At 48.5% G+C, this 60,948-nt stretch overlaps 2 protein-coding genes and 2 non-coding genes across 4 annotated transcripts; 1 reads left to right on the top strand and 3 right to left on the bottom strand.

Moving 5' to 3' along the window:
- Positions 1 to 1,649: 1,649 nt before the first annotated feature.
- On the bottom strand, positions 1,650 to 13,611 carry LOC129147599 (zinc finger protein 416-like). The gene is made up of 4 exons (XM_054710284.1): positions 13,394 to 13,611; positions 10,062 to 10,185; positions 6,221 to 6,337; positions 1,650 to 2,011 (listed from the first exon to the last, which is right to left on the bottom strand). The coding sequence occupies exons 1-4, from the start codon at positions 13,505 to 13,507 to the stop codon at positions 1,992 to 1,994; spliced, it is 375 nt and encodes a 124-aa protein (XP_054566259.1). The 5' UTR covers positions 13,508 to 13,611; the 3' UTR covers positions 1,650 to 1,991.
- Positions 13,612 to 15,981: 2,370 nt separating this feature from the next.
- LOC114229380 (small nucleolar RNA SNORA25) lies at positions 15,982 to 16,111 on the top strand. Its single transcript, XR_003615466.1, has one exon. It is a non-coding gene; the product is annotated as a small nucleolar RNA SNORA25 (small nucleolar RNA).
- Positions 16,112 to 38,170: 22,059 nt separating this feature from the next.
- Positions 38,171 to 38,305, bottom strand: LOC114229379 (U4 spliceosomal RNA). Its single transcript, XR_008555055.1, has one exon. It is a non-coding gene; the product is annotated as a U4 spliceosomal RNA (small nuclear RNA).
- A 1,326-nt stretch (positions 38,306 to 39,631) lies between these two features.
- Positions 39,632 to 48,850, bottom strand: LOC103303854 (zinc finger protein 883-like). The gene is made up of 3 exons (XM_054710223.1): positions 48,689 to 48,850; positions 42,848 to 42,971; positions 39,632 to 41,333 (listed from the first exon to the last, which is right to left on the bottom strand). The coding sequence occupies exons 1-3, from the start codon at positions 48,800 to 48,802 to the stop codon at positions 39,709 to 39,711; spliced, it is 1,863 nt and encodes a 620-aa protein (XP_054566198.1). The 5' UTR covers positions 48,803 to 48,850; the 3' UTR covers positions 39,632 to 39,708.
- Positions 48,851 to 60,948: the final 12,098 nt, after the last annotated feature.

Raw genomic sequence — 60,948 nt, 5'->3', positions numbered from 1 at the left:
AAGGTAAAGATAAAAATTATGAACAACAAATACATATCTATCAACAAGTGAATCTAAAAATCAAGTGAATTTAAAATCTGATGAACAGCCGAAACCGGTTTGGATCAGTGGATAGAGCGTCAGCCTGCAGACTGAAAGGTCCCGGGTTCGATTCCGGTCAAGGGCATGTACCTTGGTTGCGGGCACATCCCCAGTAGGAGGTGTGCAGGAGGCAGCTGATCGATGTTTCTCTCTCATCGATGTTTCTAACTTCCTATCTCTCTCCCTTCCTCTCTGTAAAAAAAATCAATAAAATATATATTTTTAAAAATCTGATGAACAGAATAAACTGGTGAATATAATAGAATCAGGGGCATAGAAAGGGAGTGGACTGAAAATTCTCAGGGGGAAAGGGGTGTCGGGAAGAGACTGGACAAGAATCGTACACCTATGGATGAGGACAGTGCGGGGAAGGTAAGGGCAGAGGGTGGGGTGGGAACTGGGTGGAGGGGAGCTATGGGGGGAAAAGAGGAACAATTATAATAATCTGAACAATAAAGATTTATTAAATTTTTAAAAAAAAAAGTGTATCTTGCAAGTGGGATTTAATGGCCTTTAGGATTAAATTTGTGAAAACCATGCCCAGCCAGTGTGGCTCAGCTGTTGAGCATCACACCGGGACCAAGAGGTGGTTGGTCTGAATCCTGCTCAGGGCACAGGCCTGGGTTGCGAGCTCCATCTGCAGTGTGGGTTGTGCAGAGGGCAGCCAATGGCGGTGTTCCTCTCACTCTTCGATGTTTCTATCAATCTTCCTTCCTCCCTCCAAACGCAATAAAAACAGATTTTAAAATGAATACACAGGGAGCCGCTGTGAAAGCTGCAGCTCTGTGGTGCGGCCAGGCCACGGCGCTGGCCCTGCGGGGGGGCACTCAGTGGCTTGGCCTTGTCCTGCTCTTCGCTCTGCTCACCGCCGGTGCAGCCTCACTCACCTGGGATCTCCGGGGGCCCCCTGACAGGCTGGCCAATCTGCCGGCACCCACAGGGCAACCTCTGGGCCACTGGTCACTTCACGGGCAAGAAGAGTCTAGAGCCGCCCAGCTCATCCCTACTAGAGACCGCTCCCCACGTCCCTCTGGGGGACCAGAGACTGCAGATGAGGCATCATCCGCTCAGGACCCTCCTGCTGCAGCAGCTCTGGGCACGAGCCCCAGCGGCCCAGCACCTCACGCCCAGCACGGGAGGCCGCTGGTGCACGTGCTGCAGAAGTGCTGCCGTGAATGAGGCAGGCACAACGGGGCTTGGCCTGTGCGCACCCCGGGAAGGTGCTGAGGGGGACCTAGTAGTGGCCCCATCTGGATGGAAGTTCGGGGCTCAACTCCCTGTTAACCCATTACTGTGGTTTCTCATTGGGTCACCAGGAATATCACCGGTGCAGACACAAATTATGTCTCCGCTGTAGTTTTTGCTTCCCTGTTGAACTGAATAAAACCTGCTTTTTACAAAATAAACGAATTAATAAATTCATAAATTAATTTGTGGAAAACAATTGTGCTTCCAGTATTCAAAACCTATGGTTCCATATGGCAAAGAATTCATTGAACTTCAAACTAGATGCTACACAGGATCCCTTTAGCTGAAAATAATAAATTTATTTAAACAATTTGAAAAGATTCTGAGCTGACATTTTAATAAAAGAGATAAAGACAGTGTAAATAAATGCACGAGAAAACACCATAAAAATTTCTTAGCTAAATAGAATTAAAACCAAAGTGAGTTAACCCTTGATTCATTCCTGGGGCTACTATTTGGAAAGGTTAACCACTGCATGTGCTGGCAGGGTAGCAGAAAAACTGGAATTTTTACATACTGTGAGTTAGTGGGAAGGCAAAGAGGATGACTCTTCTGGGTCAGTTCCGCATATTTTAAATGTAAAACATCCACCTACATGGAAACAGTTTGAGTAGCAAAACGTACCTTTATATAGAGAACTGAAGGAAATATTCTCAGCAGATTTATCTATAATACCCCGAACCTGGAAAGAAGCAAAACCATAGACAGACCAATAGATAAAGTGGTATCTACAGAACACAGTACTACTAGGCAATGAAAACTCTACCCTCATGAACATTACTGTTGGATCACAAAATAACTGTGTAGCAGGGAGGAAACCAGTATTTGTTAAAGACTATACACCTTCTAGTGCTTATGAAATTATGAAAAATATGAACTATTCTATTGTAAAGGGAGGAAATCCATGCCTTCAGGGAGGGTCAAGAAAGGCAGAAAGTGAGAGTATAAAAGGGCAGTAGGAACATACAGGATGTGGCAAAAGTAGGTGTAGAGTTGTTGGTGTGGAAATTAATAATTAATAAATAGCCCTAACCAGTTTGGCTCAGTGGATAGAGCGTCGGCCTGCGGACGCAAGGGTCCCAGGTTCGATTCCGGTCAAGGGCATGTGCCTTGGTTGTGGGCACATCCCCAGTGGGGAGTGTGCAAGAGGCAGCTGATCGATGTTTCTCTCTCATCGATGTTTCTAACTCTCTATCCCTTTCCCTTCCTTTCTGTAAAAAATCAATAAAGTATGTATTTAAAAAAATAATAATAATAATTAATAAATAATACAGGAAGATCCTCCCCTGCCAGTGTGCCTCAGTTGGTTGGGCATCATCACTTGCCCTGTAAAGTCTCAGGTTCCATTGCTGCCTGGGTGCCCTGTAGGTGGCGTGCAGGAGGCAGCAGTTAGCTGCATGTTTTCCATATCGCCATTTCTCATTCTCGGTCTCCCTCCCTATCTTTCAAAAAAGTCAGTAAGTTATTAGAAAATACTTACATTGCCCTAACCCAGTGGTCGGCAAACTGCGGCGAGCTGCGGTTTGCCGCTCTGTTGACTGAGTTTGCCGACCACTGCCCTAACCTGTATGTGGGTGAGAGAGACGTTTATTTCACAAGTGATGGGTTTACAGCTTGATCCCTGTGTCCAAGCTCACAAAATAGTACACATGAGAAAAGTGCATGTTGTTACTTTTCAGTTATAAAGATACTGAAATAAAGCCTTAAAATACTTTCAAATAAAGACCTAGAGCAGGGGTCCTCAAACTTTTTAAACAGGGGGCCAGTTCACTGTCCCTCAGACCTTTGGAGGGCTGGACTATAGTTTAAAAAAACTATGAACAAATTCCTATGCACACTGCACATATCTTATTTTGAAGTAAAAAAACAAAACGGCAAAAACACCCGCGGGCCGTAGTTTGAGGACGCCTGACATAGAGATTCCTGTCTTGTTAGAAAATTAAAATGTCAACCCTATATGGGCTCTACCATCTCCTTCCTAATTTCCCGAGAGGACCAGCCTTGCCTCAGTGGCAACAAATATTGGCAAGCAGTGAAGACTACTGCCATCTGAACCAACAGGAATCACAAAGGTCACATCATGTTACTGATTACAGGCTTATCCTGCCTCTAGCTCTGAGGTCTTGCCTGCTGAGCAAACCCTGAGGTGAACACCCTAGATGGGCGAGGGGAATCCAAACAACCATTACATTATTTTTCCTGCCAATTATTTCAGCCACAGGAGACAGTGATGCAGGTCCTGAGACGTCTGTACACAGAGAGCACACAAGCCACAGCCCACGACCATTTGTGGATAACGCTGAGAAGAGGCACGTTTCATCTAATTTACTCGTCTTACTCACTTTGAACACAGTGTTTCTGTCCTATTTGTGGTTCAATCTAACTCTTCCTCTTACAACAAATGACACCAGCCTATGAAATTTTATACATTATGGCACATGGCTGCTTTACAGTATGTGGGTAAGAATTCCCCAAAACATTGCTGAGAATTATGTAATAAATGCTGAAAACAGAGAATACAATTCATATTGTTCACAGCAGCACAACAAAGGCCTCCTTTTCTGGGTGACCATGACATCACCAATAACAGAGGCACCAGCTGCAAATTAGAACCACAAAGTCATGAAGACTTTCTCTCAAGAGCCAATACTGGACAAAGAGCGCTGATCTGAAATCATGCTGTGATTTCCCAAGCACAAAAGGTTTGGGACCCCACCATATCTGTTCACCTGTCCATGCTGACAGAGCACTACTTTCAATCATCCCAGGGAATTAAAAGAACCAACAAAATTAAAGGTAGAAAAGAAAAAAACCCTTTACAAAAAGATCATAAACCAGAGCAGAGGACAGCAAGAGGTTTGCCAGCTGGTGAACTGGAGCCTGAAACACTTCATCATGGTATAATGTGAGACCCACATGTCCCTGAAAAAGGCAGCACTGCTTAGCTGAGGACGGAGGCTCTGGACGAAACCTGGGTCAGGTCAATTCTCTAATCAGAGAGTAAGGAATGAAGATCCTGCCAGGAGCTCAAAGAATTCATAAATTTCTCAAGCAGAAGAAGTAACACAGAATTCCTTCTCCGTGAGCACACAGGGGTGGTGACTGATGCACACTGTTCAGGTGAGCCAGGTGGTGGGGAGGTCATTTCAGGCACAAATCCTCGCAGTGACATCAATGAGGTGGAGTCCATGGAAGTTAGCAAGTGCAATGCAGCTCCTTCAAGCCTCACTTGTACCTCAAAGTTATGAGGAATTTCCCACAGAGTATGTTCAGATAAGAGGGGTTTACATTCAGGTAAATGGATTTAAGTCTCCGTCAGTGTTGTAGTGTGAGAAAGATAAAACATCCCCTGCACAGTTAAGGTTTTTCTCCAGTGTGGACTCTCAGATGTCTAACAAGGCTAGGTTTGTAGCGAAAACATTTCCCACATTCACTACATTCATATGAGTTTTCTCTGGTATGAATTCTGTGATGTTGAATAAGGTTACAGTCTCATCTAAAGAATTCCCACAATCAATACACTCATACGACTTTTCTCCAGTATGATCTATGCGGTGCTGAATTAGGGTTTCCTTTAGTATAAATAACATCCCACAATCACTGCATTCAAAAGCTTTTCACCACTGTGAATTCTCTGTGTACAAAGGTGAGAGCTTGGCCTGAAGGACTTTCCACAATCACTACACTCATATTGGGTTTTCTCCAGTGTGAACGATGTGGTTTGAAATGAGGTCGGACATTGGTTCAAAGGACTTCCAACAATCAGTACACTCATAGGGCTTTTCTCTAGTGTGAGTTCTGTGGTGCTCCATGAGTGTAGGTCTATGTCTAAAGGACTTTCCACACTCACTACACTCATACGGCTTTTCTCCGGTGTGAACTCTGTAGTGACGAGAGAGGGTAGACTTTCGTCTAAAGAACTTTCCACAATCACTGCATTCAAAAGGTTTTTCACCAGTGTGAATTCTCTTGTGTTCAGAGAGGTCACTGCTTCTCCTGAAGGACTTCCCACAATTAGTACACTCATAGGGTTTTTCCCCAGTGTGAACTCTCTTGTGGTTAAGGAGTGTATTATTGCTCCTAAAAGATCTCCCACAATCAGTACACTCATAGGGTTTTTCTCCAGTGTGAACTCTCTTGTGGTTAAGGAGCTTACTATTTCTCCTAAAAGATTTCCCACAATCAGTACACTCATAGGGTTTTTCTCCAGTGTGAACACGTTGGTGTTCAATGAGCTGAGAGCTTTGCCTGAAGGACTTTCTGCAATCACTACACTCATATGGCTTTTCTCCAGTGTGAACTCTGAGGTGCAAACTGAGGTCAGACCTTTGTCCAAAGGACTTTCCACAATCAGTACACTCATAGGGCTTTTCTCCAGTGTGAATTCTTCCATGTCGAATGAGATGAAAGATTCGTTTAAAAACCTTCCCACAGTTGTCACACTCATATTTCACTTCTCCAGAGCTGGCACCCTGATGCTGAACAAATTTCCGGTTGTGGCTGCCTAATTTTTCATAGTTACAAGTCTGGTAAAGACTTTTTCCACTAAGATATTCCTGCGAAATCTCCCTGCCACTGTGTGGCTCCTCAGTGTTGAGAGGGGCCTGGTGCTGGAGAAGTTCTGAGATGGCTGGGAAGTCTTCCCCAACCTCCCTTCTGGTTGAAGGCAGCCCTGATAAGGAGAAGCTGCACCTGGTCACAAACGAGGCCCTGTCCACAGCTCCTTTCCAGGGCTTCTCTCCACTGGCTTCCCTGTGCTGCTGGTGAGGATTTGCACTGAAACAGAAGTCTCTCACACATGCGTCACTGAAGAAGTGTTTCTGCTCAAAGTCTGCCGCTGGCGACTCAGTCGGGTGCAGAATATCTTTGAACACAGAGACACACTGCTTACACAGATGGGTCCTCTGAGATGCTGGAGCTGTCTCACAAGCCCTGACCTGTGACTCCCCTTGTACAGATACGGTCTTCTCAGGACAGACCTCCTCCTCATCCGTTTTATGCCAACAACCTGAAATCAGAGAAATGAGGAGGAAATTAATGTTGACTGTGGTGACAGGGGAAGTCCCATTGCTAAAGTGTTTTGCACATAATACATGGGTTCTATGCAATTGTCTGAATATAAGAGATGTGTAAGAAGGATATAAGAAGATCCTAGAAAGTCTGAACCTCTGAAGGTCAAAAATAGAGAAGACCTCACCAGAAACATGACACACACATGACAAGGATCATAGAAGAGAAAATGCATCTCCAATTCAGTCTTCTACTAACAGTGCTCAGCAGGGCTGGTCTGCTGATGACAGGGGCAAGCTGTGAGGAAGGTTGGTTATGTCTTTTTTTTTTTTTTTAAATAAATCTTTATTGTTCAGATTATTACAATTGTTTCTCCTTTTTTCCCCCCATATCTCCCCATCACCCGGTTCCCTCCCCCCCATTGTCCTTATCCATGGGTGTATGATTTTTGTCCAGTCTCTTCCCATACCCCCCACACAGACACCCCTTTCCCCCTGAGAATTATCAGTCCACTCCCATTCTATGCCTCTGATTCTATTATGTTCACCAGTTTATTCTGTTCCTCAGATTTTTAATTCACTTGATTTTTAGAATCACTTGTTGATAGATATTTGTTGTTCATAATTTTTATCTTTACTTTTTTCTTCTTTTTCCTCTTTTTAAAGAATACCTTTCAGCATTTCATATAATACTGGTTTGGTGGTGATGAACTCCTTTAGCTTTTTCTTATCTGTGAAGCTCTTTATCTGCCCTTCAATTCTGAATGTCAGCTTGGCTGGGTAGAGTAGTCTTGGTTGTAGGTTCTTGCTATTCATCACTTTGAATATTTCTTGCCATTCCCGTCTGGCCTGCATAGTTTCTGTTGAGAAATCAGCTGACAGTCCTATGGGTGCTCCCTTGTAAGTAATTAACTGTTTTTCTCTTGCTGCTTGTAAGATTCTCTCTTTGTCTTTTGCCCTTGGCATTTTAATTATGATGTGTCTTGGTGTGGTCCTCTTTGGATTCCTCTTGTTTGGAGTTCTGTGCGCTTCCTGAACTTGTAAGTCCATTTCTTTCACCAGGTGGGGGAAGTTTTCTGTCATTATTTCTTCAAATAGGTTTTCAGTATCCTGCTCTCTCTCTTCTGGCACCCCAAAAATTCGGATATTGGTACGCTTAAAGCCATCCCGGAGGCTCCTTATGCTATCCTCACACTTTTGGATTCTTCTTTCTTTCCGCCTCTCTGGTTGGGTGTTTTTTTCTTCCTCATATTCCAGCTCTTTGGTTTGATTCTTCGGGTGCGGTGGTCTACTCTGTATATTCTTTATTTCAGACAGTGTATGCATAATTTCTGACTGGTCCTTTTCCATTTGTTTGGTATTCTCATTAAGGTCCTTGAAGGTCTCTTCAAGTTTCTCAGCGGTTTTTAGAAGATTCTTGAGTAACCTTATAAATATGGTTCTGAACACTATGTCGTCCATTAGTTTGCTTTCATCTATTTCTCCTACTCGTGACATACTTCGATGTCTCCACATTTTGGCTGCCTCCCTGTGTTGATGGCTTTGTGTGGTCAGTGACCTATAGGGGCCGGTAGCTCAGCTTCCCCAATCACCCTACGTGGTCGCTCTTGGTACTCCCCTTTGTGGGCTGAGTGAAAAGTCTTGGTGTAGTTAAAAGCCCTGATTGCTGTTGGTACACTGGGAGGAATTGACCTCCGGTCCAATTGGTTGTGAGGGCCTGCTGTGTATATAACGGAAGAATTGCTGTGCTGGAGACACAGTAGGGCTTTGGTGCTCACTGAGTCTGCCTCTTGAATGTGTCCCTTATGAGAATGGTTGAAATCTGGTGTCGTCCACACCGACAGAAAAGTCACTCTCACTCTCTGACCGGCTGAGAGTCTCTCCCGTAGGCGTCTGGTTCCCCCACGTGTCCCCAGAAACTGGAGTTCAGAGTGGTTGGGATTGTTGGTATCACTGGCGGGAATTGATCTCCAAGCCAGTTGGCTGTGAGGATCAGCAGTGTCTCGGCTGGGAGAGCTTCTGTGCTCAGCTGGGATGGGGCGGAGTCTCAGGGTGGCGCAGACAAGCTTTGTTTTCCCGTCTGCTCCGCCCTAAGAGGGCCCGTTTCTACGTGTCCGGATTAATGGCTGCGCGCCTCTGAGAGAAGGCAGCTTTCGAGCCTCTCCCGCTGCCTAACAGACCAGTTTCTCCCCAGCTGGGGCTTTGTTTTTCTCCCGAATGAGAAATCCAGTCACTGGGAGGGCTGTGCTCAGCTTGGATGGGGCGGAGTCTCAGGGTGGCGCAGACAAACTTGGTTTCTGTCCGCACCGCCCTAAGAGGGCCGGTTCCTCCGTGCCCGAATTAATGGCTGCGCACCTCTGAGATAAGGCCGCTCTCAAGCCTCGTCCGCTGCCAAACAGCCCAGTTTCTCCCCGACCACAGCTGGATTTCAGTGCAGTCGAGCGGCCCTGCTTTTCTCCCAAACGAGAAAGCTCGCCACGCAGCGTCTGCTGCCCTCCCTCGCCGCGCACTGCGAGCAAGCCTGCTGCGTATTCAGCCGCCCACCCTTTCCGCGCTCACGGATCTCCGCACCTCGGCAGCTCCTGAGGCTCAGCGTCCCCCCCTCTTTTTTTCTCTAGTTGTAGGTTTTCCACTCTACCAGCGTTCCGGTGGTTCTGGACGGTGTGCGCTCTGTTTTCCAGTTGTAGTTTCAAAATTGTAGTGGTAGGCAACAGTTAGGTGTTTACCTTATGCCGCCATCTTGGTTTCTCGGTTATGTCTTATTCCAAGTAAAATTCAATAAACAGAGTAGCAGGTGTTCCAGGACTACTTAAGTATGTATGTGCACCTCATAACACATGTGCAGGTCCATGTAGGAGAATACTGCACAGGGAACAGTGCAGAGGGACAGGTGATGCAAAAAGGTGACAAAGGTGAAGGTAATCAAACGCCAGGAAATCAGAGATGAAATGCAAGTCAGCAAAGTATTAAGTATGAGAAAAAGAAGGCAGAAATGGGGTGTAGCCAGTGGCACCTGCCCAGAAACACTGTTGGAAATTAGCTGGTTCCTGGTACCATGTGACCACCACCATTATGTCATACCTTCCCCCCAGTTGTCTCTCAGCATGGCCAGACCTCCTCTGAGACCATCTTGCATGTTCACTCTATGAGGAAACCAGGTTTTCCCTGAACCTGCTACTCTACTGATGCATGAACCCTAAATATTCCAAGTATTAATGAAAGACAACGGAGGGGAGCAGCCAGCTCTGGCCCAGAGCAATAGGGCCCACAATAGTCCTCAGCTAAGGTAATACTACAAACAACAACTGAAGAAGGGTCTTACAGCAATAGCCCATGGATCATGTAGGTGAAGAACATAACCTGGCACAGGCTGTCATAAAGCACCTTTCCCTACAGGAAGGGGGAAGAAGGGAATAAATGTGGATGGATATTGTCACCCTCCCAGGGAGAGATGAGTAAGATAGGACCCATTAAGCTGTTTGTAAGACTCCGGATTCCCAGGTACTCTCTGCCCTTTTGGAGGCAATGGGTGTCAGGGATGTTTGTGGAGTCCACTGGTCAGGGCTCTCCACACAACTCAGCAATGGCAGCCACAGCACATTTGCAAGACAGGGGCAGAAATTAGTAGAAGCCATGGTCTGGCTGTGGGAGAGAGAAAGCTGTTTTGAGAATACAGGAGAGAGGGCATCACCTCAGGACACTGGGACAATGTGAAGGTCTTACCTACAGATGAGACCAGTGCAAACACTTCCAGCATCACCTCGCAGTACAGAAGTCTCTGAGCCTCATCAAGGAGTCCCCACTCCTCCTGGGAGAAGGCGATGGCCACGTCCTCAAAGTTCATATCCTGTCGTAATGGGCACAGTTCAGTCCATGATCAGCTTTCCTCCTAGGCTTTACTTTCATCATACTTCCCACTCTCCATGTCCATCTGCTCCCTCCACTCCCCACATCACAGAATAGAGCAGGCCTTGCACCCACCAGTCACTCTCTCCTCATATTCCTACTGATACTGTGTCTTCTCACAGGAATAGAGCAAATGCCCAGATTGATTATACCTGACCTCAGGGCCTCACATTTAGAGTCAACACCATGGGTGTCACCAACATAGGGGACAGATAAATGTTGGCCATAAAGAGAGATGTGAGCGATTTGACACTGGTCTAGTGGGAAATATCCTTGTTGTCCAACACATTCTCCCTCCAAGACACCAAAAGCATGGCATCACTCGTCACCCTTTGATTCCAATCCCAGGGTGCTGAGGCCAACACTTTGCGCTGCCTGTTCCACATAATTCTTTATATCCCACTTCTCTCAGACAGCTTCAGTCCCAGAATCATAGGTTCAAAGATAAAACATATCTGCCATGTAGAGGAGGGGATGTTTTCTAATCACCTTCTTTTCAACATTCTAACTCACCTCCCCTGTAATGTATTTCTCTCTTACGCTTCTCCCCTCCCCAAGGCAGTAGAAATTTTCAAGCCCAGGGGACACTGATGTATGCTATCCCATTCCTATTGATCACTGTATCACCCCAACAACAACAGGCAGGTGTGCACATATATGACACCTAAATTCTGGACCTGGCATGTAGCACCACAACACCCGTCTTTTCAGGAGTTACCCTAAAATTCCCCATGTTGTATCATCCAGTTATCACCAGAAACGGACAAAACCTTCACTCCCTCTTTGTCAATATCAGGGATCTGTGGCCATGAATTCACACTCCCTCTCCAAGAGCACATCACTCCTTCTCCCACACCCTCCCTCACACCTGCACTCCCGCAGCCCCAGCTCCCATGGACATCTCCTTGGTCTTAGTCATTTCTCAGCATGTGTGTTCCAGAGAATGCATGGCAAGTTCAAACAGTATCACATACTAACCTGACTCTCATTGCCCACACCCAAGACACAGCCTTCAGTTCTGCTATGAAGGCCTCCATGCCAACTTGTTTTTCCTTCCACCTCACCTACTGAGAACCGCATCAGCTCAGTTACCCAGAGCCCACCTCTCCCGCTGCTGCACTTGATGTCCCTTCTCCACTCACAGCCCTCAGTCCTCAGCTCCCACTGCCTGTGGCCCTCTACCCCATGCCCAGTGAGTCTCCCAGATGCCCACTCAGGCCCATAAGCAAGTCAACCAAACTGGATGCAACACACCAGGCCACACAAAGGGTCACAAGAAATCCTGGTGAGTGTTTAGGAAGTAAATATGCACCCGCCACAGTCTCAACATTTTTTTTTATTTTTTTAATTTTTAAAAATATATTTTATTGATTTTTTACAGAGAGGAAGGAAGAGGGATAGAGAGCTAGAAACATAGATGAGAGAGAACCATCGACCAGCTGCCTCCCACACACCCCCAACTGGGGTCGTGCCCGCAACCAATGTACAGGCCCCTGACCGGAATTGAACCCGGGACCCTTCAGTCCGCAGACCGACGGTCTATCCACTGAGCCAAACCGATTTCGGCTAGTCTCAACTTTTTAAAATTACTCTTCCACCTCCAATGAAATAAAATAAAAAGGTCATCTACGACTCCTCCATGCTCCATAGTGTTTACTATTTTTTTAAGTAGTCTTCATCTTGAACTACTCCTCAGAGTTCCAGTCATGAACTAGTCTCTGAAATATCTCATACCCTAAAAGGAAAAAAGAAAATATTTTATATTCCTCATGGACATGACTTTTCCCACTATGAATTTCTCCATGTGAGTTGAGGGTGCTTTCATACCAGCAGGTGCTAAATCCAAAGCTTTGCATTATCTCTGATTCTTACCTCTCCCCCATCCTCAAAATTAGAAAATCCAGGTGGCCACACCTACATCACTGATCCCTAATGCAACTGCTTCTTCCACATCCACAACCACCACTGTGCTCCCGTCACCATCACACTCACCAAGGCCATCACAGCAGCTTCCATTGTAGTCTTCCTACCCCCGTCCTCACACCCGTACTGTGCATCATGCTGCAGTCACAGGAGTCTAATGAGACCTGGACACATCACCTGCTGTTCTGCTCCAATTACCCCAATGACCCCTCCACCAGCAGAACAGAAACCCAAGTTGTCACAAAGCTGCTCTGGACTTGACTCCTGTCCCACTGTTTCCAGTTGCTATTTTTAAACAATGGACACCTGCCGGGTCCTCAATCAGCTTAGTCTTCACTTCAAGCCTTTGCACATTCTGGAACCCATGCATGGAAGGGCCTGTCACCCACAATTCCACTGGATGCCAAAATCAGGTGCCACTCATATGACCCTTGACCTAGACCAGTGGTCCAAAAACTCATTAGTCAACAGAGCCAAATATCAACAGTTCAATGATTGAAATTTCTTTTGAGAGTCACATTTTTTAAACTTAAACTTCTTCTAACGTCACTTCTTCAAAATAGATTTGCCCGGGCCGTGGCATTTTGTGGAAGAGCCACACTCAAGGGGCCAAAGAGCTGCACGCACCTAGACTTAGGATTCGGGCTTGGTGTCCCTTCACGGTCCCCAGGCCCAAGGTCCCCCGAGAAGAGGGGCTGGACAGTCCCAGGACCCCACAACCTCAGAGGCCACGACAGTGTGAGGCCCTGACATCAGCCCCACAGACCAGCCCCCTGAGCGGCTCTGCACCCGCAGGAACCTGTGGGAACTGAAGGTCTGTGGAGGGCCCGGCACCCACCGCCAGGACCCAGGGGCGCAGGCTCGAGGTCACGTGACCAGGAGAGGCCTGCAGCCCTCAGGGGGTCCTCAGGGCGCACTCCTGCTGGGTGGCTGTGGTCACAGGGTCCCCCCTCCCTGCTGTCCTCTCCCCTGTGGTCGGCTCCTCCTCTGGGCAGTTGTGGGGACGTTAGAGCCGCATCTCAGGCCGCGTCCCTCTGTGTTCACAGCCCCCAGCCCGTCCCCTGAGGAGGAAGTGACCCTCCTCCCGGAGCCGCCGCTCCTCCTCTCTGTCGCCTTTAGACACACACAGGCCTGGCTCTCCCCCTCCCGGCTCAGCCCCCACGGCCTCCCCGGCGGCACCGCAGCCCGTCGCCCCCCCTCCCCCTGCGCCCCCCACGGGCACTCACTGCTCTGGGCGCTGCGGCCTGGGCTGCGGGGCTGAGCGGCGCCGGCCCCGAGGCGGGAGGGCCGATGGGGTGACGCTGAGGGAACTCTGTCCGCGGAGAGGAGGCGGGGGGCATGGGGACCCCAGTCCCGCCGGTTGGGGGTCAACCCGCCTCTGACAGCCCTGCCCGGCGGGACGCGGCCTCCCACGGCTCCTTCCGCCACCAGAGCGCTGACGCTGTGAGTCTGTGAACCAACAAAAGAGCAAAAAATGTCCGCAAAGAGGAGGACGCAGGAAGTCCCGCCCTAACCGGATGTGCAGGCACAAAAAAGCTCCGAACCCTGCTTGCTCTAGCGCAGTGCTTCCTGGGTAATGTAGTTTTTGCAACTCGCCAAAGGAAGGTTCATCCCAGCCATTGTCCTAGGTGAGAATTTGTGTTGAGGCCCCACAAGTGGTGCTGGAGGACCAGATGGGACTGGACACTCGCTTAACAGGTCCACACTGACAGATCTTTCAGGGGAGGCGGAAGGGAAGCCTGGAATGGATTCACCGAAGAATATACACTGAGTGGCCAGGTTTTTATGATCTCCGAACGCATAATAATCTGGCCACTTAGTATATAAGTATTTATATATTAGAGGCCCGATGCATCAATTCGTGCATGGGTGGGGTCTAGCAGCCTGTCCATGGGGAGGGGACGTGGGCGGTTGGCCAGCCTGCCTGCTGGTTGAACTACTGAATGAGGGGACAATTTGCATATTAGCCTTTTATTGCATAGGATATACACTTGAGTGACCAGATTATTATGTTTTCAGAGATCATTATAACCTGGCCACTCAGTGTATATACAGGGGGAAATGGGAGACATCTGTAATACTATCAATGACAAAAAATACATACACTTAAGAAAATTTTAATACTATAGCCCACCTGGTGTAGGTTAGTGGTTGAGCATCAACCTATGAACCAAAATCATGGTTCTATTCCTGGTCAGAGCACATATATGGGTTGCAGTCTCAATTCCCAGGGAGAGGGGAGGTACAGGAAGAGGCCTATCAGTGATTGTCTCTCAACATTGATATTTCTCTCTCTCTCTTCCTCTCCCTTCCTCCATGAAATCAATTAAAAATATTTTTGAATGTATGACTTAAAATCAATTGTACTTAAACTTTAAAAAGGCTTAAAATTTTACGCTTCCCAATAATTTTACTATGTTATTATGAAAGTTCTGGACCACATTTGTTGCAACTGTGTAAGAATGTTGGAAATAAAATACAATCAAGTGCTATTGAAATGTCTCATAATGTGCATATTCAATGCTATCACTATGGCAGTTTAAAACAAACCATGATGAGAGGTTGTATGTCAGGAAAATTGACAAATACTATAAACCTAGATGCCATTTAATGTATTAATAAATGCTTAGACTTATTTAAGAGTGGCTCTGAATGTTATCAATGCAGCTTAAATGTATAAATATATGGTATAAGTTGGCTTCAGTTGTACATAGCATTAAAACTGAGTAAAACATATGTAATACCTTAATCAATAAAATTATTAAAATAAATAATTTTAAAAACTGAGTAAAGCCCTGACGGGTTTGGCTTAGTGGATAGAGCATCGGCCTGCGGACTCAAGCGTCCCAGATTCAATTCTGGTCAAGGGCATGTACCTTGGTTGTGGGCACATCCCCAGTAGGGGGTGTGCAGGAGGCAGCTAATCGATGTTGTTTCTCTCTCATCGATGTTTCTAACTCTCTCTCCCTCTCCCTTCCTCTCTGTAAAAGAATCAATAAAAAATATTTTTTAAAGAACTGAGTAAAGCAATTTTTCTTCTAGGATTCAAACCTGTGGCTCCATATGGCAAAGGAGTCACTTGAGTCACTGAGGAATGAGGGAAATTCAAGCATATGTCTTAGATGCTGCACAGTCCTCCTTCATTTAAAATAATAAATTTATTTAGACAATTTGAAAAAGATTATCATCAGATATTTTTTTAAAATATATGTATTTTATTGATTTTTTACACAGAGGGAGAAGGCCAGAGTTAGAAACATCAATGAGAGAGGAACATCGATCAACTCCATCCTGCACACACCCTACTGGAGTTGTGCCCGCAACCAAGGTACATCCCCTTGACTGGAATTGAACCTGGGACCCTTCAGTCCCCAGGCTGACACTCTATCCACTTAGCCAAAACAGTTAGGTCTCTCAGCAGACATTTCAACAAAACAGATAAATACTGTGCAAATAAATGAAAAAATCGTCACCATAAAAAATTCTTAGGTAGATGGAATTAAAATGAAAGCGAATTAACATTATATGCATTTCCAGGATAACCATTTCAAAAGGTTAACTACTGTATGTCCTTGCAGGGTAGCAGAAAAATTCAAATTTTTATTTACTGTTGGTTAAGGGGAAGGCAGAAGGAATGACCATATTGGCTCAGTTTCACATATCTTAAATATAAAACATTCACCTATACAACAGTTCGATAAGTAAAACATATGTCAATATAGAGAACAGAATGCATATATTCCCAGATTTATTTATAATACCCCAAAACCTAAAAATAGCAAAAGACAAATACAGATCAACAAAGAGATTATTTGAGTCATTTCAAAGAGAGCTTATGGGACTAAAACCAGGAGCTCTTAATGCTGTGACCTAAAATTGAATGTCTTCATAGGATGTAATTGACACTCTCAATAGTGTCTATTTTGTAGTGAAGAGATATATGATTTAAAAAAGAAAAGATTATTCACCGTACAAGTACTACTCAGAAAAATGTCAATTATTTTTGCACATAAGCATATGAGTTGAACCTCATGATGACTGTGTACATGAAGGAAACCACTATTTGTTACAGAGTACACACCAAGTATTGCCAATAAAAGTATGAACAATATGAACTATTCTATTGTAAAAAAGGAAAATCCATGACTATATGGAGGGCAGAGAAAGGCAGAGAGATTTTAACAGGGTATTAGGAAAATAAAGGATGTGGCAAAAAGCAGGTTTAGAGTTGCTGGTATGGAAGATAATACAATAATTAATGATAATAATACAGGAATAAGCTCTGCCAGGGACAGTTATCTGAGCTGCTTGGGTGTCACTGAAAGGTCTCTCGTTTGAATCCAGGTCAGTGCACATCTCCAAATGGAACCCCAATATGGGTATGCAGGAGGCAGCAGATCTATGTTTAGCTCTCTTACCCTCTCTTCGTCTCTCTCCCCGCAAAAGGAATAAAATTATTTTCTAAAATATTTTTTAAAAGAATAATCTCTGTGTTTTCTGAACTTACAAGTGTAAGCCTATAGTAGCCCCACCCTGTGTATGAGTTACAGGTGGTTGATGTCACATGTGACAGTTTCACAGCTTTATCTCTAGGTCAGGGCTCACCAAATAGCACACAGGAGAAAGGTGCGCTCTGTTGGATGTCAGTTCTGATTTTCAGGGAGGACCAGCCTTGCTTCAGTGGCAGCAAATATTGAGAAGCAGTGAAGACTATTGGAGCTGGAACTAACAGGAATGCTGACTGGCTACAACAGACACATCCTGGGACTGATTACAGCATTATCCTCCCTCTAGCTTTGAGATCTTGCCTGTTCAGCTAAAACCTTGAGCAGAACACCCTAGAGGGGCTAGGGGAATAAAAAAACAACAACAACACAAAAACAGTACATTATTTTGTCTGCCAGTGACTCCAGCTACAGGAAATAGTGATGCAGGTCCACAGAAAGTTCTCACAGATCATACAAGCCACAGGCCCTGGGATAATGTGGACTTATGTCCAGAAGAGGCACTTTTTATCCAGTTTAACTGCAGTGTCTGCCATGACTATGAAAACAGTGTTTATGTTCCAAACTAAAGCCACCTCAGAGTCTTACAACAAATGATTCCAGCCTATGAAATCTGATACATCATGACACATGGCCTCTTCAGAGTGCATGGAGTGTAGATCCACAAAACATTGTTGACACTTATGTAATACATACTGTGAACAGAGAATATAATTCATATTGTTCACAGGAGCACAATAAAGGCTGCCTGTTCAGGGAGACCATTGACCTCTACAATAAAAGAGGCACCAGACATTAGATACACAAAGTCACTCACACTTTCTCTCAAGGCCTCGGTCGGCAATACAAAATCAGCCAATATTGAACAGAGTTATTTTCTGCCATCAAGCTCTGCCTTCCAAAGCACAGTAAGTTTGAGATCACACCATACGGTTCACCTGTCCATGCTAACAGAACACAACTTTCCTTTCAATCATCCCACAGAGAATAGAACCAACAAAATTAAAGTACAAAAGAAAAATCTCCTTTTACATAAAGATCATTAATCAGAGCAGAGGACAGCAAGGGGTTTGCAGGCTGATGAACTGGAACCTGAAACACTTCATCACAGCATAATGTGAGACCCACAATGTCCCTGAGAGAGGTAGCACTTCCTGGTGGAGGAAGTGGGCTCTGGACAAAACCTGGATCAGGTCATTCTCTGGTCAGAAATAAAGGAAAGAGGATTCATCCAGGAGCTCAGAATATTCATAATCTTCTCATGCACAACCCCAGAGCATGCAGGGGTTGTGACCGATGCACACTCTTCAGGTGAGCCAGGTGGTGGGGTGAGCTTCCAAACAAATACTTGCAGTGACATCAATGAGGTTGTAGTCCTGAGTAGATTAGCAAGTGCGATGCCGTTTCTGAAAGTGTCACTTATACCTGAAACTTAGGAGGCATCTAGCAGAGTGTATGTTCTGATAAAGGGGTTTGCATTCAGGTAAATGGGGGTAAAGCTTCTCCTTTGGTGTTGTTATTCTGAGAAAGTAAAACATTCTCTGAACATTTAAAGCTCTTCTCTAATGTAAACTCTCTGATGCGCTGTGAGAGTGGAGATTTGCCCAGATGACTTCCGACAATCACTACCGTCTTACAGTCTTTCAGCAGTGTGAACTCTGAGGTGTTGAGTGAGGTTAGAGCTCTGACTGAAACACTTCCCACAATCACTACACTCATAAGGTTTCTCACCACTGTGAACTCTGAGGTGTTGAATGAGGCCAGACCTTTGACTGAAAGACTTCCCACATTCACTACACTCATAAGGTTTTTCACCAGTGTGAACTCTGAGGTGTAGAACAAGGCTAGTACTTTGACTGAAGCACTTCCCACATTCACTGCACTCATAAGGTTTTTCACCAGTGTGAACTCTGAGGTGTTGAATGAAGCTAGTGCTATGACTGAAGCACTTTCCACAATCACGACATTGATGCGGCTTTTCTCCAGTGTGAACTCTCTTGTGCATAACGAGGTGTGTAGTTTCCTTAAAAGATTTACCACATTCACTACACTTATATGGTTTTTCTCCAGTGTGAACTTTGTTGTGTTTAGTGAGGGAAGACCTACGATGGAAGGACTTCCCACATTCACTGCACTCATAAGGTTTTCCTTCAGTGTGAATTTTGCGGTGTCTACTGAAGTTAGAGTACTGCCTGAAGGACAGCCCACAATCACTGCATTTGTAAGGCTTTTCTCCAGTGTGAACTCTCTGGTGGGTATAGAGGGTAGAACTGCGGTTAAATGATTTTCCACATTCACTGCATTTGTAAGGCTTTTCTCCAGTGTGAACTCTCTTGTGGATAAAGAGGTAATAATTGCACGTAAACGATTTTCCACATTCATTGCATTTGTAAGGCTTTTCTTTAGTGTGAACTCTGTGGTGTTTAGTGAGGTAACATTTTTTAATGAATGCCTTCCCACATTCACTACACTCATACGATTTTATTCCAGAGCAGACGCCCTGATGTTGAACAAGGTTCTGGTTGTGTGTGGCAGCTTTTTCACATTCATCCCATTGGTGATGCCTTTTTGTATTGAGAAATTCCTCTGAAATCTCACTACGACGGTGTGGCTTCTCCGTGTTGAGAGGGGCCTGGTGCTGGAGAAGCTCTGAGATGGCTGGGAAGTCTCCCCCAACCTCCCTACTGGTTGAAGGCAGTCCTGATAAGAAGAAGTTCAAGTTGGTCACAAACGAGGCCCTGTCCACAGCTCCTTTCCAGGGCTTCTCTCCACTGGCTTCCCTCTGTTGATGAGGAGGGTTTGCACTGAAACAGAAGTCTCTCACACATGCGTCACTGAAGAAGGCTTTCTGCTCAAAGTCTGCTGCTTGTGACTCAGTCAGGTGCAGAATACCTTTAAACACAGAGACACACCTCCCGCAGAGATGGGTCCTCTGGGTTGCTGGAGCTTTCTTAGAAGCACTGACCTGTGACTCCCCTTGTACAGATACACTCTGCTCAGAACAGGCCTCCGCATCATCCGTTTTATGCCCACAACCTGAAAACAGAAAAATGGTGATGAAATGAATGTCAACTGTGGTGACAGGGAGGTCTTACTACTAAAGTGTGTCCCACATAACACGTTGGTTCCATGCAACTCTCTGAGGGTAACATCTGTAGGAAGGATTGATAAGATGCTGCTCTGAAGATCTGAGCCACTAAAGGTCACCATCCAGGGAAAATCTACAAAAAAATATGAAACAAACTTGGCAAGCACCACATGGAACAGAAGCTGGATCATCTGCTCATGGGTCTGCTAACAGTGTTCAACTGGGCTTGTCTGCGGGTGACATGGGCCAGCTGTGCAAACGGTTGGTTACATCTTATTCCACGTAAAATTCAAGAAATGAGAAGCTTGTGTCGAGGTCTAGTGAAGCATGTCTGTGCACCTCATAACACATGCAGGTCAATACTTGAGAATACTGCAGAGAGAGCAGTTCAGAGGAACAGATGATGGAAAAGGGCAAGACGGTGAAGGTAGCCAGAAACCAGGAAGGCACAGACTAAAAGGTAAGTCAGGGAAGTGTCAAGCATGGGAATGAAATGGTAGAAATGAGCTGCTGCCAGTGGCACCTCAACCTAAACTTGTTGGACATGAGCACGTTCCTGGTATGATCTAAACACCACCCTTATGTCATAGTTCCTGCAAATTGGAACTCAGGAGGGCCAGGCAACACTTTAGATCATGTTGTATGTTCAACCTGTGAAAATAACAGGGCTCTCCTTGTACCTTCTACTGTACAAGCACATAGAACACCAATATTCTGAGTTTTATTGACAGAGGTGAGTAGCCAGCACTGACCAGAGCAAGACAGCATGCAGTAGTATTCAGGGACAGAATATTACAAACAATAGAAGGAGGTCTTTCAAGAACCGCCCATGGTTCATGCAAGTAAAGACCATCACCTGGCACAGGCAGTCACAAAGAGTCTTTAGCTGGAGGAATGGTGCAGAAGTGGAAGCCATGGATGTGGACACAGTCACCCTTCCAGATTGAGAAAGTGCAAGTGTGGGCCCAGTAAGCTGTTTGCAACTATACTGACCCCCAGACACTCCCTGCCCCATGTGAGGCAATGGGTGTGAGGGATATTCATGGAGACCTTTGCTCTGGGCTCCCCACACACTCAGCACTCTCATCCACAGCACATTTGACAGGATAATGGGATAAAGTAGAAGAGCCCAAGGTCTGGCTGTGGGAGAGAAAGCTGTTTTTTAATAAAGGAAGAGAGGACATCACCTCAGGACACCGGGACAATGTGAAGCTCTTACCTGCAGATGAGACCAGTGCAAACACTTCCAGCATCACCTCGCAGTACAGAAGTCTCTGAGCCTCATCAAGGAGCCCCCACTCCTCCTGGGAGAAGGCAATGGCCACGTCCTCAAAGTCCATATCCTGTCGTAATGGGGACAGTTCAGTCCTTGATTAGCTTCTCTCCTAGGCTTTTACTTTCGTCACAAACCCCAATACCCACATCCATCATGTCCCTCTACACCCCCAATCACAGAAGATGTTGGAGACGGGGTGTAAGCTGACACGGTCCTTGCACCCGAAGGGACTAGCAAGGCTCAAGCAAGGCTCAGTCCCCTAACCACACAGTTTTCCCAGGCTTGTTTGGATGGCAACTATCAGTAGAATGAGAGCAACCTTTGTAGAATGACAGCAACCTTTCATGGCTTACCAAGAAGTCTGTAACTATTTACTGAGATTTGCTGTACCGAGAATTTGCCCTTCTGCTCTATCTCTCCCTTAGAGATTAAGAGGAACAAAGAGTACATTTCTCTTGACAGACCTCCTATTCAAGTGTTTGTGTATAAAACACAGTACTCAATTAATAAACTCGCTGCAGTCAGTCAATGGCTCGCAACCCTCCCGATCCCGCTTTCCTGTCTTTCTTTCTTTTCTCAATTCCCACATCCCTACCTTAGCCCGGTTCAACCTTCAGGCTGGCCCTGGCAAGAAGATAGCAGACCTTGCATCCATCAGAGTCACTCTCTCCTTATATGACTACTGATACTGTGTCTTCCCACAGCAATAGAGCAAATGCCCAGATTGATTATACCTGACCTCAGGGCCTCACATTCAGGTTCAACGCTATAGAAGTCACCAACATAGGGGACAGATAAATGTTGGCCATAAAGAGAGATGTGAGCGATTTGACACTGGTCTAGTGGGGCACTATTCTTGTTGTCCAACACATTCTCCCTCTAAGACCCCAAAAGCATGGCATCACTCCTCACACTTTCCATTCCAATCCCAGGGTGCTGAGGTCAACACTTTGTGCTACCTGTTCCACATAATTCTTTGTATCCCACTTCTCTCATACAGCTTCATTCCCAGGGTCACAACTTCAAAGACAACGCATGTACGCCAGGAATCGGAGGGGATGTTTTGGAATAACCCTCTTTCAACATTCTAATTCACATCCTCTGTAATGTATTTCTCTCTTACCCTTCCCCCTTCCCCAAGTCAGTACAGATTTTCAAGCTCAGGTGACACTGATGTATGCTATCCCATTCCTATTGATCACTGCATTAGCCCAACAACAACAGGCAGGTGTGCACCTATATGACACCTAAATTCTGGACCTGGCATGTAGCGCCAAAACACCCGTCTTTTCAGGAATTATCCTAAAATTCCCTATGTTGTATCATCCAGTTATCACCAGAAATGGACTCAACCCCAGTCTCTCTATGTCAATATCGGGGATCTGTGGCCATGAATTCACACTCCCTCTCCAAGAGCACATCACTCCTCCGACACCTCCCTCACACCTGCATTCCCACAACCCCAGCTCCCATGGACATCTCCTTGGTCTTAGTCATTACTCAGCATGTGTGTTCCAGAGAATGCCTGGCAAGTTCAAACAGTATCAGGTACTGACCTGACGCTGATTGCCCACACCCAAGACACAGCCTTCACTTCTGCTATGAAGGCCTCCCTCCCAACTTCTTTTTTCCTTGCACCTCACCTACTGAGAACCGCATCAACTCAGTTACCCAGAGCCCACCTCTTCCACTGCTGCTCTTGATGTCCCTTCTCCACTCACAGCCCTCATTCCTCAGCTCCCACTGCCTATGGCCCTCTACCCCATGCCCAGTGAGTCTCACAGATGCCCACTCAGGCCCATAAGCAAATCAACCAAACTGGATGCAATACACCAGGCCAACAAAGGGTCACATGTAATCCTGGTGACTGTTTAACAAGTACAAAGGCAGTAGCCATAGTTTCACCTTTTTAATTACTCTTCTACCTTCAATAAAATAACATGAAAAGGTGATCTACAACTCCTCCAAGCTCCACAGTCTTTACTATTCTTTTAAGGAGTCTTCATCATGAACTCCTCAGAGTTACAGATGGTCATGAACTGGTCTCTGAAATATCTCTTACCCTAATAGGAAAAATAAAAGATTTTATATTCCTCATGGGCTTTACTTTTCCGACTATGAATTTCTCCATGTCAGTTGATGGTGCTTTCATACCTGCAGGTGCTAAATCCAAACCATTACATCATCTCTGATTCTTACCTCTCCCCCCATCCTCAAAATTACAAAACCCAGGTGGCCACACCTACTGATCCATAATGCAACTGCTTCTTCCACATCCACAACCACCACTGTGCATACCACATCCATTACCACCACTGTGCCATCCCATTACCATCACACTCACCAAGACCATCACAGCAGCTTCCATTGTAGTCTTCCTACCCCCATCCTCACAGCCATACTGTGCATCATGCTGCAGTCACAGGAGTCTAATGAGACCTGGGACACATCACCTGCTGTTCTGCTCCAATTACCCCAATGACCCCTCCACCAGCAGAACAGAAACCCAAGTTGTCACAAAGCTGCTCTGGACTTGACTCCTGTCCCACTCTTTCCAGGTCCTATTTTTAAACAATGGACACCTGCTGGGCCCTCAAGCAGCTTAGTCTTCACTTGAAGCCTTTGCACGTTCTGGAACCCATGCATGGAAGGACCTATCACCCACAATTCCACTGGATGCCACAATCAGGTGCCACTCATATGACCCTTGAACTGGGCTTAGGATTCTGGGCTTGGTGTCCCTTAAACGTCCCCAGGTCCAAGGTCCCCCGAGAAGAGCAGCTGGACAGTCCCAGGACCCACAACCTCAGAGGCCACGATAGTGTGAGGCCCTGACATCAGCCCCACAGCCCAGCCCCCTGAGCGGCTCTGCACCCGCAGGAACCTGTGGGAACTGAAGGTCTGTGGAGGGCCCGGCACCCACCGCCAGGACCCAGGGCTCAGGCCCGAGGTCACGTGACCAGGAGAGGCCTGCACCCCTCAGGGGGTCCTCAGGGCGCACTCCTGCTGGGTGGCTGTGGTCACAGGGTCCTCCCCCCTCCCTGCTGTCCTCTCCCCTGTGGTCGGCTCCTCCTCTGGGCAGTTGTGGGGACGTTAGAGCCGCATCTCAGGCCGCGTCCCTCTGTGTTCACAGCCCCCACCCCGTCCCCTGAGGAGGAAGGGACCCTCCTCCCGGAGCCGCCGCTCCTCCTCTGTCGCCTTTAGACACACACAGGCCTGGCTCTCCCCTCCCGGCTCAGCCCCCACGGCCTCCCCGGCGGCACCGCAGCCCGTCGCCCTCCCCTCCCCCTGCGCCCCCCACGGGCACTCACTGCTCTGGGCGCTGCGGCCTGGGCTGCGGGGCTGAGCGGCGCCGGCCCCGAGGCGGGAGGGCCGATGGGGTGACGCTGAGGGAGCTCTGTCCGCGGAGAGGAGGCGGGGGGCACGGGGACCCCAGTCCCGCCGGTTGGGGGTCAACCCGCCTCAGACAGCCCTGCCCGGCGGGACGCGGCCTCCCACGGCTCCTCCTTCCGCCACCAGAGCGCTGACGCTGTGAGTCTGTGAACCCACAGAACAGGTTAAAATGGCCGCCAGGAGGAGGACGCAGGAAGTCCCGCCCTAACCGGATGTGCAGGCACCAAAATGCTCTTTACCACTTGTCACTCTGGCGCAGTGCTTTCTGGGTAATGTAGTTTTTTCAAAGGCCCAAATGAGGCCTCATCCCAGCCAATGACCTTGGTGAGTGTTGGTGTTGAGGCCCCACAAGTGGTGCTGGAGGAGGAGATGGGCCTGGAGGTCTGCTTACCTGGTCCACACTGACAGACCCACCAAAGAATATATATAAGGGGGAAATGGGGGGCATATGTAATACTATCAACAATAAAAAATTCATATATTAAAAAAATTTTTAAACACTTTAGCCCAGCTGTTGTTGCTCAGTGTTTGAGTATACACCCTTGAACCAGGAGGTCATGGTTCTATTCACTGTCAGGGCACATACCTGGGTTGCAGGCTCCATCCCCAGGGAGAGGGGAGGTACAGGAAGCAGCCTATCAGTGATTCTCTATCATCAGTGATGTTTCTGTCTTTTCCTCTCCCTTCCTCCCTAAAATTAAGTAAAAATAGTTTTTGAATGCACGATTTAAATCAATTGTACTTAAATCAATCTTTATTTTTTTTAAAGAACTTTTTAAAAAATATATTTTATTGATTTTTCACAGAAAGGAAAGGATTGGGATAGAGAGCTAGAACTATTGATCAGCTGCCTCCCGCACACCCCCTACTGGGGATCTGCCTGCAACCAATGTACATGCCCTTGACCATAATTGAACCCGGGACCTTTCAGTCCGCAGACCGATGCTCTATCCACTGAGCCAAACTGGTTTCGCCTTAAATCAATCTTTTAAAAAGGTTTAAAACCTGAGGCTTCCCAATAATTTTACTGTGTCATTATGAAAGTTCTGGAGCACATTTGTTGCAACTGTATTAGAATGTTGGAAATAAAATACAATCCTGTGCTATTGAAATATCTTATCATGTGCATATTCACTGCTATCTCTTTGGCAGTTTAAAACTGACCATGAGAAAAAATTCTAGAAGAGAGGAGGAACCAAGATGGCGGCATAGTTAAACAACTAATCTGCTGCCTCACACAACAATTTCAAAAACACAACTAAAAGACAAAAACGTCTACCACCCAGAACCACGGGAAAGCTGGCTGAGTGGAAGACTGACAACTAAGAACAGAAAGGAGCACAATCGCTGAAAAGCTGAGGTACGGAGGCACGCGAATCGGGACGGCGGCGGGCGGCTGGGAGCGCGGCTTTTCTTCAACCCGCAGGGAGACAAGCTCCCGATCACTCTGAAATCCAGTTTCTGGGGACACTCGGGGGACCCAGACACCTACGGGGAGAAGCTGAACTCTCGGCCATCGAGTCAGAAAGTGAGAGTGACTTTTTTGCAGTGGTGCGCCCAGCAATCATTGTTTACTGCGCTGGACCGTGGGGCGCAGGGACTTGGAAACGGGAAAGGCAGAGACGGCTGACGGCAGCCATCGCCGTTGGCCACGCCCCAGCCTAGTGACGCCCTGAGACCCTGCCCCGCCCTGAGGCCCCGCCCCGCACATTCTACAAACCCGCCCAGGCTCCACACAGCGGCTTTTACATATAAATGGCCTGTTCTGTGGCAGCTTAACCAACTGCAGCTCCAGTCAGACTGCTCCAAAACCGCCCAAGCAAAGGAGGAGAAAACTAGCCCTTGCTGTAGCTCCTGCTGGGGGACACACAGTACACAAGGGTACACCAAGAGTGTCCACCTCAAGTAACTGGGAGGCTGACCCGTTGAACCAATAGGACACCTAGTACACAAAACTACCCTACCAACTCAGGGAAGCAGAGAATATGAGAAGGCAAGGAAACAGATCACAAACCAAAGAAATGGAGGAGAACAAGCGATTGGACATAGAGTTCAAAACCACGGTTATAAGGTTTTTCAAGAATTTCATGGAAAAGGCCGATAAATTCCATGAGGACCAACTAGAAATTAAACATACACTGACTGAGATAAAAAATATTATACAGAGACCCAAAAGCAGACTAGAGGATTGCAAGAATCAACTCAAAGATTTGGAATACAAAGAGGCCAAGGACACTCCTCCAGAGAAGCATGAAGAGAAGAGAATTCAGAAAGTTGAAGATAGTGTAAGAAGCCTCTGGGACAACTTCAAGCGAACCAACATCAGAATTATGGGGGTACCAGAAGAAGAGAGAGAGCAAGATGCTGAAAACCTATTTGAAGAAATAATGAACGAAAACTTCCCCCACCTGATGAAAGAAATAGACTTACAAGTCCAGGAAGCGCACAGAACCCCAAACAAAAGGAATCCCAAGAGGACCACACCAAGACACATCATAATTAAAATGCCAAGAGCAAAAGACAAAGAGAGAATCTTACAAGCAGCAAGAGAAAAACAGTTAGTTACCTACAAGGGAGCTCCCATACGATTATCAGCTAATTTCTCAACAGAAACCATGCAGGCCAGACGGGAGTGGCAAGAAATATTCAAAGTGATGAATAGCAGGAACCTACAACCAAGACTACTCTACCCAGCAAAGTTATCATTCAGAATTGAAGGGCAGATAAAGACCTTCACAGATAAGAAAAAGCTAAAGGAGTTCATCACCACCAAACCAGCATTATATGAAATGCTGAAAGGTATTCCTTAAAAAGAGGAAAAAGAAGAAGAAAGATAAAAATTATGAACAACAAATACATATCTATCAACAAGTGAATCTAAAAGTCAAGTGAATTAAAAATCTGAGGAACAGAATAAACTGATAAACTTATTAGAATCAGAGGCATAGAATGGGAGTGGATTGATAATTCTCAGGGGGAAAGGGGTGTCTGTGTGGGGAGTATGGGAAGAGACTGGACAAAAATCATACACCTATGGATAAGGACAGCGGGGGGGGGGGAGGTAAGGGCAGAGGGGGGGTGGGAACTGGGTGGTGGGGAGATATGTGGGGAAAAAGGAGAAACAATTGTAATCTGAACAATAAAGATTCATTTAAAAAATAATAATAAAAAAATAAAATAAAATCTCCAAAAAAAAAAAAAAAAAAAAAACTGACCATGATAAGAGTTTATATGCCAGGAGAATTGACAAATACTACAAACCTAGACTTCATATAATATATTAATGAATGCTTAGACTTAAATAAGAGTGGCTCTGAATGTTAGCAATGCAGCTTCAACATATAAGTATATGGTATAAGTTGTACATAACATTCATCATATAAAAAATTAAAATAATTTAAAACACTGAGGAAAACCATTTTTCTTCTAGGATTCAAAACCTATGCTCCATATGGCAAAGGAGTCACTTGAGTCACTGAGGAATGAGGGAAATTCAAACATAAGTCTTAGATGCTGCATAGTCCTCCTTCAGTTAAAATAATAAATTTATTTAGACAATTTGAAAATGATTCTCAGCAGACATTTTAACAAAACAGATAAATACAGTACAAATAAATGTATGAAAAAATGGTCACCATAAAAAAATTCTTGCATAGATGGAATTAAAACGAAAGCAAGTTAACATTATATGCATTTCTGGGGTTACTCTTTGAAAAGGTTAACCATTCTATGTCCTTGCAGGGTAGCAGAAAAATTGGAATTTTTATATTCTGTGGGTTAGGGGGAAGACAAAGGGAATGACCATATTGGCTCACAGTTCCCCATATCTTAAATATAAAACATTTACCTCCACAACAGTTTGATAAGTAACATATATGTCTATATAGAGAACTGAATGCAAATATTCCCAGAAGTGTTATGTATAATACCCCAAACTTGGAAATAACAAAAAAACATAGACAGGCCCTAACCGGTTTGGCTCAGTGAATAGACCATCCGCCTGCAGACGGAAGGGTCCCGGGTTCGATTCTGGTCAAGGGCATGTACCTTGGTTGCGGGCACATCCCCAGTAGGGGGTGTGCAGGAGGCAGCTGATCGATGTTTCTCTCTCATCGATGTTTCTAACTCTCTATCCCTCTCTCTTCTTCTCTGTAAAAAATCAATAAAATATATATTTAAAATAATAATAATAATAATAATAATAATAATAAATAGGAATAAACTCTGCCCCAGCCAGTGTCCTCAGTTGGTTGGGTGTCATCCCATCCATGGACAGGTCTCTGGTTTGATTGCAGGTCAGTGAACATCCCCAAATGGATTTCTAGTCGTGGCATGCAGGAGGCAGCAGACCTATGTCTACCTCTCTCTTCCAGCCTCTTACTCTCTCTTTCCCCAAAAAAGAATAAAATTATGGTCTAAAATATTTTTGAAAGAATAATCTCTGTGTTTTGCAAACATACAACTGTAAGCCTATTGTTGCCCCACCCTGTGTGTGAGTTACAGGTGGTTTATTTACATGTGACAGTTTCACAGCTTTATCTCTAGGTCAGGGCTCACCAAATAGCACACAGGAGAAAGGTGCACTTTGTTGAACGTCAGTTCTCATTTCCTGGGAGGACCACTCTTGCCTCAGTGGCAGCAAATGCTGTCAAGCAGGGAAGACTATTGCCATTGGAATCAACGGGAATGCTGACTGGTTACAAAAGACACATCCTGGGACTGATTACAGGGTTATCTGTCCTCTAGCTTTGAGGTCTTGCCTTCTGATAAACAACCTTGAGGTGAACACCCTAGAGGGGTCAGAGGTCAGGGGAATCCACAGAACCATTAGATTATTGTCTTGCCAGTGACTTCACCTCCAGGAAATAGTGATGGAGGTCCTCAGAAAGTTCTCACAGATCATACAAGCCACAGGCCCTGCGATAATGTGGACTTATGTCCAGAAGAGTCACTTTTTATCCAGTTTAACTGCCGTGTCTGCCATGAATATGAAAACAGTGTTTATGTTCCAAACTAATTCCACCTCAGAGTCTTACAACCAATGACACCAGCCTATGAAACCTCATACATCATGACACATGGCCTCTTTGGAGCGTGTAGAGAGTAGTTACCCTAAACATCGCTGACACTTATGTAATACATTCTGCGAACAGAAAATATAATTCATATTGTTCACAGGAGCACAATAAAGGCCACCTATTCAGGGCGACCATTGACCTCTACAATAAAAGAGGCACCAGACAGCACATTAGACCCACAAAGTCACACAACATTTCTCTCAAGGCCTCGATCGGCAATACAACATCAGCCAATATTGAACAGAGTGATTGTTCTGCCATCAAGCTGTGCCTTCCAAAGCACAGAAAGTTTGAGATCACACCATACTGTTCACCTGTCCATGCTGACAGAACACTAATTTCATTTCAGTCATCCCACAGAGAGAATAGAACCAACAAAATTAAAGGTACACAAGAAAAAACTCCTTTTACATAAAGATCATAAACCAGAGCAAAGGACAGCAAGAGGTTTGCCGGCTGATGAATTGGAACCTGAAACACTTCATCACAGAATAATGTGAGACCCACAATGTCCCTGAGAGAGGTAGCACTTCTTGGCTGAGGATGGGCGCTCTGGACAAAACCTGGGCCAGGTCAAGTCTCTGGTCAGAAATAAAGGAATGAATATTCACCCGGGAGCTCAGAATATTCATAACCTTCTCAAGCACAACCCCAGAGCATGCAGGGGTTGTGACCAATGCACACTCTTCAGGTGAGCCAGGTGGTAGGGGTGAAAGAGCTTCCACACAAATACCTGCAGTGACATCAATGAGGTTGTAGTCCTGAGAAGGTTAGCAAGTGCGATGCCGTTTCTGAAAATGTCACTTATACCTGAAACTTAGGAGGCATCTAGCAGAGTGTATCCTATATAATAAAAGCCTAATATGTTAAGTGTCTGGTTGTCCAGTCGACCGTTCAACCAATCAAAGTGTAATATGCTAATAATATGCTAAGGCCACTTAACCGCTCGCTATGATGTACAGTGACAACCTGGGGGCAGACAGTACATTGGTTGGCCAGTCACTATGACTTGCACTGACCACTAGGGGGCAGACACTCAGACCAGTAGGTTTGCTTGCTTCAGGGTCTGGGCAAGATGGGGTGGACATGCACTGGAGCCATCCCACAGACCCTCCCCAGCCAGCCAATCTTCCACGGGGACTGGGAGAGATGGCCCCAATTGGCCCTGATCGCCAGCCAGGTGGAGGGATCCCACCCGTGCACGAATTCATGCATCTCGGGCCTCTAGTGTTCTGATAAAAGGGGTTTGCATTCAGGTAAACGGTGGCAAAAACTTCTCCTTTGGTGTTGTTATTCTGAGTGAGAAAGTAAAACATTCCCTGCACATTTAAAGCTTTCCTCCAGTGTGTTCTCTGAATTAACCTGAAATTCACCATACTGTATTGTCAGCAGGTAATGGACTTAACCTCCATTCACTCTTATGTCAATGTCAGGGCTCTGCCTGCATGAATGCACATGCCCTCTCCAAGGACACATCACCCTTTCTCCACACCTCTCTCTCACCTGCACTCCCACACCTACCGTCCCCATAGTCATCTCCTTGACTTCCTGCTCATTACTCAGCATGTGTGGTGTAGTGACTGCTTGGCAAATCCAAACAGGATTAAGCTCTACACCAACTCTGAGTGTCCACACTCATTGAAGCAGCCTTGAGTTCTGCTATGGAGGCCTCCCTCCCTGATTGAGTTTTCCTTCAACCTCACCTACTGAGAACCACATCAGGTCTCAGATATTTAGATGCCATCTCGACTGGTACTGAACCTAATGTCCCTTTACCAGTCACAGCCTTCAGCACTCAAGTCCCATAGCCTATGCCCTTCTACCCCATGCCCAGTGAGTCGCACAGATGACCATTCATACCCCTAAGCAAATCAACCAGACTGACGACAACACCCCAGCTAAGGCTCACAACAGAATCCTGGTGTGTGTTTAACAAGTAAATATGCAACAGCTGCAATCTCATCGTGCTTGAATTGCTCTCTGGTCTCTAATTAAAAAGAAAAAAAAAGCCCTAACCGGTTTGGCTCAGTGGATCGAGCATCGGCCTGCGGACTGAAGGGTCCCAGGTTCGATTCTGGTCAAGGGCATGTACCTTGGTTGCGGGCACATACCCAGTAGGGGGTGTGCAGGAGGCAGCTGATGGATGTTTCACTCTCATCAATGTTTCTAACTCTCTGTCCCTCTCCCTTCTTCTCTGTAAAAAATCAATAAAATATATTTTAAAAAACGAAAAAGAAAAGAAAAAAAAAGGGAACAAAAAGAAGACCCACAACTCCACCTTGGTCTCTCCACTCCCAGCTACCTTTTAAAGAAGCTTTCATTCTGAACTGCTCCTCAGAGTTCCAGATGCTGAGGAACGGGTTCCTGGAATATTGCAAACCCTTACATGCAAAAAATAAAGGTTTTTTCTTCAGTGAACATTACATTTCCTACTATGAACATCTGCATCTCACCTAATGGTCCTTCCTTACCTCCGTCTGCCAATTGCAACACTTCACGTCATCCTTGACTCTCACCTCTCTCTCAACCTCCAAATTAGAAAATCCTGATGGCATAACACCGATCCAGAATTCAACTGCTTATTTCACCTCCACAGCCCCCATCATGGACCAGTTACCTTCACACTCACCAAGACTATCACAGCAGCTTCGGTCCTAGTCTTTCTACCGCCTCCATCCCATCTATATTGTTCATGTTGCAGCCACAGGGAGTCTAATGAGACCTGGGTCAGTCACCTGTCTCCATTGCTCCAAATCTCCCATTGCTCCCATCACCTGCAGAACAGACTCCCTGTTCTGTTCTGTTCTGTAAGCGGCGACCTGGGCTGCAGGACATGAGGTGAGCTGAGTGGAACTCTAAGCGGAGGAGTCTGGAAAGCAAGGAGGCTTCAATCCCACCTGCTGTGACTCAACAAGCCTCAGACACACCACTTAGAGCAGGGACACTGCCTCTGATGCCTCGTTGTGGTTTTAAGGCAGAGCACCAGAGCCTGACTGTGGTAACAGAGGAAGGAGGTCGAAATGACCACAGGAGAAAGGTGCTGGACGTCACACCCGAACCAAGGGGCACCTGGGTAATGTGACTCTTCTGGGCCTTCATTGGCTAAACTCAGCCGTCATTGGGCCCATTGCCCTTTGGGTAACGGACTTTTCCAGGCCCCCCAGGTGCCAGTAGGATCCCAGTCACTGACTGGCCATTGCAGTGTTGGTTTTGAGACGCTGAGTGGCGCTGGGTAATGACAACTTGAGGTTCTGGTGGCTTTTATAGGCTTTTGTGGAGTGTTGTCTGCAACTGATCTCTTGTTTGGAGACATTATTTCAGATTCCGTGAAACTCAGAATGCTCCCTGAGGTGGTAAGTGTTATTTCACTGATTCCTGAAGACCACAAATATAATGTGTGTATATAATTATACATTTGATTTTTATTTGAATTTTAGAGAAATGAACTGAGATGGAGAGAGAGAAATACTGATCAGCTGCCTCCTGCATGTCCCCAACCCACCGCGAATACAACCAAGAGACCTGGTTTGTGCCCTGACCAGGAATTGAACTGGCAACCTTTCTGTGCATGGGAAGATGCTCAACCAACTGTGCCACTCCAGCTGTCAGATTCTTTATATTTAACATAAAAATACCACATAATTAAGAGAAAAAGCAGGCTATAATATACATAATCCCATCCTACTCGTTTCAAAGCAGTATCTGAAGGGTTACATAGGCCAATACGCTGACATTTCCCACATTGTCTGGATGTCTGCGGTCAGTGCCCATTGTGAAGCTAAGGAGCTAACAGTTACTGAATATTTACTACAGGTGCCAGGCCCGGATTCGATGCTTTACCTGCATTATTATTTCATTTAATCCTCTCTACAACCTGAGATGGTTTAACTATTTAATGGGGAGGAAATCCAGGCTCTGAGACTCAATGTAAATTGCCAGATTGTGAAGGTAATTAAGGCAGGCTGCAAGTCCAACACCTATGTCTCTGATAACCTAGTTCTGGCTTCTATTGTTAAGCTTTACTGACTCAGAGAGAGTAGAATTGTTAATGCGTACCCACTAGAATAAGCTAGATGTTATGGTGCGAAGCAATCAGCCCCAAAGCTTTAGTGGCTTATAAAGCAGGTATGCTTCCTGTCCATACCACATGAACACCCTGGCTCTCCGGGGACCAGGATAAAGAGAAGCACCATGTAGGCACCTACTAGGTGTTATCACAGAAGGACAGAGAGGGTGGGCCAACTCAGTGTTTCTAGATTCTTCTGTTATTGGTGAAAAGCTTCACTCCCACCTCCTTTCAGTGGCCAAAGCACATCGCTGAGCTGCAGCAAATTTCAGGGGGTCAGGAGGAGAAACTGACATTCCTTTATTTTTATTTTTATTTTTATTGATTTCTCAGAGGGAGAGAGAGAGAGAGAAGAGAGATAAACTTCAGTGATGAGAGAGCATCATTGATTGGCTGCCTCCTGTATGCCCCCACTGGGCCATGAGCAGGAATTGAATCTTGACCTCTAGGTTCATCGGTTGATGCTCAACCACTGAGCCATACTGGCCTGGCAAAATTGATATTCTTGACAGGCCCCATCTAGGCCTCCACATGATGCTGCCTCTTTGGGGGCTGTGCAGGGCCAAGGAGAGGAGTGGGGGTTGGTGGGAAACGACAGTGGTCGTCAGCCCGAATGGTTTGCTTTCTCCTCATCCAGGTGGACTTTGTCCCCGAGCTGCCCCAAAATGTCACCGGCAAAGTGAAAGGAGTGAACTTCCCAGGAGGGGTTTGGTCTGATGTCTTTGACAAGCAAACTCCGAAGCCACTTCTGAGTGTGACCCTGGGCAACTTCCTTGCTTCCTCAGTTCCCCCACTATGGTCCTGGTGAAGACCCACAGGTCCAGAGGGTCGACTGGGAAGGCGACAGGACTGCAAGCATCCCGGCGTCCCTGTTCTTTCCCATTAACATCAGTCACCACGCTGCCTCCGAGTCTCTGTATGTTCTGCAGGACCCCGTGAGCGCGCCAGCGGGCGTGGCTGGTGGTGAAAATGCTGCCGGGACACCGCTGGTGACCCTGTACTTCCCGTTTGTCCCGTGCAGCAGCCTGTGCTCTAAGGTCCCTCGACAGTTCTCCTCACCCACAAGAGCAGCGACACTGGGCCGAACTCTCCCTCCTGGCCCGTGTCCCGGGTGGCCATGCACTCCCAGTAGATGATCAGAGCCCAGAAGTCCCGGAATGACGCTCCATGGAGCCCCAGGCGCCTTCCTCCATTAGGGCCAGCCTCGCTTCCTCATGGGCAGGGGCGCCCCTCTCCAGGGATGTCCACTGCCTCCTTCCTGGCGGGGTGAGGAGCCTGGAAGTCTTTCCCCTCAGCTTCCCCCACATGCACCCACCACTCCTTCCTTCCCAAGGGACCTGGATGCCCCAGCTCCTCCACGAAGCCTAGTGTCCTTCACAAACTTCCCCACGCACACTCCAGCACTCCAGTCTGCCATCAATCTTCCTCCACTCCCCCCCCCCCACCCCGCCTGCCCACAGCCTGGGAGACTGTGAACGGACCCTTTTCTTAATCTAACGCTGGCGCCTGTGATGGGACCCCCAGGGGAACCAGAGGCTCGGAGCAGCAGCAGACGGGCTCACTGGGGTCGGAGGAGCACATGTTGCCCTCTGCACGCCTCTCTGGAGAGTGCCGATGCCAGTGGCTCTCAGCCTTCCTAACGCCGCGGCCCTTTAATGCAGCTCCTCATGTGGTGGTGACCCCAACCATAAAATTATTTTCGTTGCTACTTCATAACTGTCATTTTGCTACTGTTATGAATCGTGATGTAAATATCTGTGTTTTCCGATGGTCTTAGGCGACCCTGCTAGCGGTTCTCAATCTGTGGGTCGCGACCCCTTTGACACGGGTAGCCTAAGACCATCGGAAAACACAGATATTTACATCACGATTCATAACAGTAGCAAAATGACAGTTATGAAGTAGCAACGAAAATAGTTTTATGGTTGGGGGTCACCACCACATGAGGAGCTGTATTAAAGGGCCGCGACATTAGGAAGGTTGAGAACCACTGGCCTATGCAGTTGCCTGTTGTCGGGGTGCACAGACTCAGAAACATACAGGTAACACAAGCACAGAAACACACAGGTACAGAACACCCCCAGCCTCAGCGGGGCACTCAGGTGCCCAGTTTATGTCTAGGGTCACACTGTAGACAGGGACAATACTCTGAGGGGCGCCCCCATTTGCAGGAACCCTCTCACCAATCCTGTTCCAGGTCCCAACCTCTCTGACCCCTCAACTTCACATCCCACACTATACTGTCCCACAGCCTGCGGTCCAGCACCTCACTCGAGGAGCAAGGCTTCTGTCTGCACAGGCCAAACCTGAGGGGGAGACCACCTGCAAGTCACCCGCCACGGTGGCAGCACGGCCTGCTGGGAAGGCTTGTATTGCAGGTTCTCCCCACTGGAAACACACAGCACCCTTTCCTAGAAAAATCCATGCGACCTCCAGGACTGGCTGGGGGCGGAATTTTTAATGAAATCGAAGTGGAAACTTACCCAGATGTGCAAAAATAGAGATTCAAACAAAGCCTGTGGGGCCCAGGGGTGTGGGTGTGTGGGTGGGAGGTAGGACTTGCTGTGGGGCACGGCTATAGCGGACAGGTCCAAGCCTTGGACTGACGAGAGGGCACCTCTCGTGGCCACGTGCAAGTCCCGGCCTGGAGGCCAGGGCCCTCCCAGCACAGTGACAGCCAACAGCTGGAGTTGTAAGCTTGAACCTATGGTCCGAACTCGTGGCCCCACGTGCCTGAGTGATATAGCAAGTAAAGAAAGCTGGATCAGGTGCATGCAATTGAGTGGGACTGAAACCCACGAGAATATTGTAAACATCTGACCACGCCTTTACTTTGCCTCGTGGCATCTGCTATAAAATAAAGACACGGCTTGTAGTCCGTGGCGCTGTTTCTCCTTGAGGGAGCAGTGTCCCACCGAGACCCAGCTTTCATTCTCTTGTCTGTCTTTTCTAAGCCTTTCGGCCGCCACCACTCAGGGTCACTGGACCTGGCTGAGCTGGCACGGCACACAAGGCACCTTGGGTCTGAGTATGCCATGGCCGTGCCAGCCCGCCACACTTCCCAAAGGGGAACAGATTTGGGGGCCCAAAGCAGTAGGGGCTGCTCCCAAACACCTGGGAGGAATCTGGGCTCCTCAACCACCTGCGTCCAAAATATCAGTCTCAACCCCCGGCTGGAAGGCGCAGAGGCCACACGGGCCATGTCCAGGCCCAGAGCTTTTCCCGGCCGCTTCGGCTTTAGTCTCAGGGAGCACAGGTGACGTCATCCCCCAGAATGACTGTGCAGCTCAGCCCCAGTCCCCCCTCCACGCTGACAGCAGGGCCCCTCCCCTCCTGCTCTCTCCCTCTCTGTGTGCTCTGCCCGCATGAGAGAGAACCCTGCTGGCTGGTTCACCACGGGTCCCCAGCTGTGTGTGTGGTCACATGTGTGGACAGATTTGGTGAACACCAGACACAAAGGTATTGATTGGAGCGAGAGGACACAGGGAAGAGAGGGAAACACCCATTTGCTGTTTCACTAAGTTTATGTATTCCTGGTTTGATTCTTGTCCGGGCCCTGACTGGGAATGGAACCAGCAACATCGGCATTATTGAGATGCTTTCACAAACTGAGCTACCTGGCCGGGGCAAAATGTATCATGGATTCTAAGTAAAATAACCACTAATGTACCTGAGCACACATAAACTACCCATGATTTCAGATAGTGACAGAAAGCTAGAATTCATGGGGATTCATAAGTGTTTTCTTTCTTTTTTTTTTTTAATATTTTACCGATTTTTTTACAGAGAGGAAGGGAGAGGGACAGAGAGCTAGAAACATCGATGAGAGAGAAACATCGACCAGCCGCCTCCTGCACACCCCCCACTGGGGATGTGCCCTCAACCAATGTACATGCCCTTGACCGGAATCGAACCCGGGACCCCTCAGTCTGCAGACGGATGCTCTATCCACTGAGCCAAACTGGTTTCGGCCATAAGTGTTTTCTTTATGTGGATATAATATGAAATAAGCTATTACAAAGGTAGATCATGCCCTTGCATCAGTAATTTCATGTGCCATTTAGAAAGCACTGAAAGGGGGAGGAGGAATTTGGCTTCAGGGATGCAGACATGTACGCAAACTTCAAAAGTGTAAGTTTAAAAATGTGTTTTAGCCTGGCCAGTGTTGCTCAGTGGTTGGGCATCAGCCTATGAACCAAGACAAGAGGTCAGGGTTCAATTCCTGGTCATGGTTAGGTTTTGGACTCCATTCCAGCAGGAGGTGTGCAGGAGGCAGGCTAACAATGATACTTACTCTCTCATCATTGATGTTTCTATCTCTTTCTTCCTCTTTGATATCAACAAAAATACATATTGTTGCCTGGCTCCTGGCTCCTGGCTCCGTGGTTGAGTGTCGACCTATAAACCAGGAGCTTACGGTTCAATTCTTGGTCGGGACTCATTCCCGGGCTGTGGGCTTGATAACCCAGGGTGCAGTGTGCCAGAGGCAGCGGATCAATGGTTCTCTCTCATCATTGATGTTTCTATCTCTTTCTCCCTCTCCCTTCTCTAAAATCAATAAAAATATTATAAAAATATATATGTAGTTAAAAATGTATGTTTTAAATCAATTACACTTATATCAAACTTTGAAAAACATTAAAAACTTGCCACTTTACTTTTTTTTTTCAATTGGCAATAATCACACCTCAGATAAACCTCATTGGCTACGATACTGCCACTGCACAAAGCTAATTTTACCATTTTACTAGGAATGTTCTTGAACACATTCATTGCTACTGTATCAGCATGTTGGAAATAAGCTACAATGATGTGCTAACTGAAATATCTTCCCATGTCCATGTTCAAGGACATCGTTTTGGCAGTTTGAACATGGTGGCAATGGGAGTATTTACGCCAGGGAAATTGACAAATACTACAAACCTATACTTCACTTAATTGTTCCATTGGATGCTTAGACTTAAAAATGAGTGGTGGAGCCAAAACCGGTTTGGCTCAGTGGATAGAGCGTCGGCCTGAGGACTCAAGGGTCCCGGGTTCGATTCCGGTCAAGGGCATGTGCCTTCGTTGCGGGCGCATCCCCAGTAGGGGGTGTGCAAGAGGCAGCTGGTCGATGTTTCTCTCTCATCGATGTTTCTAACTCTCTATCCCTCTCTCTTCCTCTCTGTAAAAAATCAATAAAATATATTTAAAAAAAAAAAAAAATGAGTGGTGGAGAAAGTTAACAATGCACATTAAACTTATAAGTGTATGGTACAAATGGGCTATAAATTGTAAATAGACTAAAAATTGAGAGAGAACTGTCTTTCTATAATTTTAAACCAATAGTTCCATACAGCAAAGTCACTCGAGTCATTGAGGAATGAGTGAGTTTCAAACACGGGTGTTAGCTGCTGCACTGTCCTTCTATTGGTTAGAATAATAAATTCACTGTAAACGTAGGCAAAAGACCCTGTGCAGACATTATAACAAAGGAGATAAAGACAGCGTAAATAAATGCGTGAAGAAATGCTCACCATCAAAGAGTCTTAGGGAAACGTTACTGAAACGAAAATGAGTTCCCAGTATACACATCGCGGGCCCACTAGTTGAAAAAATTAACCATCAGGTGTGGCGGCAGGTTCAGGGAAAAACTGGAATTTTCATTACTGTGGGTGGGTAGGCAGCAAAGGGAATAACCATTTGGGGTCACAGTCCTGCATATCTTACAATGTAAAACATTCACCGACACTGCAACAGTTCGATGAGTAAAACATTTACCTGTAGAAAGAACTGAACGCAAATATTCCCAGCAGATTTATTTATAAAACCTCAAATGTCCAAATAACCAAAGCCACAGACAGGTCAAGAGACAAAGTGGTTATCCATGGAACACAATACACTCAGCAATAAGAAAGATTCCGGGATCACATCAACGTTAGTGTTGAATCTCACATTACCTGTGTAGCATGGAGAAAACCAGTGCTTACAATTTACAAACCTTAAACTTCCTATAAAATTGTGAAAAATATGAACTAATCTATTATAAAAGAAGATACACTGATGTGGCATTTCTCCAGTATGACCTCTGTGGTGTCATATGAGGGAACACCGCTGGTTGCAGGACTTCCCACAATCCTGACCCTCGCATGGCTTTTATAGAGTGTGAACTCTCTTGTGGTAAAGGAGGTGACTGCTGTACCTAAAGGACTTCCCACATGCACCACATACGTAAGGCTTTTCTCCAGTATGAACTCTCCGGTGCCGTGTCAAGGTAGAACTTTGTCTGAAGGACTTGCCACAATCACTACACACATATGGCTTTTCTCCCGTGTGAACTCTCTGGTGCTCTGTGAGAATCGAGATTCGCCTGAAGGACTTCCCACAGTCACTGCACTCATGGGGCTTCTCCCCGGTGTGAACTCTGTGGTGTTTATTGAGAGCAGTGCTTTCAGTGAAGAACTTCCCACAATCGCTACACTCGTATGGCTTTTCTCCAGTGTGAACTCTCTGGTGCTCTCTGAGATGGGAGATTTGCCTGAACGACTTGCCACAATCACTGCACTCATAGGGCTTTTCTCCGGTGTGAACTCTGTGGTGTGTATGGAGAGCAGAGCTCACAGTGAAGAACTTTCCACAATCACTACACTCATAAGGCTTTTCTCCAGTGTGAACCCTCTGATGCACACTGAGAGCTGAGATTTGCTTGAATGACTTCCCACAATCGGTACACTCATATGGCTTTTCTCCGGTGTGAACTCGGTGGTGTTTAGTGAGGATAGACCTTTGTATGAAGGACTTTCCACAAAGAGTACATTCATACGGCTTTTCTCCAGTGTGAACTCTCTGGTGTTGGATGAGAGTACTGTTTTCCCTGAAGAATTTCCCACAATCAGCACACTCATAGGGCTTTTCTCCAGTGTGAATTCTGAGGTGTTTAATGAGGTGAGATCTTTTTCGGAAGGCCTTCCCACAAACAGTACACTCATAGGTTTTTTCTCCAGCGTGAACCCTCTGATGTTCAATGACGGTAGACGTTTGCCTGAATGACTTCGCATGTTCACTACACTCGTAAGACTCTTCTCCAGTGAGAACTCTGTCATGTTTGGTGAGGTTAGATCTCTGACTGAAGGACTTCTCACAATCACCATACTCATAGGGCTGTTCTCCAGTGTGAACTCTCTTATGTTGCATAAGGTTAAAAATTCCTCTAAAAACATTCCCACATTTGCTACACACATAATTCACTTCTTCAGAGCTGACATCTTGATGCTGAACAACTTGCTGGTTGTGGCTGGCAGCTTTTTCACCTTCATCCCAATCATAATGACTATTTCCACTGAGAAATTCCAGCGAAATCTCACTGCCACAGTGTGGCTCCTCAGTGGTGAGAGGGGCCTGGTGCTGGAGAAGCTCTGAGATGGCTGGGAAGTCTTCCCCAACCTCCCTACTGGTTGAAGGCAGCCCTGATAAGGAGAAGCTGAAGTTGGTCACAAACGAGGCCCTGTCCACAGCTCCTTTCCAGGGCTTCTCTCCACTGGCTTCCCTCTGTTGATGAGGAGGGTTTGCACTGAAACAGAAGTCTCTCACACATGTGTCACTGAAGAAGGCTTTCTGCTCAAAGTCTGCTGCCTGTGACTCAGTCAGGTGCAGAATACCTTTGAACACAGAGAAACACCTCCCGCAGAGATGGGTCCTCTGGGTTGCTGGAGCTTTCTTAGAAGCACTGACCTGTGACTCCTCAGAACAGGCCTCCGCATCATCCGTTTTATGCCAACAACCTGAAAACAGAAAAATGGTGATGAAATGAATGTCGACTGTGGTGACAGGAACGTCCCATTACAAAAGAGGGTTACACATAATACATGGGTTCTATGCAATTGTCTGAAAATAAAAGATGTGCAACAAGGATTAACAAGAGGCTGCTGAGCCCTAGCTAGTTTGGCTTGGTGGATAGAGCATCGGCCTTAGGACTGAAGGATCCCAGGTTTGATTCCGGTCAAGGGCATGTACCTTGGTTGCGGGAACATCCCCAGTAGGAGGTGTGCAGGAGGCAGCTGACTGATGTTTCTCTCAATGTTTCTAACTCTCTATCCCTCTCCCTTGCTCTCTGTAAAAAAAATCAATAAAAATATATTAAAAGAGAAAAAAAAAGAGGCTGCTGAGAAGTTCTGGGCCACTGAAGATCACAAAACAGGGAAGCCCTGACCAGAAATATGACTCAAATATGACAAGTACCACATGGAAGAGAAGCAGGATCTCCAGCACATTCTTCTGCTAACAGCCTTCAGCAGGGCTCGTTTGCTGGTGACACGGGCAAGCTGTGAGGGAGACTGGTTACATCTTTTCCAAGTAAAATTCAATAAACGAGTAGCTGCTGTTGGACGACTACTTGAGCGAGTGTGCACACCTCACAACATATGTGGAGGCACATGTTGGAGAATACTGCAGAGGGAGCAGCTCAGCGGAACAAGGGACATAAAAATGCCGCAAGGGTGATAGAAGCCAGCAGGCAGGAAGTCACCGATGAAATGACAAGTCAGCAAAGCGTCAAATATGGGAAAGCAAAGGTAGAAACGAGGTGTGGCCAGTGGCACCTGCACCTAAATTGTTGGACAGGAGCAGGTTCCTGGTGTGACCTGAAACAAAGCCCGTATGTCACACCTAGCTCCTAGCTGCCACTTAGCAGGGCGAGGCTTCCTCCGAGACCATCTTGCATATTCACCCTGTGAACAAACCAGGGTTCTCCGGGCACCTTCTACTGTACAAACACTTACAACCTAAATATTCCGAGTGCTGATGGAAGACAAGGAGGTGAGCAGCCAGCACGGGCCCAGAGCAATTCAGCGTGCAATAGCATTTAGGAAGGACATATTACAAACAACTGAAGGAGGGTCTTACGAGAACAGCCCATGGTTGGTGATGCTCACAGCCTGGCACACGCTGTCATAAAGAACCCTCAGCGAGAGGGGGCAGAGGCAGAAGCCATGGATGTGCACAGTCGCCCTCCCACGGAGTTGAACTGCAACGTGGGGCCCAGGAAGCTGTCTGCAGGTTTCCTGATTCTCAGACACTAACTGCACTTTCTGAGGCAACGGGTCTCAGGGATGTTTGGTGAGTCCATTGCTCAGGGCTCTCCACACAGGTCACAACAGGCAGCCACAGCACATTGGACGAGAATGTGGGGCATGAGCAGAGCCCATGGTCTGGCTTTGAGAGAGAGAAAGCTACATTGGGAGAATAACGGAAGAGCAGACATCACCTCAGGACACTAGAACATATGAGAAGGTCTTACCTGCAGATGAGACAAGTGCAAACGCTTCCAGCATCACATCGCAGTACAGAAGTCTCTGAGCCTCATCAAGGAGCCCCCACTCCTCCTGAGAGAAGACAATGGCCACGTCCTCAAAGTTCATATCCTGCCATAATGAGACAGTTCAGTCCATGGTCAGCTTCTCTCCTAGGATATTATGTTTATGATGCTCCCCACCATCCACATCCATCCGCTTCCTCTACTCCCCACATCAGAGTAGGTACCAGGCCTTGGTCCCACCAAGGAAACCCTTTCCTTATGGTTCCTACTGACACTGTGTCTTCCCCCGACAATAAAGACCCATGAGCAAATACATTATATCTGAACCCAGGGCCTCACATTAGGCCACAGGCCACACTGCCTCTTGTCAATGACAGTGAGTGTCACCAACAAGGGTAGGGACAAATGTAGGCCATAAAGAGAATGTGAGTGATTTGACACTGGTCTTGTTAGGCAATACCCTTGTAGTCCCCAGATTGTCCCTGCAAGACACCAAAATCCATAGATTCACACTTCATTCAACCTTCCAACCCCCAAACCAAGGTGCTGAGGCCATAATTCTTTTTTTTTTTTTTTGGTCGGAATGGGCAGCCTTCCCTGAGAAGGGCAGCCTGTTCATTGAGTACAGAGGATATATTTACAAATTGAGTACACAAAATAAATAACTGCACATCCTCCACCCACAGTCCATGGCATGAAGGCCCGTCTCCAATCTCCTTCTGTCCTACCTTCAGGACCAGGCCTATCCTGGGCAAAAGAGCAAATGATTCCCCAGGGCTTCGGGCCCCCAGAGGCACTGGGGAAAGTCAGGGGAGTTCTGAGGCCATGGGGCTTGGGCTCTCCACTGCCTTGAACCAGGGGCACTGGGGGCAGGAGGAGGGGGTGTATAAGGCACAGTCGACTTGGCCCAGCGTGATCTTGTTGGCTCGGTATTCCTCTGGAGGTGGCACATGCGGAGAGGAGGGCCTGGCCACGGCTACCACCGGGAGGAACTGCGTGAGGGCCAACCCTCCCTGCTGGCAGGGGCCCTGCAGTCTAACTGTGGCTAATGCTGGGCCCACCCACTGAAAGCAGCTGTGCATGGACGGGGCTGGGTTCCAGCCGTTTGTGGTGGGGGAAGGCGCAATGACTGACACGGGAATGGTCTGCTCAGGCGGCTAGGAAAGCAGCCACCTAATGCCACTCGCCTCCCGCAGGGGCTCCCTCCACCCTGGGGTTCAGTGGGGCTCAGACTGGAAAGGGAATGCTGTGAAAGGAAGCGGGGACAGGCTGCACTGGGCAAGGCCAGCTGAGAAGGCCAGTGCCCCAGGCGCTCCAGGTTCAGAGGCAGATCACACAGTTTGGCTAAGTTCCAGGGGAAGCTGCGCAGAAGCTCAGCAGAGGGGGAGTGTAGAGCAGCCCGGGGACCCTCCCTCAAAGCAACAGCCCCTCCCTCTTGAAGGCTGAAGGGTGAGCATGGTGGTCATTCCTAGGCTGCTATACTCATACCAGACACTAGATGGCGCCTTCATGCAGCTGCAGAGGAGGGAACAGCAGAGCCTAAGGGACAGGGCACTGGGAAGAACCAAGGGTAGAACCAGGGTGGCCCTGGAGCGCTGATGGGACTCTCCCTGGGAAGCCCCTGCCCTGTGCCTTGGCCCAGGTGCCCCCATCCCCCAGAGAGCGGCAGTGGGGCTCCCTTTACTGTCCCAGTTGGGAAGGAGGCACCTGGAGAACAGACTAGGCATCCAAGGGGGAGGGAGACAATGGTGAGCTCTGCAGAGGAGGCACAGTCAGAGGTTGAGCCTGCCACCAACGGGGCCACACAGTCCAGAAGGACCAGGCTCCACGCCATGGCCCTACCACCTGAGAGCCTGGCTAGTCCAGGGCCAGGAGTGGTCCTTGGAGTCGCCATGAAGGCAGACGGACCTTGGCTGGGCGGTGGGGCGCTGTTTAGACTTAGCCAGGGGCTGAGTCCAGCCAAGGCACAGGCTTTGGGCCTACCCGGACCGCTCACTGGGGTGTAATCATGAAGATCAGAATGCCATGGAACGTGGGGGGCCGGGCAGGAAGGGATGGTAGAGGAAAGGGGGGTTCCACAAATAACTGTCCCAACGACACCGTCTACCTGGCACTGCATGCCTTTTGGTCTGAGGAAGAGCCAGGGGTGAAGGAGGAAGAAGACTGAAGGCCGGGTCCTACCCTTTCCCCAACTTGTACCACAGCCATTTCCCACCAAAAGGAACCGGTGCCAGGCCAGCTCCAAGTTCAGGGGCTCCCAGCTCCATTCGGTCACACTAGGCCCAGGGGAGGATGGGGACTGCTGAGGGCACAGAGAAGGGGCTGGGCCATTCACCTACCCCTGGGCCCCGATGGCACAGCCATGTGTGACGGGCTGGAACATGCCATGTCTCTGCCACTGGCAGCCAGCTCAGCCATCGGCCCGCTCTCGCACATGGCGTGGCCTGTTGGGGCGTGCAGAGCGGCCAGAAGGTGTAGACCGGGCAGACCTGGTGCTCTGGCGGCGTGAGGAGGCGCGTCTGAGGAGGTTCTGGGAGACGGAGCGGTGGCTGCCATGCTCCCCACACACGGGTGCCTCAGGGCCCGCAGTCAGTCATACGGGCGCCGGGTCCGCTGTCGGCAGGCGGTCAGTGAAGTCTGGGGCCAGGCTGGACACACTGGGCCAGGGTCCCCGAGGAACTGCACTTGCCCCTGAGGATCTGCCGGTACAGCCGGTGGGGTCGTCATCTTCAAAGGGCATGGTGCCCCCGAGCAGGATGAGAGCAGCGACACCCAGTGCCCACATGTCCACGGGGTTGGTGCAGGGCTTTCGAACCAGGACCCCGGGGGCAATGGACGCAGGTGTGCCGCAGGGAGCCCTCGGCAGGCCGCCGTCACCTTGCTTGCGAGCCCTGGCCAGGCCCGCCAGCGATGATGGTCTTGGGACCCGTGCCCGGGTGGTCGCAGAGCAGATTCTCAGGCCTGCGGTCTCGGTGTGTGATGCCCAGTGCGTGCAGACACCCGACGCCCGCCAGCACCGTCTGCAGCACCCGGATGGCGTCACGTTCGGTGAAAGAACCCTTGGCGACGATGCGGTCAAAGAGCTGTCCCCCAGCAGCCAGCTCCTTCCCCACGTGCACACGCTCCTGCGTCTCCAGCCCCTCCCCCAGCACCCGCAGCTCCGACTCACACGCCGCCCGCCCCTCCGGTATCTGGTCTCAATCAGCGTGATGGCATGTGGTTGCCGGCTTGCTCGGTGTTCCACGCGTACCGCTCGGCTGAGGCTGCCTCGGCCAATCCGGGCTTTGATGTCATACTTGGCCGTCACACGTGGGTCGAACTTGGCCCTGCACGTAGCCACCCTGGCCTTGCGCGGTGGTCCTGAAGGAGGCTGTGTAGCCGGGATGGGGGCACGGGCAGGGGTTGGCACACTGACCGGCGGCTGGGACTCCCGCGCTGAGAGGCCCACACTGTCCACCTCTGTGAACACCGCTCTGGGGCCCCCGAAGGCCCGGCTTCCTGACCAGATCCAGCTGGACGTCCTCGGGCGGCTCAGGAAGGACCTGGCTTGTCACGCAGCCCATCACGGACACGGGGGCATCCTCTCCGGCGAGGCTGGCAGGACCGGCTCTGCAGGCAGCGCCCCGTCTACACCTCGCGGGGGCGGCGGGCTCGGCGGTGTCCTGGCGGCTGTGCTAACCCTCTCGGGGCCGCGGCCACGGCCACCCTCAGGCGTCAGCGTCGTAGCCTGCACATAATTCTTGAACCGCACTTCCCTCACACAGCTTCTTCCCAGAGGCACAACGTCACACTTAACACAAACATGCCATCACCAGGACGGTGGTTCCCTAATCGCCTTCTTTTCCAAAATTATAGTTCACCTTCCCTGTAACCCATTTCGCTCTTACCCTCTATGAGAGGGTAAAAAACCCTGGTGAGTGTTTAGAGAATATGTACCAGCCCTAGTCTCCTCTTGTTGGATCTACTCTTGTGGATCTCCACTTGTCCCTCTAGTGGAGCTTTCCAACCCCAGGTGACCTGATGTATGCTAGCTCATTCCTACTGATCACTGTGACAGCCCTCAACAACAGCAGGCAGGTGGGCACATATATGACACCAGGAATGTAGCACCACAACACACCCTCTGTTCTGGAACTGCCCTAAAATTCACCGTCTCTTATTATCCAGACACCACCGGAAATGGACTCAACCTCCCTTCCCTCTTATGTCAATGGCAGGGCCCTGCGGCCATGAATTCACATGCCCTCTCAACGGGCACATCCCTCTTCCCCCCCACACCTCTCTCACCTGCACTCCCTCAGCCACAGCCCCATAGCCACCTCCCTGGCCTTTTACTTATTACTCAGCATGTGTGTCCACAGAATGCATGGCCAATTCCAGAGGATGAAGTACTGCCCCACGCTTAGTCCACACTCAGAGAGGCGGCCTGGAGTCCTGCCTGAAGGCCTCCCTCCCTGCAAGTTTTCCCTTCACCGTCACCTACTGAGAACCGCACCAGATCTCTGATAGCCAGAGCCACCTCTGCAGGAGCTACACTCACCAGGCACAGCCTTCCGCACTCAAGTCCCAACGTCTACGGCCCTCTAGCACATGCTCAGTGAGTCTCTCCGATGACCAGTCAAGCCTCTAGCTCACCCACAAGACTGACTGCAACCCCCAGGCCACACCCAGGGTCACAGCAAAACCCTGGTGAGTGTTTAGAGAATATGTACCAGCCCTAGTCTCCTCTTGTTGGATTTACTCTTCAGCCTCCCATTCATCTCATGTCCACTCATCTTTTAAAGCCTTGGCCGCTGGGGAACCATTATCCATCCCCGATATTCTACATGACCACTCTGTCCCTGTCCTGTGCTGTGTTGTGACACCCAACTCCCCACAAATGGGGACCCCAGCAGTAAACCCAGTCCTCAGACTCACACTGTCCCTTCTGAGCTACTAAGACCATTACCATCCTGACCATGATTCCCAGTATTAAAGTGATTCACAGTCCTGGCTGCTGTGTCTCAGTGGTTGAGCATCGGCCCATGCGCTGAGAGGTGGCAGGTTCCAGTCCTGGTCAGGGCACATGCCTGGGTGGTGGGCTGGATCCCCAGTAGGGGTTGAGCAGGGGGTAACTGATCCTTGTTTCTTGCTCATAGAATTTTCTCTGTCTCGAGATCTCAATTCCTTCCTTTTAAGTCTAAAATCAATTATATATATTAAAAGTATACCTTCTGGTTCCTGAGACAGATCACTCTTCGGTCCGAGCCTTTGCCCATTCTGGTCCCTGTGCCTGGGAGGCCCTCCCACATCTCATTACAATGGCTGCCGAAAACAGGTCCACTTCATAGCGCCCTGGCCATGGCCTTGGAAAACTGGGCTTGGTGTCTGTTCAATGTCACCAGCTCCTCCAGGAAGAGGAGCTGGACAGTCCCAGGACCCCACAACCTCAGAGGCCACCATAGTGTGAGGCCCTGACATCAGCCCCACAGCCCAGCCCCCTGAGCGGCTCTGCACCTGCAGGAACCTGTGGAACTGAAGGTCTGTGGAGGGCCCGGCACCCACCGCCAGGACCCAGGGCTCAGGCTGCTCAGGGCCCTGGCCCAGCCCCGGGCCGGGTGATGCCCGCATCCCTCGGGGCTCCATGTCCCTCTGTGTTCACAGCGCCCAGCCCGTCCCCTGAGGAGGAAGGGACCCTCCTCCCGGAGCCGCCGCTCCTCCTCTGTCGCCTTTAGACACACACAGGCCTGGCTCTCCCCCTCCCGGCTCAGCCCCCACGGCCTCCCCGGCGGCACCGCAGCCCGTCGCCCTCCCCCTCCCCCTGCGCCCCCCACGGGCACTCACTGCTCTGGGCGCTGCGGCCTGGGCTGCGGGGCTGAGCGGCGCCGGCCCCGAGGCGGGAGGGCCGATGGGGTGACGCTGAGGGAGCTCTGTCCGCGGAGAGGAGGTGGGGGGCATGGGGACCCCAATCCTGCCGGTTGGGGTCAACTAGCCTCAGACAGCCTCTGAAAGGCAGGGGCGCTGCCTCCTGCTACTCTCCACCAGGTGGGCAGAACCCCGAGACTCAGTGCACACACCGGAGGTCCAAATAACCGCCACAGGAAGTCCCGCCTTAACAGGATGAACAGCACCAGCAGTCTTGACCTCTGCTGATGTAGGCGCATTGCTTTCTGGGTAATGTAGTTTGCTCAACCGCCCAGGGGAGGGCGGGAGGCCAGCCAATGACCTTGGTGAATAAAGGTGTGGTGGTACCACGTGTGTCCAGGGGGAAGGACAAGATGGGGCCAGAGGCCTGGTTACCTGGGACAGACTGACAGATCTCCCAGGGGAGGGGGGGGGGGGGAGGGGGGGGGAGACTGGAAGAGATTTCCCAAAGAACATATATACACGGGGGTAATGGGAGACATCTGTAATACCATCAACAATTAAAAATACATTTAAAAATATTTCAGAAAGAATATAGCCCGGATGGTGTGGGTGAGGGTTAAGCATCAATCTATAAACCAGAGGTCACAGTTCTATTCCTGGTCATGACACAGAGGAATGGGAGCATGCTAAATGCAAACCTTCAGGTCATCTCTGACTCTCTTTCATCCAAAAATATTAGAAAACCCAGGTGGCCACACCTAAAGCACTGATCCCAAATCCAACCGCTTATTCCATCTGCAGGGCCACCATCATGGGCCAGGTACCGTCACACTCACCAAGGCCATCACAGCAGCTTCCATTGTAGTCTTCCTACCCCCGTCCTCACACCCGTACTGTGCATCATGCTGCAGTCACAGGAGTCTAATGAGACCTGGGACACATCACCTGCTCTTCTGCTCTGATTACCCAATGACCCCTCCACCAGCAGAACAGAAACCCAAGTTGTCATAATGCTCTTCTAGCCCCAACTCCTGTCCCATTGTTACCAGTCCTATTTTAAAAAATATATGTAAAATACACACACACACACACACACACACACACACACACACACAGGCTCCTGAATGAGCTCAGTCTTCACTCCAAGCATTTGCACATTCTGGAATCTATGCATGGCAGGACCTATCACATCCACTTCCAACATCAGGGACCACTCATATGACCCAAGCCCTGGACTTCAGATTCTGGGCTTGGTGTCTCTTTAAGGTCCCCAAGTCCCAGGGCTGGAAGTGGCTGCGCAGTCACGGACACCACTACCTCAGAGGCCACCAGAGTGTGAGGCCCTGACATAACACCCCCCAACCAGTAAGCCCAAAGCAATTCTGCACCTGCAGGAATCTGTGGAAGCCAAAGGTCTGCTGAGAGTCTGGCAACCACTGCCAGGACCCACGGGCTCAGGCTGCTCCGTGCCCTTGCCCAGGCCCAGGCGACTGGAGATGCCTGCATTACCTCAGGGCTGAATCCTCAGTGCACACTCTTGCTAGTTACATTATCTGTCCAAGTGCTTCTCCTTCCTGTCCCCACCTGCTATCTTCTCCCTTCTGGTCTGTTCCTCTGAGACTCTTGGGGAAATGTTTAGAACCCCACCTCAGAGGACCTGGGGTGTGTTCTTTTTTTCACAGCCATCAATGGCCCCAGAGTCCTGAGAATAACAGTAAAAAATACGCAAATCTTTGCCTCATCCTTTTGTTGCCTTTCGACAGAAAAGTGGCTTGGGTTTCTCCAATGCTCACTCACCCCACCATGTCCTTAAATGGTGGAATTGCAGCCCGTCACCCTTTCCCCGTCACAGCCTGTGTCACCGGAGAGACTCACTGTTCTGATGCTGGCACCTGGGCTGCGGGACCCGACAGGTGCCTGCACTCGAGGCTGGAGGGTTAAATGGGGTGACGTTGAGTTGAACTCTGTAAGCAGAGAGGAGTCGGGGAGGCACAGAGGCCTCAATCCTGCCTATTGTGGCTCAACAAGCCTCAGACCGACCACTTCACAGTGAGATGCCTCTAACGCCTGGTCCCACTGGAGACCTGGCTCTTAAACCTGTCTCCGTGAACACGCCAGAGGCTAAACGACCACCAGGTTCAGACCATGAGAGTCCCACCCTAAACCATGTACACCTGCATAATGCGCCTGTTCTGGGCTTTCATTGGCTAAACCCAGCCATGCTTAGGCGTATGGCCCTTTGGGTAACAGTGCATACTTTTTGAGGACTTGTAGATGGAATGAGGATCCCAGTCCCTCCCTGACCTTCGCAAATATTGGTGTCACTGGGAAATGACCACGTTAGGTTTTGGAGGCTGGTTTTGGGGGAGTGATGTTTGCAACAGATCTGTTATTTGCACACATTTCACATTCTGTGAAGCTCAGAATGCTCCTTAGGTGAAAAGTATTATTTAACTTATTCCTGACGACTACAATTTTAAACTTCTTTTAATGTGACTTTTAGAGAGAGAGGAAAAGACAAGGAGAGAAACACTGATCGGCTGCCTCCTGCTTGTCTCCACCCACCCACCCACCCACTAAGCACTCAGCCAGGAAACCAGGCTTGTGTCCTCACCGATAATCAAACTCCCAACTTTTCTGTGCATGTGACAATGCTCAACCAAGTCACTCCAGCTCTGAGGTTTTATTTTTAACATACAAATATCACATTATTAAGAGAAAGAGCAGGCTATGAGGAAATATATACAATCCTATCCTATTGGTTGTTTTTTTTAACCAGAGGCCTGATGCATTAAGATGCGTGCAAGAATGGGCCTTCCTTCCCCTGGCTGCCAGCACCACCTTGGCTCCGGCCCAGAGCCGCCTCCCCGCCTTTCCACACTGTCCAGAGGCCCAAAGCTGCTGGGCAGTAAGGAACGCCTGCCTATGCAAATTAACCCGCCATCTTTGTTGACTGATTTGCATATTCATGATAGGCTGGTGGGCATCACAAAGGAACAGTCAATTTGCATCTTTCTTTATTATTAGTGTAGATTAATTTTTATTGATTTTAGAGAAGGGAGAAAGATAGAAACATCAATGATGAGAATTATTGATCAGCTGCCTTCTGCACGCCCCCTACTGGGGATCAAGTGCGGAACCCAGGCATGTGCCCTCGACTGGAATTGAACCTGGGACCTTTCAGCCCACAGGCCAACACTGGGCCAGCACTTTCAGCACTGGGCCAACACTTTATCCACTGAGCCAGACCAGCTAGGGCTCTCCTGGCCTTAAAACAAAATTTGAAAGAATACAAAGGACAAAATGTTAACATTTCCTACATTGTCTGGATGTCTGTGGTCAGTACACATTGTGAAGCTAAGGAGCTAACAGTTACTGAATGCTCACTACAGGTGCCAGGCCTGGATTCAATGCTTTACAAGAAATATCTCATTTAATCCTCTCTGTAAGCGGAGATGGTTTCATCATCCATTTTATGGAGAGAAAATTCAGGCTCAAAGATTCAACACAAATTGCCTGTTTTGTAGAGTTAATAAAAGGAAAGGCTGGAAGTCAAACCCAGGTGTCTCTAACCACACAGCTCTGGCTTCTAACGTTAGGCTCTGCTGGCTCCTAGAGGGTAGAACAGGGGATGCGTTCCCATTAGGACAGGCTAGATGTTATTGTGGGTCATGAGCAGCCCCAAAGCTTTAGTGGCTTAGAGTAAAGAAGGTAGTTTTCTTGTTCATAGCACGTGAACACCCTGGTTCTCCTGGGACCAGGATAAAGGAGAGGCCACCATATAGGTTCCTCCTAGGTGTTATCAGAGAACAGAGAGGGCGGCCGATCTCAGTGCTTCCAGACTCTTCTGTTAGAGGTGACAGGCTTCACTCCCACCACATTTCATTGGTCAAATCACATCAAAGGACTGCAGCCAACATCATGGGGTCAGCAGAACCTCGCATACTTGACGGGCCTCATGAAGGCCACCACAAAGTGACAATATCTCCAGGGGCTGACCAGGGGCAACGAGAGGAGTGGGGATTGGTTGGAAATGGCAGTGGACGTCAGTCAGGATGGGTCCCTTTTTCCTCGTCCAGGTGGACTCTGTCCTGCAGCTGCCCTAAATGGTAACTGGCAAGATTCAAAGGGGTAAACTTCCGACAAAGGAGTTTGGTCAGATGGCATTGGCAGCAAAATCCTGCTTGCCTCCCACACACCCACCAGGCTTGTGCCCTCACCAATAATCGAACTGGCAACCTTTCTGTGCATGGGACGATGCTCAACCAGCTGAAGCTAAGGAGCTGAGAGTTACTGAATGTTGAGTGTGACCTGGGTAAATCGCTGGCTGCCGCAGTTCCCCCACTGTGGTGGAGGTGAAGACCTGCATGTTAATTGTGTTGACTGGGAAGGTCCAGGACTGCAAGTATCCAGCATCTAAGTAATTTCACATCAACACCAATCACTACCTGCCTCCCAGTCTCTGTACCTTTTGCATGGCCCAGGTGAGTGACCCAGCAGGTGGGGCTGATGATAAAAATTTTGCCATTAACATCGATGGTGACCCTGTGGCTTCCATTCATATTGTGTATGAACCTGTGCTAAATGCAGTCCCTCCATATATTCCCTCATCACCACTGGAGAGAACTGGGCATAATTCTGCTTCCTGGGCGAAGGCAAAGATTTGCAAATATTGGTGGTTGCGAACCCAAGTGGCACTGGGAAATGACCACTTTAGGTTTTGGTAGCTGGTTTCTGGGGAGTGTTGTCTGCAATGGATCTGTTATTTGCACACATTTCAGATTCCGTGAAGCTCAGAATGCTCCTTGAGGTTAAAAGTATTATTTAACTTACTAGAGGCCTGGTGCATGAAATTCATGTACAGGGAGGGGGGTGTGTGTGTCACCCTCAGCTCAGCCTGCACCCTCTCCAACATGGGACATCCCTCTCACAATCCGGGATCACTGGCTCCTAACTGCTCACCTGCCTACCTGATTGTCCCTAACTGCCCTCCCCCCGCCAGCCTGGTCACCCCTACCTGACCACCCCACCCCCCCCCGCCAGCCTGGTTGCCCCCAACTGCCACCCTGGCCACCCCTCACTGCTGACCTGGTCACCCCTCATTCCCCCCCCCCCCCCGTCCTGGTAGCCCCCCTGCAGCCCGCTGCTCAGTCGTTTGGTTGTCCCTCAATAACACCCCTGCCGGCCTGGTCGCCCCATGCAGCCTCCTTGTTCAGTTGTTTGGTTGTCCCTCACTAAACCCCTGCCGGCCTGGTCGCCCCACACAGCCTGTTTGGTTGTGTTTGGCTGTTTCGGTTGCACCAGTCACTTAGGCTTTTATATATATAAATTCCTGCAGACTACAATTCTAAAATTCTTTAATGTGACTTTGAGAGAGAGAGGAAATGAGAGGGAGAGAGTGAAACACTGACCGGCTGCCTCCTGCTTGCCTCCCACACACCCACTGGGCAGTCAGCCAGGAAACCAGGCTTGTGCCCTCACCGATAATCAAACTTACAACCTTTCCGTGCAAGCCCAGTAGAGGACCGGAGCCAGGGGGTCCTGGAGTGATGCTCTGAGCAGCCCAGGCACTTTCCTCTATTCAGTGTCAGCCTTGCTTTCCCACGGGCAGGGGAGTGACCTGCTCTCCAGGGACCAGGGGTCCCACAGGACTGCCCAGTCCTCTCCAAGGGTATCCAGTACCTCATTCTTAAGGGAGACTTAGGGCCTAGAATTCTTCCCCATCAGCTCTCCTTCATAAGGCACCCATCCTCTCATTCCTTTCCAGAGATCCAGAGTCCTCCCCAGTTCCCCACCTTCGCTCAAACTGGGGTTCTAGGAACTATTCCTTCACTTCATCCATGCCTGGGATGATCCCCCATGGGGATAACCTAGGTTTGGAAGAGCAGGGGCAGAAGGGGCTCAGCCTGGGGTTGGGGAAGAGCAGGCTGAAGAGACCCCTGGGTGGAGATACAAGTGCCCTGGCCAGCTGCACTCAGGCAGACACAGGACCTTGACTTGGGCTCCCATCTGTCAACTCCTGGGAAAGACAGAGTGTCCCCTGCTGCAGCGGGAGCGTCCATGCCAAGGCAGGAAAGTGTAAGGAGGCTGGGCTGCGCAGTGGAGGGTCCATGTCAGCGCAGCAGGGGTGGATGGTTCTTGTTGCTGTTGTTCCTCAGCCAAGGATATTTCCCCAGGATTTTGGGAGAGACTGTAATGGGGTGGGGGAATGAGAGAGAGATGCTCTGAGCAGCCCAGGCACTTTCTGAAGAAACATGGATGTGAGAGAGATTGACTAGTTGCCTCCCCCACATGAGTTGGTGGGTGCCAGGTACTGAACTTGCAACCCAGGTACATGTCCTTGATCTGGAAACTAATTCACCACCCTTCAGGGGAGTGGGCTGATGCTTACCACTGAGCCCATTTTCCAATTCTTCATATGTTTTGAAGTGCTGCTCAGAGTATGTTTGCCGTCTATGGTATCAAAGTGTGTGTGCCATCGATCGGAACAAGTGGTCATCTGAAGGAGCAAGGTCTGGTGAATATAGCGGGTGGGTTAATACTTCCCAGGCAAGATCTTTTAACGTGTCTTTAACTGCTTTTGAAGTGTGTAATGGTACGTTATCATGAAGCAAAATTACTTGCTGTGTCTTCTGGAACATTCTGGTCGTTTCATGATCAAAGTGTGGTTCAAATTGATTATTTGTTGTCGGTAGTAATGAGTATTAATAGTTTCACCTGGTTTTGGAAGCACATAATACACCACACCATCCTGATCCCACCAAACGCAGAGCATTGTCTTCTTTCCCAGGCAATTCGGCCTTGCAGTCGATGTTGACGGCTGACCTGAATCAATCCATGATTTTGTGCATTTGGGATTCTCAAAATAAATCCACTTTTCATGGCCAGTCACAATTCGATGCAAAAAAGACTTTCTTTCGTGCTGTTGAAGCAACACTTTATTGATGACTTCTCCGTTTTCCATTTGTCCTTCGTTCAGTTGATGTGGCACCCATTTTCCTTCCTTTAAAGTCTTTCCCATTTCTTGTAAACAATTGGAAATTGTTTGCTGAGCAATGTTTAATCTTTCTGCAAGTTGTTTTTGAGTTTGACATGCATCTTCATCCAATAATGCTTGTAATTAATTGTTGGTGTTCAAACTTTTCGGTTGACCTGGACGTTCTTTCTCTTTCACATCGAAATCATCACTTATAAAGCATTTAAATCAGCGTTCACAAGTATCTTGGCATGGAGCTTGTTCAACATAAGCTTTCCAAAGTATACGATAACTTTTTCTTCAAAATAAAGTAATGAATTAAAACGTCCCACAAATGCTTTTTTTTTTGCCACGAAATTCAACATTTTTTAAGCATAAAAATATCTATGATGTTAACACCTTCAGAAAATTTGACATACGAAATTTTGAAGCTTGCTGTCAATACAACAAAATAGCATACATATCAAATTGCATATATAGCAACATATGTGTAACTCCATCTATTGAAAAAAATCCGCATTATTAACCGGTACACCTGGCATATTGGTTTCATGCAATTGCCTGAAAATAAAAGATCTGCAACAAGGATTAATAAGAGGCTGCTGAGAAGTTCTGGGCCACTGAAGATTACAAAACCGGGAAGCCCTGACCAGAAATATGACTCAAATATCACAAGTACCACATGGAAGAGAAGCAGGATCTCCAGCACATTCTTCTGCTAACAGCCTTCAGCAGGGCTCGTTTGCTGGTGACACGGGCAAGCTGTGCAGCAGACTCGTTACTTCTTTTCCAAGTAAAATTCAATAAACGAGTAGCTGCTGTTGGACGACTACTTGAGCGAGTGTGCACACCTCATAACATATGTGGAGGCACATGTTGGAGAATACTGCAGAGGGAGCAGCTCAGCGGAACAAGGGACATAAAAATGCCGCAAGGGTGATAGAAGCCAGCAGGCAGGAAGTCACCGATGAAATGACAAGTCAGCAAAGTGTCCAATATGGGAAAGCAAAGGTAGAAACGAGGTGTGGCCAGTGGCACCTGCACCTAAATTGTTGGACAGGAGCAGGTTCCTGGTGTGACCTGAAAAAAAGCCCGTATGTCACACCTAGCTCCTAGCTGCCACTTAGCAGGGCGAGGCTTCCTCCGAGACCATCTGGCATATTCACCCTGTGAACAAACCAGGGTTCTCCGGGCACCTTCTACTGTACAAACACTTACAACCTAAATATTCCGAGTGCTGATGGAAGACAAGGAGGTGAGCAGCCAGCACGGGCCCAGAGCAATTCAGCGTGCAATAGCATTTAGGAAGGACACATTACAAACAACTGAAGGAGGGTCTTACGAGAACAGCCCATGGTTGGTGACGCTCACAGCCTGGCACACGCTGTCATAACGAACCCTCAGCGAGAGGGGGCACAGGCAGAAGCCATGGATGTGCACAGTCGCCCTCCCACGGAGTTGAACAGCAACGTGGGGCCCAGGAAGCTGTCTGCAGGTTTCCTGATTCTCAGACACTAACTGCACTTTCTGAGGCAACGGGTCTCAGGGATGTTTGCTGAGTCCATTGCTCAGGGCTCTCCACACAGGTCACAACGGGCAGCCACAGCACATTGGATGAGAATGTGGGGCTTGAGCAGAGCCCCTGGTCTGGCTTTGAGAGAGAGAAAGCTACATTGGGAGAACAAAGGAAGAGCAGACATCACCTCAGGACACTAGAACATATGAGAAGGTCTTACCTACAGATGAGACAAGTGCAAACGCTTCCAGCATCACATCGCAGTACAGAAGTCTCTGAGCCTCATCAAGGAGCCCCCACTCCTCCTGAGAGAAGACAATGGCCATGTCCTCAAAGTTCATATCCTGCCATAATGAGACAGTTCAGTCCATGGTCAGCTTCTCTCCTAGGATTTTACGTTCATCATACTCCCCATCATCCACATCCATCCGCTTCCTCTACTCCCCACATCAGAGTAGGTACCAGGCCTTGGTCCCACCAAGGAAACCCTCTCCTTATGGTTCCTACTGACACTGTGTCTTCCCCCGACAATAAAGACCCATGACCAGGGAGCTTATTCCTGAAACTGGGCCTCACATTAGGCCAAAGGCCACAATGTCTCTTGTCCGTTACCGCAGGTGTGACCAACAAGGGTAGGGACAAATGTAGGCCATAAAGAGAATGTGAGTGATTTGACACTGGTCTTGTTATGCAATATCCTTGTCGTCCCCAGATTGTCCCTGCAAGACACCAAAATCCATAGATTCACACTTCATTCAACCTTCCAACCCCAAAACCAAGGTGCTGAGGCCATCACTGTGCACTACCTGCTGCACATAATTCTTGAACCGCACTTCCCTCACACAACTTCTTCCCAGAGGCACAACGTCACACATAACATAAATATGCCATCACCAGATGGTGGTTTCCTAATCACCTTCTTTTCCCAAATTATAGTTCACCTCCTCTGTAACCTATTTCTCTCTTACCCTCTATCTTGTCCCTCTAATGGAGCTTTCCAACCCCAGGTGACCTGATGTATGCTAGCTCATTCCTAATGATCACTGTAACAGCCCTCAACAGCAGGCAGGTGTGCACATATATGACACCAGGAATGTAGCACCACAACACACCCTCTGTTCTGGAACTGCCCTAAAATTCACCATCTCTTATTATCCAGACACCACCGGAAATGGACTCAACCTCCCTTCCCTCTTATGCCAATGGCAGGGCCCTTTGTCCATGAATTCACATGCCCTCTCAACGGGCACATCCCTCTTCCCCCCACACCTCTCTCACCTGCACTCCCTCAGCCACAGCCCCATAGCCACCTCCCTGGCCTTTTACTTATTACTCAGCATGTGTGTCCACAGAATGCCTGGCCAATTCCAGAGGATGAAGTACTGCCCCACCCTTAGTCCACACTCAGAGAGGCGGCCTGGAGTCCTGCTTGAAGGCCTCCCTCCCTGCAAGTTTTCCCTTCACCGTCACCTATCTCTGATAGCCAGAGCCACCTCCGCAGGAGCTACACTCACCAGGCACAGCCTTCTGCACTCAAGTCCCAACGTCTATGGCCCTCTAGCACATGCTCAGTGAGTCTCTCCGATGACCACTCATGCCCATAAGCAAGTCCACCAGGCTGACTACAACACCCCAGGCCACACCAAGGCTCACAACAAAACCCTGGTGAGTGTTCAAAAACAAGTATCTATCAGTCCCAGTCTAAGCTTGTTTGAATTACCTTCACATCCCTAATTAATAAAGTTGAACTCCTCCCTGGTCCATACAAGCTTCATTATTTTTTAAAGTAGTCTTCATCTTGAATTACTCCTCAGAATTCCAGATGCTCTGTAACCACTCTAAGAAGTATCTCATATCCTTAGATGCCAAAAATAAAAGATTTTATATTCCTAATGAACATTCATTTTCCTACTATGAATTTCTCCATTTCAGGAGATGGTGCTTCCATTCCTTCAGCTGCTAAATTCAAACTTTCAGGTCATCTGACTCTTACCTCTCTCTCATCCTCCAAATTAGAATATTCACGTGGCCACACCTAAAGCACTAATCCCAAATCCAACAACTTCTTCCACATCCACAACCATCACCATGGGCCAGGTACCATCACACTCACCAACACCATCACAGCAGCTTCCATTCTAGACTTTCCACCACCTCCCTCTCACCCATCTTGTTCATCATGCTGCAGCCACAGGGCCTCTAATGAGACCTGGGTCGGATCATCTGCCTCTACTGCTCCAATTACCCCAATGATCCCCTTACCTGCAGAAGAGACACCCAAGTTGTCATAATGCTCTTCTAGCCCCGACTCCTGTCCCATTGTTACCAGTTCCTATTTTTAAAAAATGGACATCTGCTGCTCCCTGAATCAGCTCAGTCTTCACTCCAAGCCTTTGCACATTCTGGGACCTATGCATGGAGGGCGTTCACATCCAATTCCACTAGTTGCCACAATCAGAGACCACTCACATGACCCTAGACCTGGACTTAGGATACTGGGCTTGGTGTCTCTACAACTTCCCCAGGTCCAAGGATGAGAAGAGTAGGTGGACAGCCCCAGGACCCCACTATCTCAGGGGCCACAAGAGTGTGAGGCCCTGAAATAACTCCACAAACCAGTCCCCCTAAGCGACTGTGCATTTGCAGGAACCTGTGGAAAGAAAGAAGTCTGTTGAGAGCCTGGCAATCACCGCCAGGACCCATGGGCTCAGGCCGCTGAGTACTATCGCCCAGCCTCCAGGCCAGGTAACCTGGAGTTAGCTGCATTCCCTCAAGGCCTCAGTCCTCAGTGCAAATTCTTGCCAGGTTCATTGTCTTTTATAGGACTTCTCCTTCCTATCCCTAACTGCTGTCCTCTCTCTCCTAGTCTGTTCTTCCTCCGTGCAGCTTTGGGAAACATTTAGAACCTTACATCAGACAATGAACCTTTCCCCCCCTCCCCACAGCCATTGATGGCCCCAGCGTCCTGAGAATGAGAGTAAAATATCTCAGGCAAAACTTTCCCTCATCTTCTTTGTTGCCTTTAGACACAAACACGACCAGGTTTCTCGAATCCTCCCAGCTCAGTCCCACCACCAAGTCCTTACACAATGAAATTGCAGCCTGTCACACTCTTTCCCCATCACACCTTCTGTCACCAACAGCGACTCACTGTTCCGGACTCAGCGACCTGTGCTGCTGGACCGGACCGGGGCCCGCACCTGAGGCTGGAGGGTTAAATGGGGGTACCGCTGAACTGAACTCTGTGAACTCCAGAGAGGAGTCTGGGAGGCAGGGAGGCCCCAATCCCGCCTATTGTGGCTCAACAAGCCTCAGACCACCTCACAGCGGGATGCTGCCTCTGACGCCTGGTCCCACTGGAGACCTGGCTCCTGGAAGCCCCTGTCTCTGTGAACAGAGCAAAGAGGTTAAAATGACCACTAGGTAAAGATGATGAAAGCCCGGCCCTAAACCATGTACACGTGGAAAATGCGCCTCCTGTTCTGGGCTTTCATTGGCTAAACCCAGCCATCATTAGGCGCATGGTCCTTTGGGTAATATACTGTTTGAGGCCTCACAGGTGGAATTGGGATCCCAGTTACTCCCTGACCTTTGCAAATATTGGTGGTTGTGAACCCAAGAGGCACTGGGAAATGACCACGTTAGGATTTGGAGGCTAGTTTTGGGGAGTGATGTCTGCAACGGATCAGTTATTTGCACACATTTCACATTCTGTGAAGCTCAAAATGCTCCTCAGGTGAAAAG

The sequence above is a fragment of the Eptesicus fuscus genome, chromosome 21, assembly GCF_027574615.1.
Source record: "Eptesicus fuscus isolate TK198812 chromosome 21, DD_ASM_mEF_20220401, whole genome shotgun sequence".
In the NCBI taxonomy this organism is placed as follows: Eukaryota; Metazoa; Chordata; class Mammalia; order Chiroptera; family Vespertilionidae; genus Eptesicus; species Eptesicus fuscus.
Note: the sequence above shows the minus strand (reverse complement) of the source record. Positions and strands in the feature narration are given on the sequence as shown.

Excerpts from the sequence above, each read along its gene's own strand:
- LOC103303854 (XM_054710223.1), bottom strand. The coding sequence starts at position 48,802 with ATGCCCCCCACCTCCTCTCCGCGGACAGAGCTCCCTCAGCGTCACCCC. Across the intron at positions 42,972-48,688 it reads AGGCCGCAGCGCCCAGAGCA|GATATGAACTTTGAGGACGT; the intron begins GTGAGTGCCCGT and ends TCATTATGGCAG. Across the intron at positions 41,334-42,847 it reads TGCACTTGTCTCATCTGCAG|GTTGTTGGCATAAAACGGAT; the intron begins GTAAGACCTTCT and ends TTCTGTTTTCAG.
- LOC129147599 (XM_054710284.1), bottom strand. The coding sequence starts at position 13,507 with ATGCCCCCCGCCTCCTCTCCGCGGACAGAGTTCCCTCAGCGTCACCCC. Across the intron at positions 10,186-13,393 it reads AGGCCGCAGCGCCCAGAGCA|GATATGAACTTTGAGGACGT; the intron begins GTGAGTGCCCGT and ends CCATTACGACAG. Across the intron at positions 2,012-6,220 it reads ATCTCAGAGGACCCATCTGT|GTTCGGGGTATTATAGATAA; the intron begins GTAAGCAGTGTG and ends GCTTCTTTCCAG.